This window comes from Gigantopelta aegis, chromosome 6 (genome assembly GCF_016097555.1).
Source record: "Gigantopelta aegis isolate Gae_Host chromosome 6, Gae_host_genome, whole genome shotgun sequence".
NCBI lineage: Eukaryota > Metazoa > Mollusca > Gastropoda > Neomphalida > Peltospiridae > Gigantopelta > Gigantopelta aegis.
The window spans coordinates 71,634,720-71,706,808 of record NC_054704.1 but is presented as its reverse complement, the minus strand read 5'-3'; the positions used below and the strand labels follow the sequence as shown (position 1 = coordinate 71,706,808).

At 37.1% G+C, this 72,089-nt stretch overlaps 1 protein-coding gene and 3 long non-coding RNA genes across 17 annotated transcripts in view; 2 read left to right on the top strand and 2 right to left on the bottom strand.

The window, feature by feature from the left end:
- Window positions 1-21,584, bottom strand: part of LOC121375266 — a 28,637-nt gene extending 7,053 nt beyond the window's left edge. The window contains exons 1-2 of one of the 6 annotated variants that reach the window (XR_005958297.1): window positions 21,566-21,584; window positions 7,017-7,068 (exon numbers count right to left, since the gene is read on the bottom strand). This is a non-coding gene — a long non-coding RNA (uncharacterized LOC121375266). Of the gene's footprint in view, window positions 1-804; window positions 893-1,781; window positions 1,881-2,749; window positions 2,771-5,368; window positions 5,453-7,016; window positions 7,069-12,148; window positions 12,189-21,565 lie in introns of those variants that run through there. The other 5 variants (XR_005958295.1, XR_005958292.1, XR_005958296.1 and 2 more) reach the window with 5 other exon arrangements.
- Window positions 21,585-31,875: 10,291 nt separating this feature from the next.
- LOC121374888 lies at window positions 31,876-64,128 on the bottom strand. 6 transcript variants are annotated; one of them, XR_005958253.1, is made up of 3 exons: window positions 63,999-64,128; window positions 34,632-34,722; window positions 31,876-31,981 (listed from the first exon to the last, which is right to left on the bottom strand). It is a non-coding gene; the product is annotated as an uncharacterized LOC121374888 (long non-coding RNA). The 6 variants fall into 6 exon arrangements; XR_005958256.1 differs by lacking the exon at window positions 63,999-64,128 and adding an exon at window positions 40,230-40,262; XR_005958257.1 differs by lacking the exon at window positions 63,999-64,128 and adding an exon at window positions 38,856-38,876.
- LOC121374887 lies at window positions 48,038-66,804 on the top strand. Its single transcript, XR_005958250.1, has 4 exons — window positions 48,038-48,144; window positions 64,818-64,868; window positions 65,636-65,686; window positions 66,413-66,804. It is a non-coding gene; the product is annotated as an uncharacterized LOC121374887 (long non-coding RNA).
- On the top strand, window positions 50,930-54,821 carry LOC121374886 (zinc finger protein 862-like). Of its 4 annotated transcripts, none has more exons than XM_041502007.1 (3): window positions 50,930-51,873; window positions 52,678-52,922; window positions 53,837-54,821. In XM_041502007.1, exons 1-3 carry the CDS (start codon window positions 51,230-51,232, stop codon window positions 53,878-53,880), a joined length of 933 nt encoding a protein of 310 aa, XP_041357941.1. In that variant the 5' UTR covers window positions 50,930-51,229; the 3' UTR covers window positions 53,881-54,821. The 4 variants fall into 2 exon arrangements, with proteins under 4 accessions (XP_041357941.1, XP_041357943.1, XP_041357940.1 ...); XM_041502006.1 differs by having other exon boundaries at window positions 53,477-54,821.
- Window positions 66,805-72,089: the final 5,285 nt, after the last annotated feature.

Sequence of the window (72,089 nt, the reverse complement as noted above, 5' to 3'; positions counted from 1 at the left end):
GTGGTTTTGACACTAGGAAAGTTTAACTTGAGTGTGTTATTACATAGTTCCAGAACCTTCTAGCGCTGTCTTGGTTACATGTGAGGATAACATTAAAGAGTCGTTAGTTTAAAAGGTGAATCGTAGCCCAGTGGTTAAAGCGCTCACTTCATGAGTGGGCGATTTAGGATCGATCCCCGTCGGTGGGCCCACTGGGCTATTTCTCGTTCTAGCCAGTGCACCATGACCGATATATCAAAAGCTGTGGTATGTGCTATCATGTCTGTGGGATGGTGCATATAAAAAGACACCTTGCTACAAATAGAAAAATGTTGCGGATTTCATCTCTAAGACAATATGTCACAATTACCAAATGTTTGACATCCAATAGCCGACGATTAATAAATCAATGAGCTCCAGTGGTGTGATAAAACAAAACAAACTTTGTTTTCCCATACATAACACAGGTTTTTGTGTACCAGTCGTGGAGTACTGATTGGAACGGAGGTGGGGGGGGGGGGGGGGGGGGGGGGGGGGGGGGGGGGGGGGGGGGGGGGTGCATCTAATTTCAGCCGAGTGCTCTAACAGCTAGCCACAGTCAACGGTCAAATAACTCAATAAATAATTATTTACTTTAACATTCAAACTCATACTTAGATTGAAAACGTACAAAGTGAAAAATGGAGCTGAAAGATAATTAATTATACGTCCTGTGTGTTAAATTTACAAACTTATTTGCCTATTTTGTATGGGAAATAAATAATAATAGTGTAAATGAAATCAAATTTAACTATTTAAAAACAATGTTGATGGTTGTTATCCTACCTTTTGTGGACTAGATTTGACTTCTTTGTCGATCAGTGATTACTCTCGACTGGCGAGTACTTACATGCGATACTGGTTTTAACCAAATACTTTATTTATAAATCTGATTAAATTTTTATTTATAAATCTGACCATACAAGCAGTGTTGTTAAACCGAAACCACGATATTTCCAGTTAAACAATCGTACTGGTTTTGACACAAGGAACGTTTGTTTAACCTGAATGGGTTATTACATTACTCCAGAACCTTCTAGCGCTGTCTTCGTTAAATGTGACGATAACATTAAAGAGTCGTTAATTTAAGAGGTGGGACGTAGCCCAGTGGTTAAAGTGTTCTCTTGATATACGGTCGGTTTAGGATCGATCCCCATGGGTGCGCCCATTGGGCTATTTCTCGTTCTAGCCAGTGCACCACAACTGATATATCAAAAGCTGTGGAATGTCCTATCATGCCTGTGGGATGGGATGGTGCATATAAAAAGATTCCTTGCTACTAATGAAAAAAATGTAACAGGTTTCCTCTCTAAGACAATATGTCAAAATTACCAAATGTTTGACATCACATAGCCGATGATTAATAAATCAATGAGCTCTAGTGGTGTCATAAAACGAAACAAACTTTGTTTTCCCATACATAACACAGGTTTTGGTGTACCAGTCGTGGAGTACTGATTGGAATGGGAGGGGGGGGGGGTGCATCTAACTTCAGGTGAGTGTTCTAACAGCGAGCCACAGTCAACATAACTCAATAAATAAATATTTATTTTAACCATTTAAACTAATAATTAGTAGATTAATTAGTAGATAAACACCGAAAACCGTACAAAGTCAAAACTAGAGCAGAAAGATAATTAATTATACGTCCTGTGTGTTAATTTCACAACCTTATTTGCCTATTTTGTATGGGAAATAAATAATAGCGTAAATGGAAACACATTTTAACTATTTAAAAGCAATGTTGATGGTTGTTATCCTACCTTTTTCTGTAAGATGAGTAGATATAACTTAGACTTTGTCAGTGATTACTCTCGACTGGCAAGTACTTACATGCGATACTGATTTTAACCAAATACTTTATTTATAAATCTGATTACATTTTTATTTATAAATCTGACCATACAAGCAGTGTTGTGAAACCGAAACCACGATATTTCCAGTTAAACAATCGTACTGGTTTTGACACAAGGAACGTTTGTTTAACCTGAATGGGTTATTACATTACTACAGAACCTTCTAGCGCTGTCTTCGTTAAATGCTACGATAACATTAAAGAGTCGTTAATTTAAGAGGTGGGACGTAGCCCAGTGGTTAAAGTGCTCTCTTGATATACGGTCGGTTTAGGATCGATCCCCATGGGTGCGCCCATTGGGCTATTTCTCGTTCTAGACAGTGCACCACAACTGGTATATCAAAAGCTGTGGAATGTCCTATCATGCCTGTGGGATGGGATGGTGCATATAAAAAGATTCCTTGCTACTAATGAAAAAAATGTAACAGGTTTCCTCTCTAAGACAATATGTCAAAATTACCAAATGTTCGACATTCAATAGCCGATGATTAATAAATCAATGATCTCTAGTGGTGTCACAAAACAAAACAAACTTTGTTTTCCCATACATAACACAGGTTTTGGTGTACCAGTCGTGGAGTACTGATTGGAATGGGGGGGGGGGGGTGCATCTAACTTCAGACGAGTGCTCTAACACCGAGCCACAGTCAACATAACTCAATAAATAAATATTTACTTTAACAATTTAAACTAATAATTAGTATATAACTGAAAATCGTACAAAGTCAAAACTAGAGCTGAAAGATAATTAGTTATACGTCCTGTTTGTTAATTTCACAAACTTATTTGCCTATTTTGTATGGGAAATAAATAATAATAGCGTAAATGGAAACAAATTTAACTATTTAAAAACAATGTTGATGGTTGTTATCTTACCTTTTTCTGCACTACGAGTTGATATGACTTAGACTTTGCCAGTGATTACCCTCGATTGGCGATACTGGTTTTAACCAAATACTTTATTTATAAATCTGATTAAATTTTTATTTATAAATCTGACCATATAAGTAGCTCCAGAACTTTCTAGCGCTGTCTTCGTTACATGTGAGGATAACATTTAAAGAGTCGTTAGTTAAAGGGGCGGGTTAAAGAGCTCGCTTTAAGTGCGTGTGGTTTAGGATCGATGTGTTCCCATGAGCTACCTGAACTAGAAATCCATTGGTAGCATTTGTTCTGACCACTATCATGTCAGCCATCTTGAAATTCAAAATGGCCGTCATTTTCATATAATTTCTTTATATATCTCCACTCCCATTTAACATAGAAACATATTTTTGGGGTCTATTTAAACATATTATGTTAGTGAATTAAAATATGTTTTTTATTATTCATCTCACAAGTCAACCATCTTGAAATTCAAAATGGACGTCATTCTATTTGATTTTTTTTCTCTATCTTTACTCCCATTAAACACAGAAAAATAATTTTGGTGTCAGTTTACATCTAGAAGCTCAGATGATTAGTTTATAAAAAGGAAAATTGTTGTCTGATCTTGGCAGCCATCTTGAAATTCAAAATGGCTACCATGTTAATATATTTTTTCAAATATCTCAACTCCCAGTTAACGTGGAAGCATAATTTTTGGTCCATGTACATTTCTGTATTCCATGCATTGGATGGTTTTCATTTATATAGTCACTGAATCATGAAAACAATCTTGAAATTCAATATGGCAGCCATTTTAATACATTTGTGGTATATCTAAACTCATGGTTAATGGAGAAGCACAATTTTGTTGTCTAGATGTATATTTCAGTGGTCAATGAATCTAATTCTTTAGATTATAGTCGTCCAATTATGGCAAACATCTTAAACTTCAAAATGGCAGCCATATGGAAATTCAAAATGGCCACCAATATAATCATTTGGTAAATACTTTTTCTCCTAGTCTACATACAACTGTAAATTGTAATTCATAATGGCATATTGGGCATCTACTTCATCTATAATAGTATGCACTTTGCAGCAGTCCTCGTCGATACCTAAACAGAAAGTAGGAATTTCTACGAAGAGTATATTCATAGACTAGTTTCGTTACATACTCTGAAAGCCAATTCAACTTAATAGAGCGTAACACAATGAGAAATAGGTATACATGCAACTAAAAACTAAGTTTCATTGATTTTTAAAAAAAAAAGGTTTTGAGAAATAGACCTAAACGCAATAACCGTCGTCGCCGTTGACAAAGTAATACCTGTAGATAAAAACTTTATCAAAATCAAGTATGCAAAAAACAATCTCACAGCAGACTCACGAAGGATGAAAAAAAGAAGAAGCAATACTTGAGTACCCAACGTCCCACCCACTTCTCTGTGATAATTAAATTTGATTATTTATTTATTATTATTTTGAACTCATTGGAGACCCTATTAAAAGAGCCAAGCATATGACAGTCATCATGCATACACCATCGAATAATTTCGGATAAAACCTCGTTTGGTAATGTTTGCCTAGTATCGATATCACCTCAATTGATACTGCCGCTGATTATGCATTCTGTATCATCAGCAATGCCAAGTTCGTTAGTAGGTGGTGTTGGAGATGGTGTGGAAAATGGATACATGCTATCATCGTTATTTAATACAGAACCATTGTTGCCTTGGTCAAATCCTAAATGGTCTAAAGTATTACGAACCATTTCGTTTGAAATACTTAAATTGACATAACGCTCCCCGTGGCCTTCAGCAATATGGCCCAGAACCAGTGTTGGCAACTCTGGGTTAAAATCTGGAGATGGAGATTACTGTAGTTGCATGAGGGCCGAGACTAGAAAATGCCAAGATGTTTACACGAAACATTTGCGCCGCTCGCTGCAGCGTTATGTGGTCACCATAGGTACCGGCGTTCATCATGCTGGTCAGATAAGGTAAATGGTTTCAACAAATTCATTGCCCCCCCCCCCCCCCCCCTAAACCTGTGACCATATACCACAACAAACAGGTGCCTTAGGTCTAACATGAAGCAAGTTATATCTAAAACATACACTGACAGCTGTATTGGTGGCCATCTTCGATTTCCTACAATGTAATCTTTAACCTTGTAAATGGTTTAAATGGATTATTTGACCCCTGAAACCTATGGCTTGGCACAAACAATACTATCCTAGGTTTATATAGGACTCAGGCAAGGAATATACTGCTTTATTGTGACCCCGTCACAAAAATAGTCCGTTTACAGAAGACAAACACATGCATTTCATTTTTCTACGTCATGGTCTTTCTAAAAAAAAAGGCGAGTGCTGTTGGTCGGTGTTAACCGAGCCACAGTCAACATAACTCAATAAATAATTATTTACTTTAACATTTAAACTAATAATTAGTAGATAAACACTGAAAGCCGTACAGTCAAAACTAGAGCTGGAAGATAATTAATTATACGTCCTGTGTGTTAATTTCACAAACTTATTTGCCTATTTTGTACGGGAAATAAATAATAATAGCATAAATGGAAACAAATGTAACTATTTAAAAACAATATTGATGGTTATTATCCTACCTTGTTCTGCACTAGATGTGACTTCTTTGTCGATCAGTGGTTGTTCTCTGTATAACTCTATATACGTAGTAATATGAAACTGAAACCACGATATTTCTACCTAATACATCGCAGTAGTTTTGATACAAGGAAGAAGAAGATATGGCTTGTTTCTTTAACCTGGGTATATTATTACAAACTAGTAGTTAAAAAATACAAGAGGGTGGGACGTAGCTCAATGGTAAAGTATTCGGTTGATGAGGGGTCGGTCTAGGATCGATCCTCGTCGGTGGGCCCATTGGGCTATTTCTCGCTCTAACCAGTACACCACAACTCGAATATCAAAGGCCGTGGTATGTGCTATCCTGTTTGTGGGATGGTCCGTATAAAAGAGCTCTTTCTACTAATGGAAAAAATGTAGCGGGTTTCCTCTCTAAGACAATATGTAAAAATTACCAAATATTCAATAGCTGATGACTAATAAATCAATGAGCTCCAGTGATGTCGTTAAACAAAACAAACTTTGTTTTCCCATACATAACACAGCTTTTTGTGTACCAGTCATGGAATACTGATTGGAATGGGGAGGGGGTGCATCTAATTTCAGGCGAGTGCTCTAACAGCGAGCCACAGTCAACGGGCAAATAACTCAATAAATAATTATTTACTTGAACATTTAAACTAATAATTACTAGATAAACACTGCAAACTGTACAAAGTCAGAAATGAGCTGAAAGATAATTAATTAATTAATTTCACAAACGTATTTGCCTATTTTATATGGGAAATAAATAATTATAAGAAAGTTACTGTAATAAGATTTATAAATAATTATGAAAATAACATATCAGGACAGTGATTTACAGATAAAAATATACATATACAAATAGAGACATGTATAACGTAAAAAGGCAAACATTCACATCTGGAATTGAAGTAACTGGGAACAAGCAAGGAAATCTGTTGTACTTACACTTTCTTTTGTGCTCTTTGAATGAGTTTAAGGCAATTAATGTGCGGATAAGTTTCCTATTTTGATCAGGGTGTACAAATCCTACAATTATATAAAAAAAAGTTCACGATATTCGAATTTCCTTCAGCGACCAAGCATCTGAATGTAGTCGCACTGGTATGATATGACAAAAACAATTCTTATCTTTTGGTTGGGGGGTGGGGGGTGGAGGTAGGGGGGTGGAGGGGTGGGGGTGTCTCATTGACGATTTATTTAGGTATGTTATATTGATATGCGACATTGTAACTTCATAAATGCGACTTTTTCACATCTAATTTTAGAATTTGTGTGTTGATCGCTATATACCTTTCTTTGACTAATTGGCAATGTGCTTTTGTGCTGGGGTGTCGTTACACAATCAGTTCAGTTCATATATGAATATTTTCACTCAGATAACATGTATTAAATATATATGTAACATAATGGTAATTGTGACTTCAAAAAAAAATCATGAACATAAAATGTAGGCGATTAATGATCTCAATCTAATTTAAAAGAAAAGCCAAACAGTGTAAATGGTTAAAGTCGGGAACCTCATTAATGATCTCAAACTAATTTGAAACCAAAGCGAAACAATGTTTTTTCATTAATCTGGCATGACAGAATAATAACTTTAGTTGAGATAATTATCAATTTAAAACCTCTTTAATTACTGACTTTGAGAGGGGGGTATCCTCGGTCTTTTGACAGCTGTCTTCTTCAGTACTTTCTGAAAATAAAGAGTGAAAAAGTTATGTGCTGAACATAAATTATATTTAAGTGACATTACCTCTTTTTAATAGATGGCTTTTTAGTCCAGGAGAAGTGTGCAAATATCGAGGAATTGTTTCTTTTTTATAACAACAAGAAACTTGGCACACTTATAAACACTACCCTCGTGAACATTTACAGATGTGTATTGAAACGCCCACTGACAACCATGGCTGCCATTTTGTTTCCGCCATTATATGATGTATGAACCTATATTTTAATGTTCAATGTTTATAAAGGTATTTGCAGTTGCGAAAACGACACGAGAACACAACGACGGTTCGTATGAAATATTGTGCTCTGTGAAAGGGCCACCAGATACGGATGAATTGTATAAAGACCGTTAATATTACGAATTATTCACCTCAATTGAACGCGTCCAATTTCGTCGATCATCCACTGAAGATTTTCCAAGATAAATGATATTTTTCTACTAGGAAATTAAATTATTTGCTTACAATCTTTTGCCAGTATATAGTTGAAAGTATGTTTACATTTCAAAGCAAAATTTACTAAATAAATGTTTTAAATCTTTGAGATTGTACCTTTAAAATGGCAGCATCACGAACAATAAAACAACTCCTGAACAGCGCTTGAATATTAAGTGGACATAAACGTGAAAAGGGGAAGCGGCTTTGCCATTCCAATTTCGTCACGAAATGCATTTACTTACTTGATTCTTGGCTTTGGGGGGGGCGGAACGTAGCCCAGTGGTAAAGCGTTCGCTTGATGCGCGGTCTGTCTAGGATCGATCCCCGTCGGTGGACTCATTGGGCTATTTCTCGTTCCAGCCAGTGTTCCACAACTGGTGTAACAAAGGCCGTGGTATGTACTATCCTGTCTATGGGATGGTGCATATAAAAGATCCCTTGCTGTTAATCGAAAAGAGTAGTCCATAAAAGTGGCGACAGTGGGTTTCTCTCTCAATACCTGTGTTCTTCTTAACCATATGTCTGACGCCATATAACCGTAAATGAAATGTGTTGAGTCCGTCGTTAAATAAAGCATTTCCTTTGTTTGCTTTGGGTTTGCCCATGTGTAAACAAAATTACTACTACTACTATAACTACTACTATTCTCCACCACCCCCACCACCACCATTACTACTGCAACTACAACCACCACTACAGCTGCCACTATCACTAATATTAATACAAGTACTACGCTACTACTACTACTACTACTACTACTACTACTATAACTACTACTATTCTCCACCACCACCACCACCACCATTACTACTGCAACTACAACCACCACTACAGCTGCCACTATCACTAATATTAATACAAGTACTACACTACTACTACTACTACTACTACTACTACTACTACTACTACTACTACTACTACTATAACTACTACTATTCTCCACCACCACCACCACCACCATTACTACTGCAACTACAACCACCACTACAGCTGCCACTATCACTAATATTAATACAAGTACTACACTACTACTACTACTACTACTACTACTACTACTATAACTACTACTATTCTCCACCACCACCACCACCACCATTACTACTGCAACTACAACCACCACTACAGCTGCCACTATCACTAATATTAATACAAGTACTACACTACTACTACTACTACTACTACTACTACAACTACTATAACTACTACTACTACTACTACTACTATAACTACTACTATAACTACTACTATTCTCCACCACCACCACCACCACCATTACTACTGCAACTACAACCACCACTACAGCTGCCACTATCACTAATATTAATACAAGTACTACACTACTACTACTACTACTACTACTACTACAACTACTATAACTACAACTACTACTACTACTACTATAACTACTACTATAACTACTACTATTCTCCACCACCACCACCACCACCATTACTACTGCAACTACAACCACCACTACAGCTGCCACTATCACTAATATTAATACAAGTACTACACTACTACTACTACTACTACTACTATTACTACTACTACTACTACTACTACTACTACTACTACTACTACTACTACTATAACTACTACTACTACTACTACTATAACTACTACTACTACTACTACTATAACTACTACTACTACTACTACTACTACTACTACTATAACTACTACTACTACAACTACTACAACTACTACTACTACTACTATAACTAATACTATAACTACTACTATTCTCCACCACCACCACCACCACCATTACTACTGCAACTACAACCACCACTACAGCTGCCACTATCACTAATATTAATACAAGTACTACACTACTACTACTACTACTACTACTACTACTACTACTATAACTACTACTATTCTCCACCACCACCACCACCACCATTACTACTGCAACTACAACCACCACTACAGCTGCCACTATCACTAATATTAATACAAGTACTACACTACTACTACTACTACTACTACTACTACTACTAACGAGTATTTTAGTTAATATCCATCAGAATAAAATTCAGTCTAGTTATTCTAAGCATAGTTAAATTAGTCTAATATTTTAATTTTAAATATGTTTATACAAATGCAAAATAAATTTGATTATGAATGGATAACTTTAGATGTTGTAAACCAAATCTGAACATTATGTTTTCAGTTATTAGTTGTATTGATCCAGTTCTTGGTTTTGAAAATCTCTGTTAACTCACGTTTGAGCAACCGGTGACAGGTGTTTGTTTTTGTTTTCTTGTGAAATTGTACTAGAATCCACTTGAATTCTCACAACTTCACGTCATGGGAATCCACGAGAATCCACTTTTTGGTCACGGATATTTTACATCTGACCACTTAAGCAATTCAGAATTTAATGCTAATAATTAAAATAATTAAGGTTAATTTGAAAATGATATAGAGTCAATTTCTCTATATACCACCTAAAAACTCCAGATATTCGAATATTTGAAAATACTATATTCGAATAGTAAATTAGCGAGCGAATATTCGAATATTCGGACCGAACACTAGTAGATAGTTGTGATTTCGATTATCCAACCGTCCCTGTTCAAAAAAAAAAATCACCCAATAAATAAAATAAAATAAAATAAAATAAAATAAAATAATAAAAATAATAAAATAAAATAAAATAATAATAAAATAAATAAATAAAATAAATAAATAGATAATTAAGTTGCCGACCGTCCGAGTCTAAAATAATATCACCAAGTTGACACGTTACCAACAAACGGATTTATATTTTTTTGCATATATTTAACTTCTGCATAATACTCGTTTGACAATTTAAATTGCGTTCGGTCTGTAATACTAGAACATACAGAAAGTAGAAATTTCCACGAAGATTATATTCATAGACTAGTTTCGTTACATACTCTGAAAGCCAAATCAACTTAATAGAGCGTAGCACAGTGAAAAATAGGTATACGTGCAACTAAAAACTAAGTTTCATTGACATTGAAAAAAAAAATTCGTTTTTAAAAATCGACCTAAACGTGATAACCGTCGTCGCCGTTGAAAAAGTAATACCTGTAGATAACAATTTTATCAAAATCAAGTATGCAAAAAACAATCTCACAGCAGACTCTCGAAGGATGAAAAAAAAAAAAGAGCAATAATTGCGTTCCCAACGTCCCACCCACTTCTCTGTGATAATTTGATTATTTATTTATTATTATTTTATAACATTAAGAATATGTAATGTTGTGCGTGTAATGTTTGCACTTAAACATTGCATCTACACCTATCGTTACTTATATTATCACAGGGTAATCAGTAGCCCGAATACTCAGACGGTAAGATAGCTAGACGGTTGCTGGCTTGCCCTGCAAAACTTTGAAGCGAAAGGAATGAACAGTTGGTATTGCGAAGCCATTTTGAATGATGTCACCTGCCAAATAGGGTTAACTGTCAGGTTGTCCTGTGCCAGGTTATACAACTTTTAAAGGAGCATTTGATTTTACCAGTTCTGCCAGTGGTCACGGTGCTTGTTACCAGAAAAAAAAAAGTTTCATCTGGGCAATAAATTTATGAGCTTTTATTGAATCCAGTATCATGGTCTCGAGTACCCTTGCGCGTGAAAGATATGTGCGTTGTGTGTAAAACTAAGCACTTCAAGCTTGTGGTTGTAAAACATTCTGTTATCTCAAAAATGAGCCATGAAAGTTTCCACGTTATTCAGTTAATATTTATTTGAGGTGTTGTAGTATTCATATGTATGGTTCATGTTTTAGTTGATCCATTGCAAACTTTAGTTTCAGGCATAGACAATGTATTTTAACACTGTCACTCGATTTTATTTGATGCAGTCCTTGTCCAATGCATTTTGTCTTTGGTTTAGAATAGTCTGTATATTCAATGTGTTTTTGATCTTTATAATTTATTTTATTTCCTAACATACTTTTTTCGTTGGCAGGCTACTTACGAACTGGTGGTAAAATGATAAAAATCCAATTTAAGTAATTGCAAACATTAGGACGACCAAAAACACATTAAAAACACAGAAAATGATATTCTGAACAGTATAGTCACTAAATTAGTGTGTGTTTGTTATGCAAGTTAATCGTTGAAAAGGTTTCTTAGTTTTCCGGAAACAAATTACACTGAAAAAAATATTTTAAGATGTTGGTTTAAAATAGAAGTTGGCGTTGTACTTGCACTGGCGTAGCCAGGATTTTAGATTGGGGTGGGGCAACCCATATTTGGGTGAGGGGCGGGGAAAACCCACACTATGTATGTATATACATGTATCTATGTATTATATTATAAAATTTAATACAGTTTTTAAAAAGTTTTACTGGGTGTTGGGGCATGCCCCCTCCCTACGCCACTCCCTACATCACGAGTTACCCTCCATTTATCAAGTGTATTTTGAAAATACTACAATTTGAAGTATGCTTTTACATAAGATTTATAAATAATTATGAAAATGGCATTCCATATCAGGACAGTGATTTACAGATAAAAATATACATGTATAAATACAGACATGTATAACGTAAAAAGGCAGACTAGGCTAAACATTCACATCGGGTACTGAAGTCAGTACGAACAAATAAGGAAATCTGGTGTACTTACATTTTCTTTTGTGCACTTTGTATTCTGATTTCGATCAGGGTTCACTGATTTTGTTGTGTATGCTTATGCTCTCTGTACATAGTCCTATACTATGTAACGAATGAACAGAAACTAAACATGCATTTTTCTCTGAAAGACTGCGATATGAAAAGTAAAAAGAAACAAGCTGGGTTTTTTGTTGTTGTTGTTGGGGGGGGGGGGGGGGGGGGGGTGGGGGAGTAAACGTTTTTTGTTTATTTTCTGTTTCTGGTTTTGTTTTTGTTTTTTGCGGTTTGTTTGTTTGTTTGTTTTGTTGGGGTTTTTTTAACATCATGTACAACGTAGTGGAGACTGAACATTTACATATTACAGATATCCACGAGTTTTATGGATCTGATACAAAACACGAGCGATTTTGTTAAACTTATTACAATATCACGTGCATCAGGACGTTTATTCAACGCCTCCAGATACCTCGAATACACCGAGATGTGACGACCGATTATAAAAATCTATAATCGATTGTGTGGGGAAACTATTATTGTTCCCACAGTTTAGATGATGTAATTGGTGTAAATATGTTTGGGTTGGTGTATGTTTTCATGTGTACATAACGAAATAAGATATTAAATAGTTATTAAAAGTAAGATTCTAAGTTGGTCATACATCATATTTACTCTACACATAACCTGCATGCATGCAGTGTAGCTTGTTAGTATGATACTTGGCACTTTAATACTACATCACGTATAACACTTTGACCGTTGGATCGATGCAAAAGCAAAATTACAAAGCATACCAAGTTTTTAAAAATACACCATAGTTTTATACTCATTTCTCACTGTGTTACGCTCTATTAAGTTGGATTGGCTTTCGGAGTATGAGACTAAACTTGTCTATGAATATACTTTTCGTGGAAATTTCTACTTTCTGTTCAGGTATTTTCTTGTATTACAAACCGAACATAATTTAAATTCTCAAATGAGTATTGTGTAGAAGTTTAAAAAAAATATCCGCTTGTTGGTGCCAACTTGGTGATATTATTTTAGACTCGGGCAATCGGCAACTTAATTATTTATTTGTTTTATTTGTTTGTTTATTTATTTATTTATTTATTGGGTGATTTTCTTCTTTTTCTAAACCAGAGAGACGGTTGGATAATCGAAATCACAACTATCTACTACCACTATTCAACTATACTAAATGAATCCTAATTGTCATAGCACAAATTGTTTCTTTATTCACCGAATCAATTTATGGTAGGCGAGACATTTAATCTCTTTTTCAGAGAGCGCGCGCGTGCGTGTGTGTGTTTGTGTGTGTGTGTGTGTGTGTGAGTGCGTGTGCATGTGTGTGCGTGTGTGTGTGCGTATGTGTGTGCGCGCGCGCGCGTGTGTGTGTGTGTGTGTGTGTGTGTACCAGGTGGAATCCGTCCAATTCAGTGGACAGTACAATACTGTTCGCCGTCGTTAACTTCAGATGACGAGGACAATCGAATCGTAAATCGAGAGATTCGTCTTAGCTAGTTAGACCACGGTTATTGTGGCCGTTGAGTGACGGGTGTAATGATCGAGGGCGTAGAAAAACAACAAACAGTTCAAATTAGAAAAGGGATAACAGTGTTTTAAAATTTACAGAAATTTAAAAATTAATAATAAACAGTTCAGTAAATATTTTGTATGTTGGTTGTTTTCGGGTGTTTTTTTTTTTTGGGGGGGGGGGGGGTTTGTGGGGTTTTTTTTATCAATCTTCTTACATTTTCGTAAAATATGTAGGGAGAGAATATAACTGATTACTTTCTTAAGATGTCAGCCTTATACTGCAATTTGGCCTGAGCAGGATAAAGTCGATATCTTATTTCTTAATTTTATAATAAACTGTCTTCAAAACCGTCTTTAAAAATCGAAACTATCAACTGGAAACAAAATATAGATATTTATCTACTCATATCTTATGTATTTAAAAATTTCCCAAAATGTTGGCGGTTAGACCACTAGGCACACTGACGTAGCCAGTGTGGAGGGCCATGAAAGACATGCAAGACAGACCTAAACACATGCAAGACAGTTTCTTTCTTTGTACATTTTCTTCTTAAAGACTATCTAAAACACAACGATAATAAAGCGAGAAGCTGGTATTGCACAACAGACGTTTATTTTCCTCAATAATATTTCTCTGTATTTCATTCCCTTTATAAAAAAATTCTAGCTAGTAATATTTGTAATTATATAATTGCATTCTTTGTCCCTGGACATGTTAGGTTGGACCAAATTTTTTTTATTCTAGGTGGTATGGGTGCTGAGATATTGGTACTAATAGGTTTTTATATGGCGGCCATCTTGAAAATTCTATTTAGCCGACATAATGTAATTTGGGCAAGTGGTTCATATTAAAAGTTATGGCAATGGACAACTTATGGACGAAATTTGATGTTTTTATCTGGAATGTCCACATCATTTTATTGGGCTGCTTGAAAAATATACTGAATACAGTCGCCATTTTGATGACGTCATTTGAGCATGTTTCCCTCACAGGAATTCTGGGTAATTTTCACTTGCGAGATCGTCAGGACATATATTATCAAGAAATACCAAAATTAGCTGGTAGTACGGTAGTTGCCACTTGACCCCCAAAAATGAGCCTCAATCTGCACGCCTATGTTATTACACACACACACACACACACACACACACACACACACACACAAAAAAACTCTGTATCGTTATTATGCTTCTGTGTGAGGATAACAGTTGATGGTCGCGACATGGCCTCAGATCACAGTTATCTTCTTCATTTTCTTTTTTATTAAATTATTATTTATTAAAAGGTAAAATTAACATTTTCAACTTTTTACTTCCAATATCCTCTAAAATAGCATAAAATGATGTCTGATGTTACTACATGACATTAAAGGGACATTTCTGAGTTTGCTGCATTGTAAGATGTTTCCGACTAATAAAATATTTCCACGATTAAACTTACATATTACATATATTTTCTTGTTTAGAATATCATTGTCTGTATATTCAAAGTGTTTCTGGTCGTCTTAATATTTGTAAGAAGCCCAAACTGGATTTTGTCTTCAAATAATTTCGTACGTACGAACAAAAAATATTAAGGAAATAAAATGAAATTTTACCTAGTACAAATATTAGAACGATCAGAAACACGTTTAATATACAGCCACTAATATTTTATGCAGAAAAATATACTCGATATGTAATTACAATCGTTAAAAAGGCTCTGTTAGTCGATAACATCTTGAAAATTGCAGCAAACTCAGGAATGTCCCTTTAAACTTAAATGTTGTTAATCAGTACCAACGTATCACGTGGGCATACACTTTGCTCTACGTCACCACAATCTTGAAAGTACAGCGCAGGTTCCTTTTGCATAGAGGCGTCGGGTTTCTTCCAGGGCCGGATTATGGGGGGTTCCCAGTTGCACGGAACCCCTCCCCCCCCCCCCCCCCCCGGTTAAAAAACCAACCCCACCACGTAGATCTAAATTGATGTCCACGTAAAATTTATAATTTCAAATTATAAACATTTACACATTGTTTCCCCTAGGACATAACCTAAAGCATAACCCGCCCCTGTCTTCGTACAGCGATGGTTAAGTTTAATGTCATGACTGGACTCTAGAATAATCAAACTAAAGTTCTGTGGCATCAGATTTAGGAAAACAATTTATACTTTAAACACAGTAGCAGGCTACCATTTGGTCGTCGACGATTACACACAGTCCCCTCTATCCCTCAATACAACATATCAATAAGCGGAGGGCTAGAGGTTGTACTATACCAACTAAAATCCCATAGACGACTATGTTTTACGTTACTGTTTAAAAGTATACATTTATCGAAAATGTAATTCACTACTGTTTTGTATCTACGTATACCTTTTACAATATATATGAAGTATCAATAAAATAAATTTAAAAATATTTACCCGTTTTTAATATATTTGCAATAAAAAGTCGCGTTTTCCCCATCGCTTGCCAAAGAGCCTCTGAACTCCAAGAGTTAAGTCGCGTGACTCCGTGACACGCTAACCGGCATAACATGAAAGCGTGATTGGCAGCCTTTCAGACATTTTATATGGAAGTGGAACACATGGGCAGCCATATTGGTTGTGTTGTGTCACTCGGAGAAAAATTCAAAGTATGCTTGGATGTTTACGTTAACAGATAAAATAAAACATTTATTTAATTTATGGATTCATAAATTACAATAAGGTATGTATTTAAATTTCTATGTAAACTTGTGTAAGTTGCTGTGCAAGGTTGATCAATACAGCGGTGACAGACACACGTTGACGGGTGATACAAAAATACGTTGACCGAGGCTAGCAAAAGTATACTTTTAGTGAATTAATTCAGAGTTGTTGTTTTTTCATGTCATATTGTTATCTACCAGTTTTATACATAATTATATTCACAATCAAGATATGTTGCTTTAACAATTGTTTTATGAATTAAATTAACGTTGTTTGTTTGTTTGTTTGTTTACAAACATACCCCAACACTTGTTTCAAGACGGTGAAGCGCAGACTAAGGTGACATGAGTGTACAGACTATTTTTAACCAAAGAAAAAATGTATTGAACATGGACTATACCAAATAAAATCACATGGGTGACAGTGTTAAAATATATGCCTGAAACTAAAGTTTGCAATGGATCAATTAAAACATGAACCATACGTATGAATACTACAACACCTCACGTAAATATTAACTGAAGAAAGTAGAAGCTTTCATGGCTCATTTTTGGGATAACAGAATGTTTTACAACCACAAGCTTGAAGTGCTTAGTTTTACACACAACGCACATATCTTTCAAGCGCAAGGGTACTCGAGACAATGATATTGGATGCAATAAAAGTGCATATATTTATTGCCCAGATAAAACTAGTTTTTTTCTGGTAAAAAGCACCGTGACCACTGGCAGAACTGGTAAAATGAAATGCTCCTTTAAAAGTTGTATAACCTGGCACAGGACAACCTAACAGTTAACCCTATTTGGCAGGAGACATCATTCAAAATGGCTTCGCAATACCAACTGTTCATTCCTTTCGCTTCAAAGTTTTGCAGGGCAAGCCAGCAACCGTCCTAAAGTCCGTCTAGCTCTCTTATCGTCTGAGTATTCGGGCTACTGATTACCCTGTGATAACTAACTATAGGTGTAGACGCAATGTTTAAGCACTCGTGTAGGAAGCGGGGGGACGGGGGGGGGGGGGGCACTTTTCAGATATTTTGCTTTATATTTGCTTTATAATGATGTAAAAGTGTGTAAATATAAGTGTGCCCCCCACCCATCCACCCCGCCTCCCACACACCTTTTGGCATCTTCCTTCGCCACTGTAATAAGTATAAACATTGTAATGCACAACATTATAGATTCTTAATGTTAAAAAATAATAATAAATAATTAATCAAATTATCACAGAGAAGTGGGTGGGACGTTGGGTTCTCAAGTATTGCTTCTTCTTCTTTTTTTCATCTTTCGTGAGTCTGCTGTGAGATTGTTTTTTGCATACTTGATTTTGATAAAGTTTTTATCTGCAGGTATTAATTTTTCAATGGCGACGACGGTTATCGCGTTTAGGTCTATTTTTGTAGCCTATACCCATTTCTCACTGTGTTACGCTCTATTAAGTTGAATTGCCTTTCAGAGTATGTAACGAAACTAGTCTATGAATATACCCTTCGTAGAAATTCCTACTTTCTGTTTAGGTATTTTCTAGTATTACAGACCGAGCGCAATTTAAATTCTCAACCGAGTATTATACAGAAGTTTAAAAAATACAAATCCGTCTGTTGGTCACGTGTCAACTTGGGGATATTATTTTAGACTGACGGTCGGCAACTTAATTATTATTTTATTTTATTTTATTTTTATTTATTGGATGATTTTGTTTTTTTTTGAACAGGGACGGTTGGATAATCGAAATCACAACTTTCTACTAGTGTTCGGTTCGAATATTCGATATTCGAATATTCGCTCGCTAATTTACTATTTGAATATAGTATTTTCAAGTATTCGAATACCTGGAGATTTTAGGTGGTATATGGAGAAAATTACTCTATATCAGTTTCATATTAAATAATAATTATATTACTTATTAGCATTAAATGCTGGATTACTTAAGTAGTAAATGGTCAGATGTAAAATATCCATGAACAAAAGGTGGATTCTCGTGGATTCTCGTGGATCCCCATGACGTGAAGTTGTGAGAGTTCAAGTCGATTCTAGTACAATTTCACAAGAAAACTAAAACAAACACCTTTTTAACAGATATAACTACTATTTTGCATTTGTATAAACATATTTAAAATTAAAATATTAGACTAATTTAACTATGCTTAGAATAACTAGACTGAATTTTATTCTGATGGATATTAAATAAAATACTCGTTAGTAGTAGTAGTAGTAGTAGTAGTAGTAGTAGTAGTAGTGTAATAGTGGTAGTAGTAATAGTAATAGTAGTGTAATCGTGGTAGTAGTAGTAATGTAGTAGTGATAGTAAAAGTAGTAGTAGTAGTAGTGGTGCTGGTGGTGGTTGTAGTGGTGCCAGTAGTATCAGTGATGGTGGTAGTAGTAATAGTAGTAGTAGTAGTTGTTGTTGTTGTCATTTTGTTTTATATCTGATTTACAGATGGGCAAACCCAAAGCAAAGAATCAAATCGTGAAGCGGCCAAAGCCTACAGTAAGTAAATTAACAAATAAGCATTTCGTGACGAAATTGGAATGGCAAAGCCAAGATAGAGGGTTAGTGAAGTCGGTGTAGTGGTTTTACACCTACCCATTGAGTCGTTGAAACTCACTCTGGATGCTGGCCCAATACCTACAAGCCTTATATGTCCGATGGAAAGAAAGAAAGAAATGTTTTATTTAACGACTTACTTAACACATTTTATTTACGGTTATATGGCGTCAGACATATGGTTAAGGACCACACAGATTTTGAGAGGAAACCCGCTGTCGCCACTTCATGGGCTACTCTTTCCGATTAGCAGCAAGGGATCTTTTATTTGCACTTCCCACAGGCAGGATAGCACAAACCATGGCCTTTGTTGAACCAGTTATGGATCACTGGTCGGTGCAAGTGGTTTACACCTATCTAATAAAACAGATATTGCAGAGAAAAAAAATCTGACAATGGCGGAAACAAAATGGCCGCCATGGTTGTCAGTGGGCGTTTCAAAATGGCTCCACATCTGAAAATGTTCACGAGGGTACTGTTATAAAAATAAAAAAATCCTTGATATTTGCACACTTCGCCTAAACTAAAAAGCCATCTATTAAAAGGAGGTAATGTCACAAAAATATAATTTATTTTCAGCACATAACGTTTTCACTCTTTATTTTCAGAAAGTACTGAAGAAGGCACCTGTCAAAAGGCCGAGGCTACCCCCTCTCAAAGTCAGTAATTAAAAAGGTTTTAAATAGATAATTATCTCAACTAAATTTATTATTCTGTCATGACAGATTAATGAAAGCACATTGTTTGGCTTTGCTTTCAAATTAGTTTGATATCATTAATGAGGTTCCTGAGTTTAATCATTTACATTTTATCCCTATTTATATTCATGATCTTTTTTTTAAAGTCACAATTACCATTATGTTACATATATAATTAATACATTTTATCTGAGTGAAAATATTCATATATGAATTGAACTAATTATATAACGACACTCCAGCACAAACACACATTGGCAATTAGTCAAAGATCAACAAACAAATTCTAAAACTAGATGTGAAAAAGTCGCATTTATGACGTTACAATAACGCATATCAAAAAATAACATACCAAAATAAATATTCAATACCACACACACACACACACACATACACACACACACACACACACACCTCCACTCCCTACTAAAAGAAAATAATGTTTTGTCATATCATATCAGTGCAACTAAATTCAGACGCTTGGTCGCTGAAAAAAATTCGAATATCATGAACTTCCATCCCCCCCCAAAACAAATAAAACCCCCAAAATAAACCAAAACAAAATTAATCTTCATTTGACCAGTTCTATTATTTGTATTTCAGAGTGTTCGAAGCTCGGGTAGCTTAGCAGTGTCGAGAAACAGGTTTAACATGGGCAACTGCCAGTTTGAATCCTGGCAATTTTGTGGACAGTACCATACTGTTCGCCGTTGCCGTTGCGAGGACAATCGGATCGTAAATCCCATACAATTTGTTTTTAATCATATGGAATCACTGTAAAATCAGAAATGAACATAACCTTTATTTAAATATCCATAACCCACGAGTGCTGATACAACATCGTTAACTGCGTGCTCTGTGTTAGAATCATTAACGGACCGGTTCCTTTTATTGGTTACTTAATGGCGTCATCAGCTGCATGATGACATTTGTGATTGTTATTCTGATTAAAAGGTTGACAATTTGCTATTAAAAACACAACACACAGTTTAAATTAGAAAAGGGATAACTCAACAGTGTTTTAAAATATACAGAAATTAAAAAAAAAATTAACAATAAACAATTCAGTAAATGTTTTGCGTGTTGATTGTTTTTTTGGGGTTTTTTTGTGGGGGGGGGGGGGTCAATCTTCTTACATTTTCGTAAAATATATATAGAGAGAGAGAGAGAATATAACTGATTACTTTCTTAAGATGTCAGCTTTATACTGCAATTTGGCCTGAGCAGAATAAAGTCGATATCTTATTTCTTAATTTTAAAATAAAATTGTCTTCAAAACCGTCTTTAAAAATCAAAACTATCAACTGGAAACGATATTTATCTACTCATAATATCTTATGTATTTTAATTTCTCCAAATATGTTGGCGGTTAGACCACTAGGCACACTGACGTAGCCAGCGTGGAGGGCTATGAAAGACATCACACACACACACACACACACACCTCCCCATCACATCTTTCTCTTCCCACCACCTTTTTTATATTTGTCTGTTGCAGACTATGGATTAACCCACCCACCCCCCATTCCCAACCCTTTCCTCCAATATAAAATCCTATCTACGCCAGTGTCTATACTACCCCCACCTCCGACTTCAACGGACCAAAGGGGCGGGATGTAGCTCAGTGGTAAGTCTACAGCGTTCGCCTGATGTGCGGTTGATCTAGGATCGATTCCCGTCGGTGGGCCCATTGGGCTATTTCTCGTTCCAGCCAGTACTCCACAATTGGTGTAAAAAAAAAAGGCCTGTGGTATGCACTATCCTGTCTTGAGATTGTGCATATAAAAGATCCCTTGCTGCTAATCGAAAAATAGTAGGGCTTCATGAAGTGACAACAGATTTCCTCATTATCTGTGTGGTCCTTAACCATATGTGCGACGCCATATAACCGTAAATAAAATGTGTTGAGTGCGTCGTTAAATAAAATAGCTCCTTCCCTTCAAAGGACCTAAATGACAAAACAATCAAACACTTACCTCCATTGATATATGGGAAAACATCACAGTAGTAGGCCTAAGTATTAGATTCACGCACATTTTACATTTATACCCATTTAAAATAAATATGCATATGAATGTCAAACAACGACTCTGTTCACACATTTCTGAAGTTAAACTTCATTTAATTCAGAAAGTTCGTAGTATCGCTTTGACATCAATAAGCATATTAAAACGACAAAGCATTGTTGACGTCATTCAAAGGAATCTTGACGTTTGTATGGTAACCGCTAAAGTTTCCGGATATTTTTGGAAATTAACGGAAAATATCGATATACCATTGAAATGTTTGTGGGTGAGTTGACAGGTGTGAGTTGAATATACAGTAGAGTATCCGGGGGGGGGGGGGGGGGGGGGGGTCCAGGGGTCCGCAACAAAATTGTAACAGTTGTTCTCTAAGAAAGTGACAATCATAACAAAATGAACCACTGGTGTTTACCCGGTATAATACTTATTAATAACAAAACAAACAACTAGCATTAATAAAATGGCACTAATAAGTAACTCTTTTAACTTAAACAAAAAATCAAAGACCAAAGTGTTTAACGTGCAAATTCAAAGCAAGCTGTTGTAGCGCACGCCTGTCCTGGGCACAGGTGGCGGCCTCGACCGGCTCCTCCGTCCAGGACAAAAATCAAAGCTTATAACCGGTCATTTACAATGTAGCTATGGGTCACGAAAACGGTACTCGTTGTGATCAAGTGACAGTATTAAAACTATTTGTGCCAAATAAGCGGCTAATGAATACGTTTTCATTGAGAAAATTAAATTTTAATTTTTAAAAATTGAATATACCATTATACAAAATAAACAATCGAGTTATTAGACGTGATACGCTTCAACAGTCAGTAGCGCATTTTAATTTTAGCGTCAGTAACGGATGTGGTCCGGTCTAGACGAGCATGATTTTGTGGTGCCAATGTCGCTTCGAATGCTTAGATACTTAACACTTAATTAGTATCTATGATAGATATTCCTCAAGTCCATTTACCGCAACTTCATACGCTGGCGTGAGGCCTGTTAATACGATAATTACTAATATATAGGGACACATGAATGCATAAAAATTATATGATAAATGGTGTTAACAATGAAAACTAAAAATCAAAAGAAAAGGAGTTAAAGAATGTAAGAAAGAAAAAAATTGAGAAAAAGAAAGGAAAAAACAGAATAACCTTTTTATATAGAAGTTAGTGCACTTATTTTAAATTTGTATTTTATCTTTTAAAGAATGAAAAAGAGCATATACGTTAAGTTCCTGTGGGGGTTTTTCTTTGTATTTTGTTCTTCTTTTTTTTTCTTCTTTTTTTCTATGTATATAACATGTTACATTAATAATAAGCCAATTAGTAAATAGTGTTATGTTGCTGTTTTTTTATTGATGATTCCAAACAAAACTGTCTGTTTATCGAACTGTATGTGTTCACCCTTGTCCTGGCTCCACTTTTCACTTTCGTTCCGTACATATAATACTTTGGAATAGTCATACAACAAATGTTCCAGTGGTTATTGTTGTTTAATGTCCATCCTTTTTGTAGTCGAATCTTGTGTGATAGCGAGGTCGTCGTTCATCCCTCCAGGCTCTCTTGTTGTTGTCTCCAGCTGTTGAAGCTTCCTCTCGCCTTGCTTTCTTTGGATTCCCTGGCTGGCTGTCTCCTGTTGCAAATCTTTTAGCGCTGTTGTCTTTCCACTCTTTCGTTAATGCTTCCATCATGTCTGTGTTTTTATCAATCGCAGTGTTCAGTCGTGTAGCCCGTGTTAGCAACTCGTTTAATATTTTACTGATTTCTAATAATGATGATGTTACATTTTGTGTTTGTATCAGTGGTTGCATAGATGTAACCGTTGTTGGTTCTATGGATGTTAGTTGAGTTAGAGTGGTTCCTGTGTTCTTGCTTCGTTTCCTCCGGGTATTGGGGGATTCACTCACTGGTAGCTCGATGACTTCAGTATCATTGATGACGTATGGATCTTCCGACTCTTTCAGACACAGCGATGGCATTGTGACGACCTCTTTACCTTCAGCTTTCATTTGCTTCACCCTATCTACATGTGCTGTGTATCCCTTGACGTGATTCTTCAACGCAGCCTTGGTGTTGCACCTGAAACTGCACAGCGTGCAATAAAACTTAGCTCGATCTAATGCCACGTGGTTTTTTAAAAAGTGAGATTCGACATTACTGCGCTCTTCAACATACTGGGGGCACTTGCTGCACCGATAGGCACGTCCTCTCGCTTGCATGTTCATGCTGATGCGGAACAAGTATGTTGATTCTGCACAAGAATGCTGAAAATACAAAACAATATTTATTTAGGTAAAAATTCCAAGCTGGCTTCATGACTAGGGTGGATCTGTGTTGGTTGGGGGAGTCCACCCTTTGAGATAACCGATTCCTTGTTCTCCTATAGTCTGAAACCCAAGGCTCAAAAGGCCAACGTGTAATTTTTTGTACACACCCTGCATCGAGCTGAAGCAAATACTAGTAATCATGGATTTTCTATAGGACTACGTCCTGTCCATTCAGTGACATTTGTAATTCTAGGTAGATGGATCAACGTTTTATCTGAAATGGCTGCTAAAAATATCGTCAACTTTATATGTATCTGTTGAATATAATTATATAAGTTTCTATCTGTTAACTTCTGATTTTAAAATTAATGTTTAGATTTATTTTTTTGATTCTGTTTTGCTTTTGTTGTTTGTCTTTTTTTGTTTTTGTGTTTGGTTGGGGTGTTGTAGTTTTGTCGGCAAAGTGCCTGTTTAACGCCCTATGATAAACTAAATCTTAAAAAACAATGTTTTCTGGTGCACTCATATTTGTGTCGGGCGACGCCTTTGCAATATGAAACTTATTAGCATTCTTACTAAAAACATGTAGTAAGTTTCAACATGTCAGTATTTAGTATCTACATGTAACGGAAATCCCTCGATCTCTCTGTGTATCTTAAACCCGTTTATTATTTTCCCAGATTCGATTTTTCTGATCTGGCTTTCAAGGTATCTGTTTATAATAAAGAGTTTCACTAACATCTAATGCAGAAGACGAAATGAAAACACAAAATTAACTACGTCAACTTTTATTTACACTTAACATAAAATAACACAATACATTGATTACGAATAGGATTGTTTGAAACCTTTCATCCTACCCCAAACCTAACACCCCGAAACTCTATACAACCTAATAAATAAGACATGCTCTTAGCTCAAGCAAATATGGTACCTATATCCCCAATATCGTAGCGTAAACTCTATTAACGTGCTTCTATCCAATTAAGGTTCAGGCACGTCTCTCCCACACCCAGTCTTTGGCATGGCCAGTGGTCGAGTGTGGGACAGATAATTAATTTTTAATGGGGCAATTTTTAATTATTTATAAAAGGAATAGGGGGGATTTTGATTACTTTAGTGTGACGCTTGTTTTTGACTGGGCATTTCCAAACAGGTAAATGAAAAATGAAAAATTAAACAATTTATATGCCCTTAAAAAGATTAAGATTGAAAAAGATTATATACCCTGGACTGATCCAAAACTATGCCTTCGGGCCAAGACCAAGGTGAAGAACCCGCCCCAAGAGAAGAACCCGACCCCAAAAAGGAGACGAGACGCCCCGGACCTACTCCGCCCCAACCACGGGTGGACTGAATAAAAACACCCGAGGACATTTATTTAATTAAAAACATCCACCCCCATACACAATGTATTATTAAAGTATATTAAAAAGAAAAAGAAAAAATAATCCCCTAGACCGAGCTTCAAATTATATTTAAAAACATACAACACACAATAATTAATAATAAAACACATTTACAACAATATTTGCTTTTTTTAAAATGATATAAACACATTAAAAACCAAGGTTAAAAGAGGTAGTAAAACGGGGAGCAGGAAAGTGTCACTGCCAGATGACACTAACCACCACCGAGCCACACAAACATACATCACACATCCACCACCAACAAACTACACATTAAAATAACTATATACAACAACGGCAAACACTAAAAACTAAAACCCCCCCCCCCCACCCCAAAAAAAAACAACCCACAAAACAAAACACACACACCCCGTAATGTTAATTACAAGACGTAATGTTAATTTTCACGGGATGAAACTAGGGTATGTCCCTTTAAGAAGTGGATCTGACAGTTGATGAATGGTACTCGTAATACAAATGACGTGTTTCTAAATATAGAGCTGACAGAAATGGGGAAACCCTGTAGATAAATGGCGGGTAAACACATGCAGTGACGTGTTACACGTATACTAGGTCTATAGATATCTTAAACATCTTATACTGTCCTGGACGTAGGAGCCAGCACCTGCGCCCAGGACAGGCGTGCCCTACAACAGCTTTTTCTGAATGTGCACATAAAACCCTACGACCTGATCTGATCTAAAACTGATCTGCATTCAGCCAGAACGAGCAGATGTCCGCTAGACTGGTTTATGCGCTTCATGGTAAACCAAATGGCAACATCGCGAACCAGTCAAATAGTTCGCGAACGTTAGCCAAATGTTTTCTGGTTGAACTTGGGGCAGCAGTAAGGAGCTACTTTTCTATCAACCAATTAGCTCCCTTATCAGTTTCTAAGTTTGTTTTTGTTTAACCACACCACTAGAGCACATTGATTTATTAATCATCGGCTATTGGATGTCAAACATTTGGTAATTTTTGACATAGCCTAAGAGAGGAAAAGTTATATGCACCATCCCATAGACAGGATAACACATACAACGACCTTTGATGTGCCAGTCGTGGTGCACTGGTTGGAGCGAGAAATAGTTCACGGGTAATTCCAGTGACGGGCTTACAAATATAGATCTAAATATAGAACTGACAAATCTAAATCGCAGTAGATAAATGGCGGGTAATCCCAGTGACGTGCTTACAAATATAGATCTAAATATTGAGCTGACAAATCTAAAGAGCAGTAGATAAATGGCGGGTAATCCCAGTGACGTGCTTACAAATATGGATCTAAATATAGAGCTGACAAATCTAAATAACAGTAGATAAATGGCGGGTAATCCCAGAGACGTGCTTACAAATATAGATCTAAATATAGACGTGACAAATTTAAATAGCAGTAGATAAATGGCGGGTAATCCCAGTGACGTGCTTACAAATATAGATCTAAATATAGACGTGACAAATTTAAATAGCAGTAGATAAATGGCGGGTAATCCCAGTGACGTGCTTTACAAATTTAGATCTAAATATAGAACTGACAAATCTAAATCGCAGTAGATAAATGGCGGGTAATCCCAGTTCAGTTCGTTGTCTTTGTTCAGGAACTGAGTTGTAGCTCAGTGGCAAAGCGCGCACCTGATGCGCGGACGATTTGGGATCGATCCCTGTGGGTGGCCTCGTTCCAGCCAGAGCACCTGTCCAAAGGCCGTGGTATGTCCTATGCCGTGTATAGGATGGTGCGTATAAAAGATCCCTTGCTACTAATGGATAAATGTAGCAGCTTTCTTCTCTAAGACTAAATGTCAGAATTACCAACATCCCACAGTTGATGATTAATAAATCAGTGTGCTCTAGTGGTGTCGTTAAACAAAAGAAACTTTAACTTTGTCTTTGTCATGGCAAATTAATGAAAACACATTGTTTGGCTTTGCTGTGAAATTAGTTTGAGATCATTAATGAGGTTCCTGAGTTTAATCATTTACATTTTATCCCTATTTATATTCATGATTTATTTTGTTTACGTCACAATTACCATTATGTTACATATATCTGAGTGAAAATATTCATGTACGAATTGAACCGATTATGTAACGACACTCCAGCACAAAAACACATGTATTTAATGTATTTAGAGATTTTGTTATACATCTTGTTCTTATAGAATTTTATTTATTGGCCTTTGTATATGTTTATGGGGCGAGACGTAGCCCAGTGGTAAAGTGCTCGCTTGATGCGCCGTCGGTTTGGGATCGATCCCCGTCAGTGGGCCCATAGAGTTATTTCTTGCTCTAGCCAGTTCACCACGACCGATTAATCAAAGGCCGTGGTATGTGCTATCCTGTCTTTGGGGTGGTGCATATAAAAGATCCCTTGCTGCTAATCAAAAAGAGTAGCCCATAAAGTAGCGACAGCGGGTGTCATGTAATTATCGAATGCTGTGAGATCAATATAGCAGAAACACCACTTGTTTTGGCCAGATTAGTTAGAAATTCTGAATCACGTATACACTACAGCTTTGGTAAGGGGATTGCGAAATGATGAAGACAAGCAAACATTGTTTTATGGAAAAGTTGCAAAGTTGTAAAATTTATAGTCAAGTATGTGTGCCATATCACGAAACAAAAAAAGTTGAAATGAAATGAAATTGCACAGATATTGCAAGGCTACTCTGAAAAACGAAAAACCATCTTCGCGAGTCAAGGTACCATTTCGTATAAGTATGCAAAAATAACGAAAAACATGAAGATGTCTGCACGCATTTTACGGGTGTACTTGGAAATGATGCTACTTAGAAATAGGCCGGTAATAATGACTAGCATTCCCTAAACGGAACCAGTTTACTACAAGATCGCGAGGTAAACTGAACAATAGACATTATACACACTTAACCAATTACTGTCGTGTTGTTCTGGATCGTGTCTCTCTGGAACTCTCCAGTTTCGAAAATAGCTCCGAGTGTTTTATCATCTGACCAGTAACATCCCGTAATTTGATTTGAACTAATATCAATGTACCGGGTAATGTTGTGAAATCTGAATGACAAAACCGTTGCCATAATCAAAACTTGTATCTCTGTATGAAAGTTTGTTTTGTTTAACGACACCACTAGAGCACATTGATTTATTAATCATCGCCTATTGGATGTCAAACATATGGTAATTTTGACAGGATAGCACATACCACGGCCTTTGATGTACCAGTCGTCGTGTACAGACTGGAACGAGAAATAGCCCAATGGGCCCACTGGCGGGGATCGATCTCCAACCGATCGCGCATCAAGCGAGCGCTTTACCACTTAGATACGTCCCACCCCTATCTCTGTGTGAAGCAGAGTCAATGACAAACGTGGGGGGTGCCACTAAAATTAGCATTAAATTGCATTGCGGAATTAGGAGAGTCAAGGATGCTGCCTGCTAAATGCAACATTACCACCCCCGCCCTGTTTTGTGAGTTTTACTTAAAAAAAGGGGGGCTGCAGTACTGACATATATCGTTTATTCTATTGGTTGAAAGATTGTAATAGCTTAGCCAAACTGATTACTGTCTATAGCATTTGATTGTATGGTATATACGCTTTAGTATTTTTTGTATGTGCTTTTTATTGGTAGTGCGCTTTTAAGTTAATTTGTTTTGTTTAACAACACCACTATAGCACATTGATTTATTAATCAACAGACATGATAGCACATACCACGACCTTTGATATACTAGTTGTGGTGCATTGGCTGGAATAATAAATAGCCCAATACACTCAGCAACGGGGATCGGTCCTAGACCGACCGCGCATGCGAGCGTTTTTCAACACTGGGCTACGTCCCGCGTTTTAACAGCATACTAATCGTTTTCGTTGTGGACAACTTTAATTTGCACATTCCTAATATGTTCACGTTCACAATTTTGTTAGATCAAGATTGATTGTCTTTTTAAATACCTCAGGATTTTGTCCAGATGTCGAAAAAACAGTGTCATTGGTAATAATCAAATATTATAACGGAATTGGTATCTGCGACCCCCACTCCCAAGACTTCTGTCATACCCATATTTTATGCATGAGGGTATAGAAATAAAAATGTGTCACACCTTCAAATACATTTCACACACTTTTTACTTGGAAATACGTTTATATATATATATATATATATATATACGTGTAAATATAAATGTAGCAGGGTTTTGTGTGGTGTGTGTTTTTTTTTTTGGGGGGGGGGGTTTGGGGGGGGAGGCGGGGTTCATGGAATAAACCTTTTCTAAAACAACAACAATAAAACTTTACATTCATTTGGCAATTTCGACTTCGTTTGAAATATTTTGGGCAATTCGTAGCACACATGTGATCAGATTTACCAACTGTCATTATATTAATATTGAGATTGCTGTCGCAAACCCCTCCACCATACCTCAGAAAAAAAGTCGAACACAGCACGGTGTACACCTGGCCATGCCTCCCACAAACACACCTCTTTTTTCCCCATACCTTTTATATTAGCCTGTCGCCTCATAACATGAACCACCACCACCACCCACCCACCCACTCCCGCCCGCCAGCTACCGACCCCGGTCGGGCTGCTGGTACTCTCTTGCATTTGCCAGTGCAGGCGGTCCTCTCTCCCCTTTCCATGCCCTGGCCAGAGGAGCATGTGCCCATAAAAGGCGTGCGCTACAACAACTTGCTCTGAATGTGCACGTAAAACCCTATGACCTGACCTGACCTGATGACATAACCTATAGACAGTGTGTGTGTAATATGGGTCCCCCACCCCAACCTCATAAAATGATAGCATATATTGTAAACACTTATATTGCTTCCTAGGTTAACAAGTATCCTATACTAATATATAATATATAGTTTGATAACGTTTGTGAACTAGGAAATGGGCATCGAAGATACATTATTTTTAATAGAAACAGGAACTTGTGTATTAATTTTTGGGGGGGGGGGGGGGTCTAGACTCGTGAGCGAAGTTATGGAGGGGGGGGGGGGTGAGTCATGCTCCCCAGGAAAATATATTGAAAAAAGAAGAAGAAAATTTGCTTGAGCAAACTCTCCCCCCTGCACAGGTGCCTGAGGAAAAAAGGTTTCCTTTGTTTAACGACACCACTAGAACATACTGATTTATTAATCATTGGCTACTGGATGTCAAACATTTTTCAATTAGTAGCAACGAATCTTTTATATGCACCATCCCACAGACATGATGGCACATACCACGGCCGTACATATACCAGTCGCTGAAACGAAAAATAGACCAATGGGCCCACCGACACTGCCAGCCCCACTTCAAATTTTGAATAGGAATTGGCGTATGAAAGGGGGCGGGACGTAGCCCAGTGGTAAAGCGTTCGCTTGATGCGTGGTCGGTCTGGGATCGATCCCCGTCGGTGGGCCCATTGGGCTACTTCTCGCCTCAGCCAGTGCACCACGACTGGTACATCAAAGGTCGTGGTATGTGCTATCCTGTATGGGATGGTGTAATATATAAAAGATCCCTTGCTGCTAATCGAAAAGAGTAGCCTATGAAGTGGCGACAGCGGGTTTCCTAGATCTCAATATCTGTGTGGTCCTTAACCATATGTCCGACGCCATATAACTGAAAATAAAATGTGTTTAGTGTGTCGTTAAATAAAACATTTCCTTCCTTCCGCGTATGACAATGACGAAATGTCTAAGTTGCGAAGAAACAATTGGCTTCAGTCCACTCTGTCATATCCCCATTCTAAAACGTGCTCAACGGCTGGTACATTAAAGGTCGTGGTAAGTAATGTCATGTCTATTGGAAAGTGTATATGAAACATCCATTACTGCGTATTCGACAGACTAGGAGTGTTCGCCACCTCCATGTCAAAATAACTGTACACTACATACCAAAGTAGTCGTAGTTGTGCTGAGGTGTCCTTAAACGGCATTTTCCGTTATTTTCATTCCGCGAAAATGTACATGTCAGCGCGTGGAAACTCGTACCTGCCCCAAGTTCAACCAGCAAACGTTTCGCTAACGTTCGCGAACCATTTGATTAGTTTCCGACGTGGCCATTTGGTTTACCGTTAAGCACACAAACCAGTCTAGCGGACGTTTCTCTGCTCGGTCTGCCGGACTTCCACCTAGGTAAGCGACAATACAGCTAAGTTATGACGTAGTATTTGTGACACATGGCTTATCTCCCTCTAACATGTCACGTTGTGTGGTCAAAGTAACATTAAATTAAATTACTCCAAAGAAAATATTCCATGTTCAATGCATAAATGGCAACTCTACGACTAATAAAAAATAAAAAACATCGCTGTGTAGTCATATAACTCAGGCAAACTAAATTTTGTTTTAATATATTTTTCGTAGGAGCATGATTCAAACCCCAATATAAACTTCATCAACAGAGTCTAGACCCCCACCCACCCCCACCACCACCAATTCGCTCCCTTCTCACCCCCTTCTGTATAACTTCCTGCATACGCGCCTTTGTAACTTGAATTTATGGCCTAGATTCACAGCATAGTTTAGTTTTAGCGCAGTGCAGATAGGGTGCAAGACTGAGTCTCCACTAAATTGCAGTCTTAGTCGTTTGTGGTTATAACAACAACAAACGAAAGACAGTAAAAAAAGACAAAAAGTTTTAATTATTTTCAGTTCCAAACAGGTCACATAATAATCCTCAACCGTCGAATCCTGAGCATCCAATATAGCTCAGCATACTCCAGCCTGATCTGAAATAATAAAATATGCCAAGTGACAAAAAATGCATATGATATTTAACAAAATATTATGTTTTAATGTTATAAATACCGCTACATGTATAAGTACTAATAAATGTTAATAGAACCGTTCTTCCTTTTGAATCAGTATCCAGCAAAGTAACATCAATTATTCATCTTATACAATTTAAAGGGACGTCTGACATTTGGGAGGGAACCTATTGTATCATGTCTGACTAGCAGCAATCACATATTGTGGAATATGGTTCCCTCCCAAAAGTCAACCGTCCCATGACAGACGCGCCATTTGACAGACAAAACTCTTTACTGAGTTATGTAATCTATCCTGTTACGTACACCCCTGCCTGCTTTAGTGGTACTGCTCCAGTCTGTCCAGCAAGCTACCTCTTGGATGCCATTGGACATCTTTTTTAAATTAGGATAAAAATACGTCAAATGGACGGTGTCGTCCCATTTGGTCGAATTCCTAATTGGTCGAAATGCCAATTGGTGGAAAAATAAGTACTACCCGATTACCTGTGTATGTAATGAACATGACCTCTTCATGTTTATACAAGTTTTGATTATAGACGGACAATGGTTTATTTACCAATGTACATAAACGGGCTGCCGTACATAAACATATTTTCTCCTTGTATGTGTACTTGAAAGAATGTTAAAATGTTGAAAAATGTTTTGTTTTTTGTGAAATAAACATTTTTAGATGGAGACCTTCTTTTTTAATTATTAACAGACATTCACTACATTCAATAGACCTACATGGATTATTTCGATATTTGTCATATTTGTATACTTTATGCGTTAAGCGATGTCTATACCATCTATACATAATAATCGGTTTCCAAATAATCTGGAACAGTTCATTATAATGACTGAGGTAACAATATGCATGTCAGTAAGACCATTGAACCATATCTATTGTTGTTTTCGAACCTGCAACCTTTTGCATCTCGTAGGCTAATTAAATCGGTAACAGAATGCAGTGAAAAGCATACAAAGATAAATGACTTATGAATAATAGAGATACTTTCAACTAAACGTGTTCAATGTATGCTTTGAATAACATTTTTATTTAGTAAAAATTTGTTGGTTTTTTCCTCTCTTATTTTATATTTTGGGGCGATCGTTGATACTTTTATGCATTCCACTTTAGTAGTAGTTTCAAAGTAAATTATTTCATGTGTTTTTATTTACCTGTGTGTAACAGCCACCTATTATAACGGCCACTTTTGCCCGGTCCTTGAGTGGCCATTATATACAGGTTCCACCCTAAAAAAAAACCTCACTCCAAATCAATTTTTAAACAAACAACTGTACCCCTCTTTACTGATGAATAAGTTGGAAGATATTTACACCAGGATAATATTTTGCACCTGATATTCTATGGGTATTACACATTTGTATGCATAAATATGCAGGTTGAATGCCTTTGAAATCGTGAATAAATCACAGCAGCTGAGCATGTCAAAAAATGTAATGCCAGAGTGCTGAATCAAGCTTAGCTCATCGTATTTTATTTAATGTATACCCCATTCTGATCACACACTGACCTCATCTCTTGTTGATCTAGTATCTTTAATCTTCATGATAAGATACTTTATAGAATTTATCTTCTAATGTTTTCTAGAAAATTCCTTCAATATTCGTTTTGCTCCCCATCCTTTTTCGGTAAAACAAGCTTCAATGGTGGCTTTGTCACCCTCGACCGGCCTCGGTCGCGCAGTGGTTAAGCCATCGGACTACAGGCTGGTAGGTACAGGGTTCGCAGCCCGGTACCGGCTCCAACTCAAAACGAGTTCTTAAGGGCTCAGTGGGTAGATGTAAGGCCACTACACCCTCTTCTCTCTCACTAACCAACTAACAACTAACCCACTCTCCTGGACAGATAGCTGAGGTGTGTACCCAGGACAGCGTGCTTGAACCTTTATTGGATATAAGCACGAAAATAAGTTGAAATGAAAATGTCACCCTTACTGATTACCATTAAGAACAATCATCGAGTAGCCTGTACTGTCGGAGAGTGATAAAAAAAAAAAAAAAAACAGTCAAAACATAACCTGATCTAGGCTTCTTCCATTAGACAGATGGCGTATTGTGTTATCACAGTGAGTCGCATTGGTTCTCGCTGTCCACCGGACAAGCGATTCCAGCATTACATCTTTTGATATGTAATTTTGATTCTGTCACTTTTTGTAGCATGCGCCATTATACAAGGCAATTACAGGGAGTTGTTATATTATAAATTAAAAAAAAAAAAAACCTTAAAGGGACATTCCTGAGTTTGCTGCACTTTTTAAGATGTTATCGACTAACAGAGACTTTTTAACGATTGTAATTTATGCATAAAGTATTAGTGCCTGTATATTAAATGTGTTTCTGATCGTTCTAATATATGTACTAGGTTAAATTTTATTTTATTTCCTAAAATATTTCAAGACAAAATCCAGTTTGGGCTTCTTACAAATATTAAGACGACCAGAAACACATTGAATATACAGACAATGATATTCTAAACAAGAATATATATTTAATATGTAAGTTTAATCGTAGAAATATTTTATTAGTCGGAAACATCTTGCAATGCAGAAAACTCAGGAATGCCCCTTTAATCACAAGTTTGCGCTTGTGTTGAACTATTTACGGTTTGACGTCTGGACTGAAGACAGCGAGGTCTTGTCCTAGGCCTCGGTCTTATTACCCGCCGTGGATTTCTTCGAACCATTATGTTTTTTCTAGGGGAAAAATCAAATACAAACTAAAATCAATGTCATCCATTTTGTTCAAATTCTAAACATCTGAACTGATGGGCTTAACATTTGAATGATTTGTTAAAAGCCATTCAAGCCGTATTACTATACTACTAATATTACACAATGGACTTTAGGCCTCAAACTGGATACATTTCATCCTCTTTTTTTCTTTGATTGTTTATCTTAAAGGGGCGGTGACTGACACCCTTGTACAACCACCACTATCCCGATTGCCAGTGGTTCATTGACAGAATGTATGCCTGTCATGCGAAGTATCACGAGAAAGTCTACGTCCCTGGTCGTGTATAGGATCTAGCATCTGAAGGTGCTACACGCGTGTACACCCACTACCAATATACACATAATCAAGTGTTGATCTCACAAGATATGGATATAGTTGAAGTATGACCTTTCTGTCTGCAACCCATTCAATGTCAGGGCCGTAGCTAGGATTTATTTGTATAGGAGGGAGGGGGCAACTGAGTAGTTAATAGTCAAACATTCCTTAAACGGTTAAGAAGAGAATTTTCTTTAAGTTTCTATAATTATTTCCGGATTTGTTTTTTTTTAGGGGGTGAACTGCCCCCCTGCCCCCTCCCCCGATAGCTACGGCCCTGAATGTTATCAATAATAAAATACTGAGAGGAACTTCAAATATTTCTTTTTTAAATGGTTTAAATAGGACCCAAAAGACAGCCTCGTCTAATATCATTCCTAGAAATCTGGTCCTAGAAATCTGGATTTTGTCCAGAAGCAGAGTCTAACTGGAGGCCTCTTTACTGGTAGTACTAAATCAAATAACTTCCGGCTGAGCCCGAGTTCGAGGTGCACCCAACTCTTGATAGAGAAGTGAACACCACAAGTCCTGTGATTGTTGATAAATGGGAATGTGATGGTTGTAAAAAAAAAAAAAATTCATCTGGGCAAAAAAAAGTATGCAATTTTATTTCATCTAGATCCACTGTGTCGAGTAGCCTTGTGCTTGAAACATGTATGGGGTACATTTTGTGCGGTACTAGGGTAGTCATAGACGCTACCCGTTATCTCTAAAACGAGCAGCTGTCTCAATATTTGTGTGGTCCTTAACCATATGTCCGACGCCATATAACCGTGAATAAAACATGTGTTGAGTGCGTCGTAAAATAAAACAATTCCTTCCTTCCTTCTTTATTTATTTATGTCGAGTCGTATGACACAACCCCTGGAAGTCGGAATTATGGAGTGGGTCTGCGATACAGATCATGTGTCGTTGAAAAAACAAAAAAACAACAACTTTGTTTGCCCATACATAACACGGTTTTTGGTGTACAAGTGGTGGAGTACTGATTGGAACGGGGGGGGGGGGGGTCCATCTAACTTCAGGCGAGCGCTCTAACACCGAGCTACAGTCAACGGGCAACGTAGCTCAATAAATAATTATTTACTTTAACATTTAAACTAATAATTCGTAGATAAACATTGAAAACCGTACAAAGTAAAAAAATTTAGCTCAAAGGTAATTAATTATACAGACTTATTTGCCTATTTTGTATGTGAAATAAATAATAATAGCGTAAATGAAAACAAATTTAACTATTTAAAAACAATATCAATGGTTGTTATCTTACCTTTTTGTACACTAGATGTGACTTACACTGTCGAGCAGTGACAGTTCTTGACTGGCGAGTCCTTATATGCGATACTGGTTTTAACCAAACACTTTATTTATAAATCTTATTACATCTTTATTTATAAATCTGACCATATAAGAACCGGCCTCGGTGGCGTCGTGGTTAGGCCATCGGTCTACAGGCTGGTAGGTACTGGGTTCGGATCCCAGTTGAGGCATGGGGATTTTTAATCCAGATACCGACTCCAAACCCTGAGTGAGTGCTCCGCAAGACTCAATGGGTACGTGTAAACCACTTGCACCGACCAGTGATCCATAACTGGTTCAATAAAGGCCATGGTTTGTGCTATCCTGCCTGTGGGAAGCGCAAATAAAAGATCCCTTGCTGCTAATCGGAAAGAGTAGCCCATGTAGTGGCGACAGCGGGTTTCCTCTCAAAATCTGTGTGGTCCTTAACCATATGTCTGACGCCATATAACCGTAAATAAAATGTGCTGAGTGCGTCGTTAAATAAAACATTTCTTTTTTTCTGACCATATAAGTATATTATGGGATATCTATTGTACTATAGGATAGCATTTACATTTGAATCACGTCCTATGAGAAAATACCTCCTTGTACTACCTTGTCTGTGGCATGGTGCATATAAAAGATCCCCTTCCTGCTAATCGACAGTGGGTTTTCTCTCTCAATATCTGTCTCATCCTTAACCATATGTGCGACGCCATATAACCGTGAATATAAATTGTGTTGAGTGCGTCGATAAATGAAACATTCCCTTTCTTCGTTCCTTCTTTATTTACGTTGAGTCGTATGAGACAACCCCTGGAAGGCAGAATCACTGAGTGGGCCGCGATACCGATCATGTGTCGTTAAACAAAATAAACTTTGTTTGCACATACATAACACGGTTTTTGGTGTACCAGTGGTGGAGTACTGATAGGAACGGGCAAAACAATCCATCTAACTTCAGGCGAGCGCTCTAACACCGAGCTACAGTCAACGGGCAACGTAGCTCAAGAAATCATTATTTACTTTAACATTTAAACTAATAATTCGTAGATAAACACTAAAAACCGTACAAAGTCAAAAATGGAGCTCAAAGGTAATTAATTAATTGTACGTCCTCGTGTTAGGCCTATTTTCACAATTAAAAATAATGCTGATGTTTGTTATCCTACCTTTTTCCTCACTAGATGTCACGATCAGTGATTTTTCTCAAATGGCGAGTATTTACATGCGATACTGGTTTTAACCAAATACTTTATTTATAAATCTGATTACATGTTTATTTATAACTCTGACCATACAAGTAGAGTTGTGAAACCGAAACCACGATATTTCCAGTTAATCAGTTGTAGTGGTTTTGACACAAGGAAAGTTTAACTTGAGTGTGTTATCACATAGCTCCAGAACCTTACATTAAAGAGTCGTTAGTTTAAGAGGTGGGACGTAGCCCAGTGGTTAAAGCTCTCGCTTGATATACGGTCGGTTTAGGATCGATCCCTGTGGGTGCGCCCACTGGGCTATTTCTCGTTCTAGCCAGTGCACCACGACTGGTATATCAAAAGCTGTGGTATGTGCTATCATGCCTGTGGGATGGTGCATATAAAAAGACACCTTGCTACAAATAGAAAAATGTAGCGGATTTCATCTCTAAGACAATATTTCACAATTACCAAATGTTTGACATCCAATAGCCGATGATTAATAAATCAATGAGCTCCAGTGGTGTGATAAAACAAAACAAACTTTGTTTTCCCATACATAACACAGGTTTTTGTGTACCAGTCGTGGAGTACTGATTGGAACGGAGGTGGGGGGGGGGGGGGGGGGGTGCATCTAATTTCACCCGAGTGATCTAACAGCTAGCCACAGTCAACGGTCAAATAACTCAATAAATAATTATTTACTTTAACATTCAAACTCATACTTAGATTGAAAACCGTACAAAGTGAAACATGGAGCTGAAAGATAATTAATTATACGTCCTGTGTGTTAAATTTACAAACTTATTTGCCTATTTTGTATGTGAAATAAATAATAATAGTGTAAATGAAATCAAATTTAACTATTTAAAAACAATGTTGATGGTTGTTATCCTACCTTTTGTGGACTAGATTTGACTTCTTTGTCGATCAGTGATTACTCTCGACTAGCGAGTACTTACATGCTATACTGGTTTTAACCAAATACTTTATTTATAAATCTGATTAAATTTTTATTTATAAATCTGACCATACAAGCAGTGTTGTTAAACCGAAACCACAATATTTCCAGTTAAACAATCGTACTGGTTTTGACACAAGGAATGTTTGTTTAACCTGAATGGGTTATTACATTACTACAGAACCTTCTAGCGCTGTCTTCGTTAAATGTGACGATAACATTAAAGAGTCGTTAATTTAAAGGGACACACCCTAGTTACGTTTATTTGTTAACCATTATGGCGTTGTTTTTCGCTATTAAACCCCATTTTTCACAAATAAAATTGCACTTTACTTACATTTTATTATTTAGAATACACATTTCCATTCACCTGAAGTGCTTTTTGATAATCCTGATGTTTGTAAAACCACGAAATGCATTTTTTGCATTTTTTCACAAGACGTGTTGTCGAGAAAAAAACCGTTAAGCAAGCGAGGTCCAATCTATATTTAGAGGGAATATTTCCATTTCAATGTCACAGACGTTGGTATATCACGTGACCGTTATCATTTTGGTTCGGTTTGTTTTCTTGTGCACGGTTCGCGCAATCAACATCCGATTTGTTGTTGTTCATTTGTGAGATTTTTCTTCACAGTTCGTGAAAATTTTCAGTAACAATAAAGTTCAGACAAGTAAGTGTCTCAATACAAAACGTTACAAACCCTTAAAACCAATAATTTTGCTAAGTCTTACGATATTTGGAGAGGGGATACAACCAGGACAGAACAGTTGGAACATGTCCAGGAGAGGTGAAACGAACGCACCCCAAGTCTGTGAAATTTGTCGTGACGCAGGCATTGTTGTGCTTCTACCGGTGACATCAAAATACTAACTTTCAAAATTATTTCAAGCAATTGGGACATGGGGATTCCCATGGTATTTATCGATATAAAACCTGCTTTTTCACTCCATTTGATAAAAACGTGATCTAAGTGTGTTACAGGTTTGTAGATTAACCAAATTATAATTTATTTTCGCTGGATGGAACTAGGGTGTGGGGCTTTAAGAGGTGGGACGTAGCCCAGTGGTTAAAGTGCTCTCTTGATATACGGTCGGTTTAGGATCGATCCCCATGGGTGCGCCCATTGGGCTATTTCTCGTTCTAGACAGTGCACCACAACTGGTATATCAAAAGCTGTGGAATGTCCTATCATGCCTGTGGGATGGGATGGTGCATATAAAAAGATTCCTTGCTACTAATGAAAAAAAATGTAACGGGTTTTCTCTCTAAGACAATAAGTCAAAATTACCAAATGTTCGACATCACATAGCCGATGATTAATAAATCAATGAGCTCTAGTGGTGTCACAAAACAAAACAAACTTTGTTTTCCCATACATAACACAGGTTTTGGTGTACCAGTCGTGGAGTACTGATTGGAATGGGGTGGGGGGTGGGGGGGTGCATCTAACTTCAGGCGAGTGTTCTAACACCGAGCCACAGTCAACATAACTCAATAAATAAATATTTACTTTAACAATTTAAACTAATAATTAGTATATAACTGAAAATCGTACAAAGTCAAAACTAGAGCTGAAAGATAATTAGTTATACGTCCTGTTTGTTAATTTCACAAACTTATTTGCCTATTTTGTATGGGAAATAAATAATAATAGCGTAAATGGAAACAAATTTAACTATTTAAAAACAATGTTGATGGTTGTTATCTTACCTTTTTCAGCACTGCGAGTAAATATGACTTTGACTTTGCCAGTGATTACCCTCGACTGGCGATACTGGTTTTAACCAAATACTTTATTTATAAATCTGATTAATTTTTTATTTATAAATCTGACCATATAAGTAGCTCCAGAACTTTCTAGCGCTGTCTTCGTTACATGTGAGGATAACATTTGAAGAGTCGTTAGTTAAAGGGGCGGGTTAAAGAGCTCGCTTTAAGTGCGGGTGGTTTAGGATCGATGTGTTCCCATGACCTACCTGAACTAGAAATACATTGGTAGCATTTTTTCTGGCCACTATCATGTCAGCCATCTTGAAATTCAAAATGGCCGTCATTTTCATATAATTTCTTTATATATCTCCACCCCCATTTAACATAGAAACATATTTTTGGGGTCTATTTAAACATATTATGTTAGTGAATTAAAATATGTTTTTTATTATTCATCTCACATGTCAACCATCTTGAAATTCAAAATGGACGTCATTCTATTTGATTTTTTTCTCTTATCTTTACTCCCATTAAACACAGAAAAATAATTTTGGTGTCAGTTTACATCTAGAAGCTCAGATGATTATTTTGTAAAAAGGAAAATTGTTGTCTGATCTTGGCAGCATCTTGAAATTCAAAATGGCTACCACGTTAATATATTTTTTCAAATATCTCAACTCCCAGTTAACGTGGAAGCATAATTTTTGGTCCATGTACATTTCTGTATTCCATGCACTGGATGGTTTTCATTTATATAGTCACTGAATCATGAAAACAATCTTGAAATTCAATATGGCAGCCATTTTAATACATTTGTCGTATATCTAAACTCATGATTAATGGAGAAGCACAATTTTGTTGTTGAGATGTATATTTCAGTGGTCAATGAATCTAATTCTTTAGATTATAGTCGACCAATTATGGCAAACATCTTAAACTTCAAAATGGCAGCCATATGGAAATTCAAAATGGCCACCAATATAATCATTTGGCAAATACTTTTTCTCCTAGTAAATTGTAATTCATAATGGCATATTAGGCATCTACTTCATCTATAATAGTATGCACATTGCAGCAGTCCTCGTCGATTTCACGCTTGCAATGCTCTGTACATTGAAGGTTGTGTCGCTTACACTAAATTACAGTATATTTGTCAGAACACTTACCGACACCACAGTTGCATCTGATCAGTTCTACCACAGCTTCTGGTGCAGCTTGCACCTCCAACAGCAGTCACAGATATACCAACCCCCTTGACACAACCACGTTTGCATGGACCAAGAATGTCCAGATGTAGCATGGCATCTTGCGCTCAGAAATGTGCTTGGAGATGTGCTCTTTGGGTATGCTGTTTTCATACCCCAGAGGTAGGTGGCAGTCTTTTCACACTTTGGTTTGGTGATGGTTTCTTGAACTTTTCATCTTAGAGTAGCTGCGTCAGTTGTAGAAATTACCCTTGTGCTTGGTTCCATGCAATAAAATCTTCAGTTTTCACTGACCTCTTTGTATGGTTCATCACTGATTCCAACCTGACTTTGGTGTTACTTATATATGAAGCTTTAGTGAATACACTGAATTCTCTTTATTGATGTCCACCATCACCAATTGTCCTGTTGTGTCATATTCAGTTACAGCATGAACATCTGGTAATCCGAGTCTATCTGTGGATACAGTTCATTATACAATGTTTGTAGGTTGATATGGTTGTAATTTACATATAATTATTTGTGTATCCTAATGGTAATAAAAACCCAACAGTCTGTGTCTTAGATGTAGAAATCCACCTCATTGCCTGGCCCGAGTACTTCACAAGTGTGAGGAATCATGATCATGTCTGCTTCTTCTTGTGTACTGACACCTGTGGTAGGATGGTGTTTTAGTACATATTTGGTTGTGTTTGTGACTGTAACTAGCGTTTTACATCAGTAAATAACGTTATATGCCAGATGTATTATCAGATGATCATTTGTATATCTAACTGATGTCATTGATAGGAGTAGGCTTTCGCATGTGTCATTTTCACATCTTGGCCTGCAATAGTTTTTGATATAAGTAGCGCTCAGATAGCTTCGAAAATCTGTAGCCTGGTTAGTGAAAATATCTGATGTCATCTTTCATAAATATTATTGTGTTAAAAAATAAATCTTACACCCTTCTAACCATCTAATAGTGAATCAAAGCATGCAGGAAATGCTTCTGTTCAATGACAGCATATATGGCAAATTAGAAGTGAATTTCTGCACCAGACACAGACTTGGTTCTTATCCTGAGAAATCACACTGATCACAATAATTATCGGTACAGACGTAAGTCGCAACCAGATCAACATGCAACTAATTGATGATGAACAGAAAGAAAATCAACATTACCAGGGTTGCTTATAGTAACTGGATGTGACACAAGAGGACAAATTGATGGCATATGCAAACAAATGTTATTGAATGTATTCGAGAAAGCTCCACTGGCTATAACTGAAGCTCTTAGCCAGCTTGAAATTACTGAGGAATCATACAAAGAGGTCAGTACCCCATGGTACTAAGCTCAAGGGTCATTTGTACAATTGATGCAGCCATTCTGAGAGGATAGAAGTACAAGACACCATCACCAAACCAAAGTGTGGAAACACTGCCAAATATCTAATAACAGCATACCCAAAGAGCATATCTTCAAGCAAATATCCTAGCTTAGGATTCCATGCTACATCCAGTGATCTAGACCCATGGTTGGATCAAGGAGGATATATTTGTAAATGTGGTTGAAGGTGCAAGCTGCACCAGAGGCTGTGATAGAATTGATCAGATGTAACTGGTTTCAGTAAGTGTTCAGGCAGATGAACCTGTAAGGAATACAACCTGCACTGCACATAACTCTACAAGTGGTGATGGTTCCTGCAATACGCATGCCATTACAGACATAGTAGATGCCTAATCAGGGATCACAATAAAAAATAATTAATTTTAGTTAATTTTCAAATACATGTATGTAGGATATTTCTTTAGAAATTATTAAAAAGTGGCTAATTTAAACAACATTCTATTAGCCAGCTACTAAATGGATTAGCCCTGCTAATGTGTCAATGTGAATTACAGTTTACATTTTGAATTTTAACGTGGTTCCATGACTGGAGGATGGAAAATTGTCACCCTTTAAGTCATTGATCCTAAAAATGTACAGACAAAAATAATTGTGCTTCTGCCTTGACCGGAAGTTAAGATATATGAAAAATACATTAAAATGGTGGCCATTTTGAATTTCAAGATGGCTGCCACGATTGGATGACTATAAAAATGTCATCAATAAATTCATGGCTACATAAATGTACATATAGACAAAAAATATTGTGTTTCTATGTTAACCGAGAATTGAGATATATGGGAAAATATATTAAAATCGTGGCCATTTTGAATTTCAAGATGGATGCTCAGGTCAGACAAAAAAAATTGTTTTCAAAACTTCACTGAGCTCATAAATGTAAACAGATACCTAAATTGTTGTTGTGGGTCAACTGTGAGTAAATATATATATATATATATATATATACTCTTCAAAAGAAGAAACGCAAAACCACATTGTCGTAACATTTGGAGAATTGATTTAATTATTGAATGGCGAGTCCGATAATTACCAAATGTTGCAGGATTGTTCACAATTCACTCTAGTCCATTGTGAGTAAGTGATAGGACACACCACCAAGGTCAAGGTCATCTGGAGTCAATACCGGGTGTGGCCTCCGCGTGTGTTGACAACTGCCTGGCACCGCCTGCCCGGCACCGCCTGCCCATTGAAGCAACCAGAGTACGGATGACGTCCCGGGGGATGGTGGCCCACTCGGCCTGCAAGGCTGCTGCCAGCTCGGGCAGGGTCTGGGGCTGTGGTTGTCGCTGTCGGAGGCGTCGGTCCAACTCGTCCCATAGATGCTCAATTGGGTTCAAATCCGGTGATATCGATGGCCAAGGAAGGACATTAATGTTGTTGTTCTGTAGGAAAGCCGTTGTGAGACGTGCTGTGTGAGGCCTGGCGTTGTCATGTTGGAACACTGCGTTGGCGTTGGCCATAACTGGAACGATGTGTGGCCGGAGGATCTGGTCAGTGTAGCCCTGTGCATTCAGGTTGCCCTGCACGTGGACCAGGTCAGTTCTGCCAGTGTGTGAGATGGCTGCCCACACATGACACTACCCCCGCCGAATCTGTCCACTTCCTGCACGCAGTTTGCCGCATAACGTTCACCACGACGCCTATACACGCGACATCTTCCATCATGACGTCGGAGCAGAAATCGGGACTCGTCACTGAACCACACCTGTCTCCATCGCAGTTGAGGCCATTGTCGATGAATCTGGCACCACTGCAGTCGGAGTCGACGGTGTTGTGGTGTTAAGATGACACCTCGAACTGGACGTCTGGCACGAATTCCTACCTCACGTAGGCGGTTCCGTACGGTCTGGTCGGATATCCTGCGCAAACCTGGTATTGCTGCGGCTGTGGAGGTGGCAGTAGTCAATCGTTCCCGAAGGTGGCGTACCCGGATGTAGCGGTCCTGCCCGGGGGTAGTGACCCGTGGTCGACCGGATCTAGGGAGGTCACGTGTTGATCCATGTTGCTGGTAACGGTCCCACAGTCTGGAGATGGTGCTTGGGGACACATGGAATGCCCTGGCAACGGCCGTTCTGGATTCGCCTGCGTCTAGTCGGCCGATGGCATTGTTTCTCTGCGGTTCACTGAGACGTGGCATGTCCTGGATTGTCAACTGTCGGCCAGATACAGAGGCCAGGCAAGCGAACACCCTGCACTTTTATACTGTCGGTGTTCATGTTGCACGTGCAGACAACGCACGTGCAGTGGTGACATGGTTTGCACGTGGCTGCGTTTTTGCGAATATTCACATTTTGGAACTTTATTGTACAGTAGCTGCGTTTTATCGAATGTAACCGTGGGAATGTGTTTGGGACATGCAATGACCTTATATTCACAAAGCATGAACCGGTAGGAAACATAAAATCGGAGTTATAACCCATTTGTACCCTTTTGCGTTTCTTTTTTTGAAGAGTATATATATATAAGAATATTCAATTGGTGGCCATTTTGAATTTCAAGATGGCTGTCATGCCCAAATGACTAAATAAAATGTTATCAGCGAGTTCATTGATCTCAAAAATATAAACAGACGCAAGAATTTTGTTTCTATGTTATCTGGGAGACAAAATATGGGTAAAATATCCCAAACTTATGGCCATTTTAAATTTCAAGATGGCCGCCATGATCAAATGACTGAAAAAAATGCTACCAATGGATTTCTAATTCTGGATAGTCTTTAAAATAAAAAGAAATACATTTTACTGACTTGAGGGGGGAAAAATGCAAATTTACGTAACTGCCTGGACTATATATGCAATATATCAAACACACTATGACTCATACATATCAGTATTAACTTAAGAAAATGGTACCTTTCGTGGCTCATTTTCGGTATAACCAGATGTTTTTACAACACCCCTAGTTTCGCAAACATTTTAGTACTTTTTTTTACAGGTAACCCATACATGTTTCAAGCACAAGGCTATTTGACACAGTGGTACTAGATGAAATAAAATTGCATACATTTTTTTACCCAGATGAAACTATTTTTTATTTGTTTTTCACAACCAACACACTCACATTCATCACCAATCACAGGACTTGTGGTGTTAACTTCAAAAGTTGGGTGCAACTCGATTTTTGACCCAGCAGGACGTTATTTCGTTTAGTACTACCTAGAGGTGACTCGAGCTAAGGTAATGTCAACACAATCATGTAACGTGACCGTGTGCGAGGCCAGGTGTCTTGTGAAAAAGAAAGAAGAAATCTTTTTACGACACACTCAAGACATTTTGTATTTACAGTTATATGACGTCGGACATAAGGACCACACTGTTAATGAAAGAGGAAAGCCGCTGTCGCCAAACCATAGGCTACTCTTTTTGATTAGCACTGGTTCTAGGTGGCTGGAGAAAAAGTCACAGAAAAAAAAGTAACAGAAAAAAGTCACAATTTAGTATAGGAAAACAAATCAAAGGAAAAAAGTCACAATTTTTATATAACAAAATGTATGGATTTGCAGAGTATTGAATGTGGCTAAATTAAAAGATGGTGGCATCATAGTATACAACGGGGGGGGGGGGGGGGGGGGGGACTTGTGCTCAGGTCAGGTTGCTCGTGTTCCACCAATGTTCGTTCCTGTCCTGTGTGAAGGTTGGAACAACATGTTCTTCAACCTTGAGGACTACTACCACCCCTCAACCTGGCGGGCTATTGAATGGTTCCAACGTGAGCAGGCGACAGTGAGCACCATCATCCAGCAGGATGTGGTTGGTAACCCACCTCGACGACAGGTTCATCGACGCTATGTGCAGCTGCAAGAGCGCCTTCGCAACCTGTGTGTCGATCGTGTTGAGGACCACAAGACTGGCAGAATTTCTCCGTGGCATCGGGTGGAACATCCGCTTAAACCACCAACATTGAAAACAAAGAACATTGACAAAAACTCTCAGTGACAAAATGTGTTTGATCTGTCTTTCGTTGCCTAATGCCCTATGACCTTTTTTCTTGTCTTTTATTTTTGTTTGTCTATGGCCTTTTTACCTGTGACTTTTTTTCTAGATTCGGAATCTTGACCCTACAGATGGCTTATTTTACCTTTAATAACTACAGTCAAACCTGTCCTAGCGGCCACCTGTATTCAGCGGTCACATGCCTTAAGCGGCCACTTTTTTCCCTTCCAAACGATTTATAACGTAAATGTACCTGTAATAAGCGGTCACCATACTAACGCGGCCAGCGGCTACCCAAATCGGTTCCCAAATCGCTAAAATACCTGTATTAAGCGGCCACAGTAATGTTTACTATTATATAAAAGGGATATTTAACAACAGCTATAAGTTGCATCGAATAACCAATCTTCACACCTTCAGGAATACTAGCACCCATTCAGTCCCGACATCTCTAATGTGTATCAATTAAAAAAGTATGACTCTGGAATGCATCTAATTGCCTTTGGGCAGGCTACGCTTGACATTTGTAGATTCACTTACTATGACAATACACAGCATGAAGTAGAAATTAAATAATTAAATGAAAAGAGAAAACAAACTTGTTGAGAACGGTTAATTTAATACATTCCAGTTGCAGTTTTTCCTGAAGGAGGCGACATGTCAAAAGTTTATTTATAGTAAACTGTGAAGCACACACCCGTTAATTATCAGTACAGACGCTAAACCAAGAAACAACAACAAATGTTTTAAAAACTATATTTCGCAACCTGTAATCAGCGGCCACCTGTCTTAAGCGGCCATGTTTATCTGCTACCTTGCGTGACCGCTTAAGACAGGTTTGACTGTATTTAATATCTTATTTCGTTATGTACACATAAAAACATACGCCAACCCAAATATATTTACATCAATTACATCATCTAAACTTTGGGAACAATAATAGTTGACATTTTCCCCCATACAATCGATTATAGATTTTTATAATCGGTCTTCACATCTCGGTGTATTCGAGGTATCTGGAGGCGTTGAATAAACGTCCTGATATACGTGATATTGTAATAAGTTTAACAAAATCGCTCGTGTTTTGTATCAAATCCATAAAACTCGTAAACAGTCTCCACTACGTTGTACATGATGTTTAAAAATAAATAAAGAAAAAGAAAAAGAAAAAAACAAACATTAAAAAAATATATATATCATATCGCAATCTTTCAGAGAAAAAAGCATGTTCTAGTTTCTGTTCATTCGTTACTCAATAAAGGACTATGTGCAAAGAGCATGCGCATGCGCAACAAAATCCGCCCTGGTCGAAATCGGAATTCAAAGTGCGCGTAACAAAATCAGTAAACCCTGATCGGAAACGGAATTCAAAGTGCACAAAAGAAAATGTAAGTACACCAGATTTCCTTATTTGTTCGTACTGACTTCAGTTCCCGATGTGAATGTTTACCCGAGTTTGCCGTTTTACATACATATGCATATGTCTGTCTCTATGTGTACATGTATATTTGTATCTGTAAATCAGTCATGATTTTCATAATTATTTATAGAACTGGTGTAAAAGCATACTTTAAATTGGAGTATTTTCAAAACACACTTGATAAATGGAGGGTAACTTGTGACGTGACACGCCGCTGTACAAAGCAGGAGATCGACTTATCAGTTATGTTATTGTATAGTTTCGTATCTATTGTCCGAACCAAATTGTTAACTACAAACAATTACTCTCCTACCTTTAATTGCCGTTAGATTTCCTCCAAAGTTTGTCCAGACACAAATCGCAAAAAAAAACACTACAAATATACAGATTCCACACACGAGACTGCAACGATGTCGCCGATATTGTCTTTCCTGAGATTGCATAGGGAAAAATACATGCAGTTTTCTGCCGTCTGCCATGTTGCTTCTTTATGGAATATTCTTCAAGGGGGGTGAAAGCCTCCAAAGTATGTGACACAATTACTATGAAATCGATGATCTCTAGTGGTATCATTAAAATAATAATAATAATAATAATAAATAATAATACGACGTCATCACGTTTGCTTTTATATCATAACATGTTATGACGTTGTTAGATTAAGTCCTATCCTTTCACCCCTCTTGAAGAATATTCCATAAAAAGTCAAAATGGCAGCTGATACAAAATTACATGCTTTTTTCCCTATGCGCTCTCAGCGAAGTCGATATAGGTGACATGGTTATCATCTGGTATGTGGAATCTGTGTCATTGTAATGGGTTTTTCAAGATTTGTGTCTGGACAAACTTTGGAGGAAATCTAACGGCAATTAAAGGTAGGAGAGTAATATTTCGTAGTTGTTAACAATTTGGTTCGGACAATAGGTATTAATTGTGTCTAGCAGTTAATTGTGTCAACACGGCCATGTAGTCTGACCGTGTGTCAAGTAGACAGTGGCGTAGGGAGGGCGGCATGCCCCCACACTCTATCAAAATTCTTTTTTTTAAATGTATTAAATTTATCTGGATTTTTAGAGCCATCTGTATAGAGATGGATGTGGTCAGGGTAATTTTCATTAGCTGCGGCTTCGAACAGGATTTTCTTAAATGGTGGAAGTGGAGTTGAATCCGTAGCTTTTTTAATTAGATACTGGGTCAGACAAGGCTCGAATTTGGCAGGCGGCAATTGCCGCTCAAAGCGCACAAAATGCTTTCCAAAAAACCGTTTCACAAGCAGGTTTTGCTTTCCATCTGGTTTCTAAAATTTGTTTCCGGTATATCCCAGAATTCGCGTTTGTCGCGAGTTTTCCGCATTTCAAATGAAGAACTTAAAATATTTAAAACATTGCTATATTTGTATCGACATCGTAGACGCGGCCATGTTACATTGGTGCGCACACCAATAATGGCAGAATTATCTACCAACAACATTCTCGAAACTCATTCGGATCACATCGGCCGATTACGGTTTTTCAAATCCGAGTTCAGCGACAGCGAGTAATGCAAACGTCCTGAGCTATTTGGACTGGTTCTCGGACTGGTCATTCGGTTTAACATGTAGCGTAAAAACTAGTCTAGCCAACGTTAGGAAACAACTACTGGTTGAACTTACCCTTATTTATCGATGGAATCAGCTGAGAAGTTCCGAGTGTCGCGACTTTCAAAAACGACTACAATTTTAGAGACTACCATCGACCTAGATACGATAACGTAGCGCTACGATAACGTAGCGCTGGCATCGACACGGTCTTCTGTTCAGCGCTACGAGATGAGGCATATACCCCATGTGTAGCAAAAACAAACTTCAGTGTTCTGTGAAAAAACATTCATACTTTGTTGGAAACACTTACTCGATATCGTTGATATATATTAAATTAATTGTTGTTGCAAATATAATTAATATAATGCAGATTAACAATTATCAAGACTAAAAGCGTTCTTCGGCAGCCATGACAGATAATACGAGAATCTCGTGAGAATGTGAAATATCCATACATAAAAATATATAATCTACTTTTTGTTTTTATGATATATTTGACGAAATGTATTTTATTTATTTATCTTTTAAAACTTAAACTTAATAGTTTGTCTAAAATTATGAAAAATAAAAACATACCGACATTTAAACTGCATTGTCTGCTCTCGGAACTTTTTTGACAGAGGTCAAGGTAAGTAGACCAGTTTTTATTTTAATGTGGCGAAGCATTGTAATAATATAGATAATTTGTTTGTTTTTTTTTAAAATTTTTGCATGACGTCACTTTACATCTCTTTACAAGAACAATAAACTGGGTGAATGACGTTTCCGTTTTAAGAACGCTGGAAACATTTCAATGCAAAATTGCTATAGAATGTTTTTTTTCATGTTTTTTTAACATTATCAATGCACTTCACTCTGAAGAAAATCTTGTGATTAAAAAAACTGTACTATTTACGAAATATGGATTTCAAGTGACATTACTGTAGGATATTTATTGTGTACAAAGCCAAAATAAGGGTGCGAAAAGTGACCGTCGTCGACCGTACTATTAGTGATCGCCAAATATTTCTCATGAGCTCATCTCGGACAGTATATGATTATAAAATACCTACAGTTAATAAATAGTTTTAGGTAAGTAAAAAAACAAATATATATATTACTCGACGCAGTTTCTGCGGTGCTCCGAAGAAGATAGCGGAGAAAACTACTTACAACCAACATGGTTGTCAAGGGATGAAAATAGCCAGACGATATTGTACATTGCGAATTTTAAGGGCTTACCAATACATAAGACATCTTTATGGCGCCCGATGCGTGTCAGTCGTGAAGAAACTTAAATATGTATACAACTACAACTTTATTTGAACGAAACAGGCGATAATATTGCCGGGAAACGTGCCGCTGTGATCTGTGGCGGCGCTGCTACGAAGAAATAGCATCCATATCCCGTAACGGTAACCGAGACGTAGGCGAAAGTTTCCGTTACAATACCGTAACTACCATCGACCAAGCTGCTTTAGAACTTATTACAATCATGGCCGCGGTGGCCAAAAAAGCTACTGTCGAGAAATGGGCAAGTACACACGCAAACTGCTTAGAATTTGAATGCGACGCAAAAGGTTCTGTGACGATTATTTCATGCAAAATTTGTAAATTGATGAAAAGAAGAATTTGTGGGTTGCGAAACTATAGTGCTAAATACGTTGACGGTACTAACAATATTAAATTGGACATGGTTAAAAAACATGGCGCATCTGATCAACATTTGCTTGCCGTAAAGTTATACACCAGTTCACAGGTTGAAGCTGCATCTTCTTCGTCATATAACATAAAGTCTGCTTTTAAAATTCAAGACAAAACTAACTTGGACCAAGTCCGGAAATTATTGAGAACAGCATTTTTCATTGCCAAAGAAGAGTTACCCTTTTCTTTATTTCCTAATATTTTGGAGCTGCAAAAAATACACGGAGTTCAACTTGGTCAGGGGTATTCTTACGACAAAGCTTGCGGTGATTTTGTGGACTGCATAGAGGAAGTGGCAATGAATGACCTTAATAAATGTTTGGCCAGTTACTTAAGCGTTTTAATTGATGGATCCACAGACAGCAGTACCACAGAGAGAGAAAGTGTTTTCATATTATTCATGGAGAATGGAATCACGAAAATAAAATTCTTAAGGTAGGTTGTTCAATGAAACCAACTGAGGACATTAGGCCAAGTAAAATAATATTAGCTAAGTCCATTTTTACCTCCATTAAAACAAAAAATATATATTGAAATTAAAAAAAATCAATATGAGAATTTGGCTTGGGGTAAATGCAATATTCTTGTGGGAAATGTTCTGGGCTATGTATTGATTACTAGTAAGGGTGTTATACACAGCCTTACACAAATTGAGGGCTGGAGGGGAATTTTAACAGGCTGGGACCAATCTAATATAATTTGTTTACTTGGCTTTATTGTTTGTATATAGTTAGGACAAAACAGTATGTGTTTTGCTTGCATCGTTAGTTTATAATAAACTTTTATTTCATGTTTAATATAATATTTCTATCAGTAAATGTGAAGAAAATAGATCATTTAGTTAACATATTAAATAATACTTGGTATGAATGTGTAAATATAATGTATGATGAAAAGAAAATACTAGTTTACTGTTTATGCCGACATCAAATATTAAATCACATGATATGTATAATAGTTTACTTTGTCAGGGTTTTTGTCACAGGGTATGGAAGGTAAATTTATGTAGACTAAAACTTTAGAAATTAAGATATATTTTTATAATTTTTACTTGGAATTTATATTAATATAATCACCGTTTGAAATGTTTCGAAATGTATAAAATGCAGTTAGCAATTCAAATCCAAACTACCTGGTAATTAGGGCATTTGTGATCTGTGTTTTGTGTGGGGTTTTTAAGTACCCTCAAATTATTTTATATGCATAAAGCCTCATGGTGCCACATAATTATCATTTCAGTCTTGAAAGTGCTCCATCCAGTGATGCCGCTGGAGTGATTACGGCATTGGAGTCGGCTTTACAGCGAACTGGTCTCACCAACTGGAAATCAAAATGTGTTGGTCTTGGATGTGATGGTGCCTCAGTAAATCTTGGCATAAGGAATGGTGTCATTGCAAAAATGAGAGAAGCTGGAATTCCCTGGCTTGTAGGGATTCACTGTTACAACCATAGGCTTGAACTGGCACTTAAAGATTCACTGAAAGGTGATTGAAAAATGTTTCCTTCATTCCGTGTCACTGAGATATGAAAAGGGGTGGGATCTTTCTCAGTGGTAGAGTGTATGCCCAAGTTCTTGAGTTTTTTCCAATTCTAGCCACTCCCACACAACTGGTAAATCAAAGGCTTTGGTGTGTGCTGTCTTGTCTGGATATAAAGGATCACATGTTAGCAGTAGGCTATATGGCAAATTTGGGTTTCCTCTTAAAATCTAGACTGTTAGTTTATAAAACAGAAACTAGTTTCTAGTTAAAAAATTTGCTGAAGTATTGTTAAACATTCTTTTTCTTTAAATATCAGGAATTATTTTTAAAGGATAAGAAAGTTTGTCCATCATTGTCTCCATGAAATTCAAATACTGCATAATAAATAATTTAACAATTTACCAAAATTACACCAATTGTTACCCATTATATATATATAAATTTATACTGATTTGCCAAGCAGTCAGTACAGTATCGTGTAACACAGTATATGACATTCTACATACTTGATTTATTTTGTTTTATGATTAATTATGTTTTTATTCTCTCTCCAACAGATCCAGGAAATTCTAGATTTTTTGTATAAGATGTACCAAAACTCTCCAAAAAAAAGTTGAGGGAGCTGAGGGAACTCGGTTTAATGATGGATTCTAATGCAGCCAAACCTTCAAAATGTTATGGTACCCGCTGGGTTGGGCACAAGTTAAGTGCATTAAAAAAAAGTCCAACAGTGTTACTCAGTTTATGTCACTCATTTAGAACAACTGATAGAGGATCCCGTATCAAAATCCAAACCAGCTGACAAATCAAAATACAAAAGTTACATCAGGTTAATGAAATCCCATCACTTTGTGTATTACATGCACTTATTTCTTGACTTACTTTCACCCTTCAACACACTGTCTCTAATTTTGCAGAAACAAGAACTGAATTTATCACAGACAGTAATAGCTATAGATAATCTGTATGACAGATTAGACAGAATGACAAGTGAGATTAAAGACAGTCAAAATACAGAAGGCAGTGTTACTGATGATCAAGGTGGTACAACTATGAAATCACCCGATGAGGAAAACAGAATGAAAAGGCAGGTGTCTACACCCTATCTGCTGGAGTTCAAGACCAATTTCATCGAGAAAGGTATAGAATTAAGCGGAGCAAAACACGAACCTGTAAATGTTTTGGAAATTATTAGTATTGCTAAGAAATGTGTCAAAGAAAGATTTTCCAGTGGAGATATGCAAGGTACTGTTATTAGAAATGCTTCAGAAATCTTGAATATACAGGCATGGCCATCATGCTCAACAGCTTTGGCAATGTTTGGCAACAACAGTGTTTTATCACTATTCAATCATTTCCAGCTGCTTTTGCTTCCAAATTTTGATGAACCTGAAACTGAAATTGATGCACTGGATCAATTTCAAAGCTTGAAAATGGCCATTACTAAACAATTCAAACACCAGCTTGTGTCTACCTGCTCTGTCACTGAAGTGTGGCAGCAAATTCTTACTAGTCAAGAATTAGCCGAAATGTACCCTGTCATTATCCATCTTATTAAGCTCATTTCAGTCTTGCCAATATCAAATGCTGTTGTGGAAAGAATGTTTTCCACTATGAACAGAGTTGTCACTGTTGATAGGAGTAGTTTGGGAAATTCGAGGATCTCTGCTCTTGTCAGAATAAGTGCGGATAGTCCAGACTTGAGCCAGTTTGATGTTGAACCAGCACTCACAAAATGGATGGAAAAGAAAAACAGAAGAGGCAGTTACCAAACTAAAAGAAATGTGGATGATGGAGGGGCTCAAATGTTGAAGAGAAAGAAAGCTGAAGGAGAGAGTGAGTCTGAGAGTGATACTGACATTCAATAATCTGTCACTGTCTCAGGGTAATAAACATATTAACCAGGTACATAATTTGTTTGGACTCTTTATTTTGTATAGCTTTAATAAAATAAGTGTAAAATAACAGCAATACCTGTGCTCTAGAACTGCTTCTCAAATTCAAACATTTGCCTCCCAATTAAAATTTGAAAAGCAAAGATTGCCTCCCAATCAAAAAAATGAATTTCGAGCCTTGCAGTAGATGTAACAGCATTGCGCGGACTCCCATGTCCAGGTGACATTTCATCTATAAATAACAATTTAAATATCGACCAATTACACTTCGCCTTTTATAGCGTTATTCGGGAGCATACAAATTCTAAAAATATCGGGCGAGACTATTTATGTAATAGGCAACTTGTTGGTCTATTTCAACATTGCTAAAACAAGGGGAAAAGTGCAGAAATAAACTCTGGATTGTATACTAGTATAAACAGATTTTATGGTCATATCATCACGGTTTGTTTTGTTTTTCGTCTTGAAATGAATTTTATATAAAATTTTATATTGCAATTAGTTTTCGGCATACTTCGTAATTCACCCGAATCATTTTGTATACCCTCGGCATAATCCCGAATGTTTTCAAGTGCGAGTGCGAATAATTTTTACATGCTCATATACCACTAGAGTTTCGAGCATGTCCGTCCCGGGGCCTGTCTCTGGATAGCAGGGGACAATATTTTAAAATCTTAGGTAACCGGAAGTCAGTTCACGTGAGTTTTACTTAGGTAACCGATTGTTCGGTTACGTGAATATAGTTCTCACAACCGATGAGTTAGGTCTACCTAATCCTAAAACACTTGAACTATGGTTCTGTGCTATATTGGTAGTTCAAATGTATTTTAAAATATAAACTGATTTTCACTTTCATTACTCATATATGGTACTTTTAATATTTAGAATGTAATTGCTCAACACGTAGGCCTAACCGATTGGCGGTTCTCGTGATTTTAAAGTTGCGTAACCGACACGCGAACAGAACAACGGTGCTCGTGAAATATTGTGCCCTGGACAGCCAGGGGCTTGTCCCAGGACAGAAAAAAATTAAGGGGACACTTTTGAAATCTACATCCAAAAATTAAATAGTTGGCCTTTAAAATTTTGATGTGCATCTCTAATTAATATAATTAATAAAGAAAATTCTACTCATTAGATTTGGTCGCTAGATTAGATCGGGTGGTCAAAAAGAAATTATATAAGATCGGTGGCCTGACTCGGGATGGAGGGGGGCGGGGGGGTTGGGGGGGTTAGAGTTGAAAATAGGCAGAATTTTGAAAATAACAATTAGTAAAAAAGTTACAAGCCAAAAATAAAAAGAATTGACTGCTCGGTCGAATATTTATATAATTTGGAGCATTTTCGAAGGACATTCCAAAAATAAATAAGAGAAAGAAGAGAGGATCGGACTATTTAATAATATTTAAAAAAAAAAAGAAGTAATTTTGACATGAACTTTTGAACGAAAGTCTAAAAGTTTAAAGTCCGATCTATATGTCCGCGTGAGTGGCCTCGTTAAGGCCGTTAAGGTGCACAGCTTGTAGGGACGAGATGGGTTGCATCCCGTCAAGAAAACCCCTAGATTGACGGTCAATAGACGTTGAAGGTGTAGTGCTGTGCTGAAATACAGATCTTGAGAAGCCGGATCCGTCTGAACGAGAGAGAGAATCAGACAAGGGTACAGTCCAGTCGATATGGGTTGGTATAGTGGTGCGGACGGGCGTGACCCCGGAGGATACGAGATGGTATCACAATAAAACAAAGTAAAGTCTAGAAAAGAGTAGTAGGGGCCGACCCCGCTTCCTATTTCTTCTTCGAGTGGGGCGGTCACTCTTCCAGTGCTGCTAGGACAGGCTCGGACATGTAGAGACTAAACGCGAACAACCGTGGCGTTCTGCAGAATGGCTGTCATAAGAGTCACGAAAACAACAAGTCAACATAGTCAGACGGAGAAATGACGTGCAGGCAAGGAATCTCGCTAAAAAAGAATCCAACCTGGTGGTGCAGACTGTCGAAACGAGAAGCGTTCCAGCGTTCAATCAGTTGCAATGGCCGCATACATCCCAGTAGAAAACTGCACTTCGCTGACAAAAACAAGCGAAGTGAAGGATTCCCAAGTCGAGCCGCGAAAGAACGTGCAGTGTGCACAAGCGAAACAAACACGTCTCACCGCCTCGAGCTCCAGACTGGGGGATGGAATATTTTCAAATTATTTTCAAATCATTGGCATGAGTTTGCAAGTAAGGTTTTGATTGGTCGAATGAAAGGTCAACTGGGCATGAGCTCCAACGGGTTGCTGTTAGATTCACATGTAATAGTGGAGCTAATTTTAATTAGATTGGTGCAAGTAGAACGTCAACTTCCATTTTAAGCCAACATCTTAAAGATTTTTGTATCAGTGTAATATGTTTCTGGATAACTAAGAGAACCTTTTTAACGATTAACTTGCATAACAAACACACTGTATTGTTCAGAATATTGTCTGTGTATTTAATGTGTTTTTGGTCGTCCTAATGTTTGCAATTACTTAAATTGGATTTTTATAATTTTGTCACCAGTTCATAAGTAGCCTGCCAACGAAAAAAATTCGTTATGACATAAAATCAAGTTTGATCTCCTACAAACATGAAGATCATACACATTGAATATACACTGGTGGCACCTAAGTCTGCGCACCTAAGCATTTGTGTTATATTTTAAAGTTAAAATCTGTTTTTAAAATATTTGTTTCACCGCGACAGTACAATGGAACAGTTTACGTGTTACTACTGAAAGTTATTATTATTATTATTATTATTTTAAGCTAAAGTAATGAGTTTTTAGTGGCACCCCCTGTATTTACTGGCCTGCATGTCGGCACATAAGTCTGTGCAGCAAACATTAAAACAACCACTTCTGTCGCTATTCTTCACAAAAACAACAGATAATGGATCGGACTTTTCGTAAGTTCTAGATAGCAAAGAGTTCCTGTTGTAGTCTGTTTCAGGAAAATTTAGAATATGCAAATGAGATAAATATAAATGGTGTTCCATGCTTCTTAGTTTGGATAACAAAATGACAATATATAAAAAAGGCAATGTCAAAATTTATGATCATTATTCATCAAAAGATGTCTTATTAACATGTAAATGGGTACAAATAGTGTTCGTTAGCCACATAGGACAATCAATGATCATTTTGTAACAGACTCAGACTATAGCTAAAAATAGGCCATGCTGTAACCTTTAGTCTGGGCAACCATATTGGTGGTGGTGTGTTACTTGGAAGGAAATTCAAAGTATGCTTTGGTGTTTACGTTAACAAATAAAATAAAACATTTATTTCATTTATGGATTCATAAATTACACTAAGGTATGTATTTAAACTTCTATGTAAACTTGTGTAAGTTGATGTGCAAGGTTGATCATTACAGCGTTGACAGACACATCTTGACAGGTGATACAAAGACACGTTGACCGAGGCTAGCAAAAGTATACCTGTAGTGAATTAATTCAGAGTTGTTGTTTTTTTCAGTCAAATTGTTATCTACCAGTTTTATACATATATCCACAATCAAGATATGTTGTTTTAACAATTGTTTTATGAATTAATTTAACGTTGTTTGTTTGTTTGTTTACAAACATACCCAAACTCGTTTCAAGACGTAATGTAACGTAATTAATATGCGCAGACTTTTGTGCCGCGCAGACTAAGGTGACATGAGGGTGTACAGACTATTCTAAACCAAACTCTAAATGTATTGAGCATGGACTATACCAAATAAAATCACATGGGTGACAGTGTTAAAATATATGCCTGAAACTAAAGTTTGCAATAGATCAACCAAAACATGAACCATGCATATGAATACTACAGGTAGTACTAAACCAAATAACCTCCGGCTGGGTCAAAGTTCGAGGTACACACAATTTTTTATAGAGAAGTGAACACCACAAGTCCTGTGATTGATGATAAATCTGAGTGTGTTGGTTGCATAAAAAAAGAAGTTTTATCTTGGTTAAAAAAAAAAAAAAAATTTTATTTCATCTAGTACCACCGAGTCAAGTGGCATTGTGCTTGAAACATGTATTGAGTACCTGTAAAAAAAAAGTACTCGAATTTTGTGCGGAACTAGGGTAGTCATAGACGCTACCCGTTATCCCGAATGAGCAACTTGACCACCATTTGTTTCTGGTTCACTTTAAGGGTGAGGGGTGGTAGTATTTATATCCGTGGCGTTTATGTCGATTGATACGCTGCAGGTAGGAGTTTTAGCGACTTATGTTACTGTTGTCTATGGGATTTGATTCGGTAGTTTACACCCTACAACACCTCACGTAAATATTAACTGAAGAAAGTGGAAGCTTTCATGGCTCATTTTTGAGATAACAGAATGTTTTACAACCACAAGCTTGAAGTGCTTAGTTTTACATACAACGCACATATCTTTCAAGCGCAAGGGTACTCGAGACAATAATATTGGATCCAATAAAAGCTCATAAATTTATTGCCCAGATAAAACTAGGTTTTTTTTCTGGTAACGACCACCGTCACCACTGGCAGAACTGGTAAAATGAAATGCTCCTTTAAAAGTTGTATAACCTGGCACAGGACAACCTATCAGTTCACCCTATCGGACAGGTGACATTATTCAAAATGGCTTCGCAATACCAACTGTTCATTCCTTTCGCTTCAAAGTTTTGCAGGGCAAGCCAGCAACCGTCCTAAAGTCCGTCTAGCTATCTTACCGTCTGAGTATTCGAGCTACTGATTATCCTGTGATAATATAAGTAACGATAGGTGTAGATGCAATGTTTAAGTGCAAACATTACACGCACAACATCACATATTCTTAACGTTATAAAATAATAAATAAATAATCAAATTATCACAGAGAAGTGGGTGGGAGGTTAGGAACGCAAGTATTGCTTTTTCTTTCTTTTTTTTCTTTTTTTTTCATCCTTCGTGAGTCTGCTGTGAGATTGTTTTTTGCATACTTGATTTTGATAAAGTTTTTATCTACAGGTATTACTTTTTCAACGGCGACGATGGTTATCGCGTTTAGGTCTGTTTTTAAAACTCTTTTTTTTCTTCAAAATAAATGAAACTTAGTTTTTAGTTGGCCTCAGATTACAGTTATCTTCCCATTTGGTTGTCGAAAATCCGGAAATTTGACCGCGCAAGTAGTCTGCTGTTTGACTGTGATTATTTCATGGCAGACAGCTATGAAGTGGCAACTGTTTGACTGAAGTGACAGGGGATAGCATGTAGTTTGTAAACATGTGTAACTTGTTGACATTGAAGACTTGTTTGTGGTAATTCCGGCCCATGCAAAAGTAGTGTTTTTTGTGTAAAATGGTGGTACTCCGGCCTGTTTTAGAGGGTGTGTCTGTTTAAACCAATATGCTGGGAGAAAGAGCTGGACAACAGGGGTTGTCCTTTTCAGGGGGGGGGTGTCCCCCATGCAGGCAAAGGTACATACAAAACTTCACGGGCCTGCTGATATTAATAAAAATGTTATAGCCACTAAGGCTATACAGAAACATATAGCGAAATTAATTGTGGTCTGAGGCCAGTTGCATGTATACCCATTTCTCACTGTGTTACGCTCTATTAATTTGAATTGGCTTTCAGAGTGTGTAACGAAACTGGTCTATGAATATACTTTTCGTAGAAAATTCTACTTTCTTTTTAGATATTTTCTAGTATTACAGACCGAACGTAATTCTCAATTGAGTATTATGCAGAAGTTTTAAAAATATATATCCGTTTGTTGGTCACGTGTCAACTTGGTGATATTATTTTAGACTCGACGATTGGTAAATTAATTATTATTCTTCATTATTATTATTAATTTATTTATTTATTTATTTGATTGGGTGAATATTCGCTCGCTAATTTACTATTCGAATATAGTATTTTCAAGTATTCGAATATCTGGAGTTTTTAGGTTGTATATAGAGAAAATGACTATATCAGTTTCATATTAAATCTTAATTATATTACTTATTAGCATTAAATTCTGGATGACATAAGTAGTAAACGGTCAGATGTAAAATATCCATAACTAAAAAGTGGATTCTCGTGGATTCCCATGACGTGAAGTTGTCTTGTCTTGTAAATTTTGTCATGCTCCTATACCACTAAGGTTTCGAGGATGTCTATCCCAAGTCCCGTCTCTGGATACCAGGGGCCTGACTTGGGGCAGAAAACTTTAACGGCAATTTTGAATTTTAAACCAAATCAAGAAAAAATAAAGGGGTCCACTTATAATTTACAAAAAAGATTTTGAAGCGCATTCCTGAACAATAATTATATATACTTTTATTCATCAAAACTCTAACCTTGTTAAATTTAGTCGCAAATTGATCGGGCTATCTAATCTAAAAAAAAAAAATCTAATTTATTACTGTTTATTACTTTAATCGCCCTTAGACTTGGGGGGAGGGAAGGGGATGTTGACATTGGGGGTAAGACCCCGCGCCCAGGAAGGTTTCAAATTTTAATTTTATTTTTAATTTAAAGTTAAATTATTAAGAGGGTCATCAATCGTATTGGTAACCATGGCGTGGGGGGACCCCGGCCAGCCAGTGGGGGGGGGGGGGGGGGAGGGAGGCCGCCCCCGGACATTCCTAACACTCCCTACGGCCTAAACCGCCTACGCCTAAGCGCCAAATAACCCCTAACTTTCGGTGCCAGCCCCATCCCCACACACAAAACACCCGACCTCCCCCCCCCCCCCCCCCCCCCCCCAGCCTCAGTGCCCTCCAGTCTCGATTTCCCTCATATTATTTTAGGAACAGTTTTGCCGCCACTATCTCCAAAACGTGATAAATCTTCATTCTCCCAAAAGTTATAAGTTGTCCGGAAAGCCGAGGTGAGTGAAACGTATTCCGTCGATCCTGAAGTCCAGAGGCGCCTCTCCGTTGAACTTGAGAACAAAAACGTTACGTCATTCATCAGACGCTGTGACCCTTTAATGTATAAAAACCGAACGGGGGGAAAAGAGCAGGAAAACATTCAGTCTCCCCCGTCGGCATAGGAGCAGCGCACCGCCCTATTTAATTAAAATTTCTTTTTATTTCAATATTAAAAATATATAAGAATAAACAAACATATTAAAAAACGAGCACGCTTGTAACCTATACTAATAATTTAAAACCAAAAACATCAAATGAAACATTTAACCGTTTTATACAATATATGAAGCAGCCGCTGAGCGGGGAGCATGTTACCGCCAGATAACACCCTCCCCCCCCCCCCCCCCCCCCCCCCAATCAACCAAGAGCTGATATCACCATTCATACATACTAACATACCATCACCAATTCATCCAACAAAAATAAAAAAAATTAAAACATATAAATAAATAATACGATTAAGATCAAAGGTATATTATTACCTTATAGTATATACATCATCAAGTACCTCCCACTCACATTTGACCGCAATAGCGCCCGATGCCAATGTGACATCCAAACAAGACCAAGTATTGGTGGTATCGGACAGATAGGTACTAGTCCCATCATTTAAACAGGCCAAATCTAGTCTATCCATTAAATTTTCAAAGATTCGGCCTTGTGTATTGGTAACCTTAGACTCCTAAAGTATATTCTTGCTATTAAAATTTCCTAAAATAATAAGATTTGTATTATGGTTACCAATGACATCTAGAAAATTATCTAACTTTAGTATATTTGCCCCATGTGTGGGATGAATATAAAAATTAAAAATATTTATATCCCCACCTATTGTATGAAGTGATACCCCCAATGACTCGATTCGTGGATGCCCAGCATTATTTGGGATTTGAGAGTGGGATATACCATCTCTGATAAAGGTAGACACCACCACCACCCCCCCCCCCCCCCCCCTAAAAGTAGTACCGCAATTGTAAAAGAGACCAGTGTAGCCCGGAATTTTGTAAACTGTAAAGTTTATTTTTCTTATCTTTATCATTAACATTAGCAATAAAGGTCTCTTGAATAACAATTACGTCAATATCTGTATTTAATTCCAAACATTTCTTTAATTCTGGTCCATTAGTTCTGAGGCCCCTGACATTCCATTGGAGGATACCAAGTCCCTTATACCTATCAACCATAAATTTACTATTATTTTTATTATTATTATTATTATTATTATTATTACAATTATTTCTTTGTATCGGCATTATGAGGTATGAAGCAGTTCCAGTTTGGAAATAACTACAAAGTTAATCCACGCTGACATTGCTCCTATCCTCAATATCCAACATAAGCTTGGCCCTGTACCAATTTACCGTACGTTTTTCAATGGCGTTAGGGTCAACCTTGATGGATAAGTGGTGATTAAGTACCTCGCACGCATCTCTAGAGGCTACAATAATGTCATCAATTTTAAAGTTTTCATATGGGACTTTTGGCAGCTCTCGGGTCAAAAATAAGCCTGATATTACTCTAACAAGATCGAGAGCAGTAATTTGGTGATCAGAAGTAAGAATATTAGCTGTCCCTGAGGTAGCACCGGCGTATGTACTATATCGTGTTTATCGAGTCGTAACTGGTGGCGACTAATAACAGAGTCACAACTACTATTATTCAATCTCTTTATTTTGGTCGCCGGCCCCTCAAAGTCCTCCCCCTCTTCTGTTACAAAAAAATCTTCTGTGGTGGTGGGGCTAGTATCTCTAACGGTACCTCCGGAAGTTGAGGTTTAAAATATCATTAAGATCGAGCTTGCGCTCGTAACTCAACTCCCTAGCCAAACTACTCGTGTCAAGTTTATCTGAGGTCCCCTCCTCCCGGGTTGGCCCGTTAAGTACACTACCACTACCTGTAAAAGACAGACCATCCTCGGGGAGTAGGGTATCACGCCTAGCACGCTTCAAGGGAGTAGACGAAACCGGCATTTTCTTTAAGCTCACACCGACATCTCCCAGGGAATCCCAGCCGAGACCTACCGACATCGACACGTCCGGCAGCGTGTCTCACGCAAAAGTATCAGAAAAAGCCGAACGGTTAGCGCTCTCGGTAGCCAACCTAACCGCCATCGCATTTAGGCTTTTATCCATATCGTTGAGCAATTTATCAACCGCGTTTGTCATTTAATACAAAATATTCGTGAAAGACTAGCCCCAAAGTATCTGGCAATACCTGACACCAGTGTAAACACGTAAAAAATTAAATTATAAGCCCCGGAGCTGAAACACGATAGCGAGCACAAAAAGGCACACAATACTTACTAACACACTTGCTTTCTTCTATCAGCTCATACAACAACAACCTCGCTCAACGGCTGCAACCTGGGATATGACGTGAAGTTGTGAGAATTCAAGTGGATTCTAGTACAATTTCACTAGAAAACATAAACGAATAAACACCTGTCACCGGTCGCTGAAACATGAGTTAACAGAGATTTTCAAAACCAAGAACTGGATCAATACCAGTATCAATACTAATAACTGAAAACATAATGTTCACACTTGGTTTACAACATCCAAAGTTATCCATTCATAATCAATTATAACTACTATTTTGCATTTGTACAAACATATTTAAAATGAAAATATTACATTAATTTAACTATGCTTAGAATAACTAGACTGAATTTTATTCTGATGGATATTAAATAAAATACTCGTTAGTAGATGTAATAGTAGTAGTAGTAATGGAAGTAGTAGTAGTAGTAGTAGTAGTAATGGTAGTAGTAGTAGTAGTAGTAGTAATGGTAGTAGTAGTAGTAATGGTAGTAGTAGTAATGGTAGCAGTAGTAGTAGTAGTAGTGGTGGTGGTAGTAGTAGTAGTAATGGTAGTAGTAGTAGACGTAGTAGTAATAGTAGTAATGGTAGTAGTAGTAGTAGTAGTAATGGTAGTAGTAGTAGTGTAATATTGGTAATAGTAGTAGTAGTGTAATCGTGGTAGTAGTAGTAATGTAGTAGTGATAGTAAAGGTAGTAGTAGTGGTGGAGGTTGCAGTAGTAGCAGTGGTGGTGGTGGTGGTAGTAGTAATAGTAGTAGTAGTTGTTGGTGGTGTTGTCATTTTGTTTTATATCTGATTTACAGATGGGAAAACCCAAAGCGAAGAATCAAATCGTGAAGCGGCCTAAGGCTAAAGTAAGTAAATGAACAGATAAGCATTTCGTGACGAAATTGGAATGGCAAAGCCAAGATAGAGGGTAACTTAGTGAAGTCGGTGTAGTGGTCTTACACCTACTCACTGAGTCGTTGAAACTCACTCTGGCTGCTGACCCAATACCTACAAGCCTTATATATGTCCCATGGCTTCACCACTACACCTCTCGAGGACAGTAGTTAATTTATTTTTATAATGGAGGCTTCCCTCCAAATGTATTTTGTAACTTTTGCTTTGAAATATAAACATACCTTCAACAGAGGCGGATCTATAAATTTTGCGACAGTTATAATTTTATTATATATTAATTTTCCTTTTTTTATGATCCCCTTCCAAACCTCCCCCAAAGTTCCCTTGACATTTCGCCTCATGTCATTGCCGAAACCCCCCCCCCCCCCCCCCCCCCCCAATGGATTTTCTGGATCCGCCACTGTTCAACTATATACTAGCAAAAAATTGCAACAAAATAATTTAATTTTCTAGTAGGAAAATATCGTTTATCTTGCAAAAATCTTTAGTGGATGACCGACGAAATTGGACGCATAGGTGAATAATTGATAATATTAACGGTCTCCATTAGGGTAGTTTTATAAGTGTGCCAAGTTTCTTGTTGTTATAAAAAAAATAGGAACAATTCCTCGATATTTGAACACTTCGCCTGGACTGAAAAGCCATCTATTAAAAAGAGGTAATGTCACTTAAGTATAATTTATGTTCAGCACATAACTTTTTCACTCTTTATTTTCAGAGAGTAATGAAGAAGACAGCTGTCAAAAGACAGAGGCTACCCCCTCTCAAAGTCAGTAATTAAAAAGGTTTTAAATTGATAATTATCTCAACTAAAGTTATTATTCTGTCACAGCAGATTAATGAAAACATATTGTTTGGCTTTGCTTTCAAATTAGTTTGAGATCATTAATGAGGTTCCTAAGTTTAAACATTTACATTTTATCCCTATTTATATTCATGATATTTTTTAAGTCACAATTACTATTATGTTACATATATATTTAATACATGTTGTCGGAGTGAAAATAGTCATATATGAATTGAACTGATTATGTAACGACACTCCAGCACAAAAACACATTGGCAATTAGTCAAAGAAAGGCACATGGCGATCAACACTGAAATTCTAAAATTAGATGTGAAAAAGTCGCATTTATGAAGTTACAATGACGCATATCAATATAACATACCAAAATAAATCTTCAATAACACACACACACACACACACACACACACACACACACCCCTCCACTCCCCACTAAAAGAAAATAATGGTTTGTCATATACCAGTGCGACTAAATTCAGACGCTTGGTCGCTGAAGGAAATTCGAATATCATGAACTTTTTTTTATATAATTGTAGGATTTGACTAATAAGGGACTACAAATGGTATTTGATTTTGACGTCACCTCCCTCCCCCCGCCCATCCCCCCCCCCCCAAAAAAAAAAAAAAAAATAATAATAATAATAAATACTTAAAATCTTCATTTGACCAGTTCTATTATTTGTATTTCAGAGTGTTCGAAGATCGGCTTCCTTAGCAGTCACGAAAAAAAAGGTTACCATGGTTAAATACCAGGTGCAATTCCGTAGACATTACAATACTGTTCGCCGTCGTTAACTTCAGATGGCGAGGACAATCGAATCGTAAATCCCATACATTTTTTTGTTTTAATCATATTGAATCACTGTAAAGTCATAAATGAACATAACCTTTATTTAAATAGCCATAACCCACGAGTGCTGATGCAACATCGTTAATTTCGTGCTCTGTGTTAGAATTATTAAAGGGACATTCCTGAGTTTGCTGCACTCTTTAAGATGTTATCGACCAATAGAGACTTTTTAACGATTGTAATTGCATATCAAATATATTTTTCTGCATAAAATATTAGTGGCTGTATATTAAACGTGTTTCTGATCGTTCTAATAATTGTACTAGGTTATATTCATCGTATTTCCTAAAACATTGTTTTTTCGTACGTACAAAATCATTTGAAGATAAAATCCAGTTTGGGCTTCTTACAAAAATTAAGACGACCAGAAACACATTGAATATACAGACACTGATATTCTAAACAAGAAAATGTATTTAATATGTAAGTTTAATCGTAGAAGTATTTTATCGGTTACTCTATGGCATCATCAGCTGCATGATGACATTTGTAATTGTTATTCTGATTAAAAGGTTGAAAATTTGCTATTTAAAAAATAAAATTCAAATTAGAAAAGGGATAACTCGACAGTGTTTTAAAATTTACAGAAATTAAAAAAAAATTAATAATAAATAATTCAGTAAATGTTTTGTGTGTTGGTTGTTTTGGGGTGTTTTTTTCAATTTTCTTACATTTTCGTAAAATATACAGAGAGCGAATATAACTGATTACTTTCTTAAGATATCAGCGTTATACTGCAATTTGGCCTGAGCAGGATAAAGTCGATATCTTATTTCTTAATTTTAAAATAAAATTGTCTTCAAAACCGTCTTTAAAAATCGAAACTATCAACTGGAAACAAAATATAGATATTTATCTACTTATAATATCTTATGTATTTTAAAATTTCCCAAAATGTTGGCGGCTAGACCACTATGCACATTGACGTAGCTAGTGTGGAGGGCCATGAAAGTTGTCACACACACGCACGCACGCACAAACACACACGCACACCTCCCCATCATATCTTTCTCTTCCCACCAACTTTTATATTTGTCTGTCGCAGACTATGGATTAACCCACCTTTTCCTCCAATATAAAATCCTGTCTACGCCAGTGTCTATACTACCCACACCTCCGCCTGATGTGCGGTTGATCTAGGATCGATTCCCGTCGGTGGGCCCAATGGGCTATTTCTCGCTCCAGCCAGTACTCCACAATTGGTGTAAAAAAAGGCCTGTGGTATATACTATCCTGTCTTGAGATGGTGCATATAAAAGATCTCTTGCTGCTAATCGAAAATAGTAGGGCTCCATGAAGTGACGACAAAGGATTTCCTCAATATCTATGTGGTCCTTAACCATATGTCCGACGCCATATAACCGTAAATAAAATGTGTTGAGTGCGTCGTTAAATAAAATCAAAGGACCTAAATGAAAAAATAATCAAGCATTTACCTTCATTGATATATGGGAAAACATCACAGTAATAGGCCTAAGTGTGCAGTCGTTATTATATTAGGTTTTATTAGATTCACGCACATTTTACATTTATACCCATTTAAAATAAATATGCATATAAATGTCAAAGAGCGATTCTGTTCACACATTTCGGAAGTTATACTACATTGACGTTTGTATGGTAACCGCTAAAGTTTCCGGAAAATATCGATATACCATTGAAATGTTTGTGGGTGATGTGACAGGTGTGAGTTGAATATACAGTAGCGGATTCGAGAGGGGGGGGGGGGGGGGGGGGGGTCCAGGACTACTTACAGTTAGTATCGTGTTACAATTTAACAAGGTAGAGAGCAATCATCATACGGGGTTTCTTTCCTGGTCAAAGATTATGGAAAGTAAAATGCAAGTAAAGGAATCACTAATAAAGATGTGAAGTTTAACGCAGCACACCACCCCCATGAACGCATTTTGTATGTTCCATCACTATTTCCGGTCCCACGACTGGTATATCAAAGGCCGTGGTATGTGCTATCCTGTCTGTGAGAAAGAAAGAAAAGAAATGTTTTATTTAACGACGCACTCAACACACTTTATTTACGGTTATATGGCGTCAGACATATGGTTAAGGACCATACAGATATTAAGAGAGGAAACCTTTTCGATTAGCAGCAAGGGATCTTTTTTATGCACCATCCCACAGACAGGGTAGTACATAACACGGTCTTTGATATACCAGTCGTGGTGCACTGGCTGGAACGAGAAATAGCGCAATGGGGCCACCGACGGGGATCGATCTCACACCGACCGCGCATCGAGCGAGCGCTGTATCACTGGGCTACGTCCCGCCCCACCTGTCTGTGGGATGATGCATATATAAAATATCCCTTGCTACTAATGGAAACATGTAGCGGGTTTCCTCTCCAAAACTATATGTCAAAATTATCAAATGTTTGACACCCAATATCCGATGTTTAATAAATCAATGTGCTATAGTGGTGTCGTTAAACAAAACAAAAATATATTTCCGCTTCACCCCATATAAGTGAAAAGTAGATTAGATACAGTTAGGAACTTAAAATGTGTATATTATTTAATACGTTATCACGGGCGTACGAAGGTGTCTAAAAAGCGGGACGGCACACACACACACACACACACACACACACACACACACACACACACACACATATATATATATATATATATATATATATATGTATAAACATAAAAACCATCGTTTCTGCTACAAAGTGCCCCCTTGCCCCCACCCCACCCCGTTTCCTACTCCAGTGCATTATGGTTTATAACTGGAACATTGTTGGAAAGTATATTCTCGGTCAGCGACCCCTTCCTACCTGTACGCTCTTTGTACGTCGTGTCCCCGAACTACGTAATATATACCGCATATTGTCTCCGTTAGTAAAGCAAAACATCGTTCGTCGGACGTGCGAGAGGTCGCAGGATCAATCGTCCTCGATGGACTGTGGATTGTTTTCTATCCCAACCAGTGCACATAAGTGGTACACCATAGGCCTAGGTATATACTGTAGCAAAATGTATTTAAAGTATCATCGTTTTCATCTACATCGGCTAGTGTCCGTGATTTGTTAAGGGGGGGGGTAATCTTGGGAAAAGTTTATTTAGCATGATTTTAAGAGGATTCCTAAATTAGGTGTTTCTTCAATTTGTTGAGCCTAGTCTAAAGTACAGTTTTAGCTTGTAGCTTGTGGCTATTGTACCTACATGAATAAAAAATATTTAGGGGTCACAGCAAACCTTTTTCTAAATGGGGTCACTGAACCCATGTGACTCCGCTCTGGATCCGAGTCTGGCTATTTGCGATTAGTTTTAACCACCATATGCAACAAGGGGTTGTTCTGCCCTGCTATGTCATCATTGGCATACCCAGAGGAGGTCAGAGGTCCCGCTATTCCCATTCAGCCCGTTTGAAGTGCCTTTTTAATGACGTGTGTGCTATGTATGTGTGTGTGTCTGTGTGTGTATGTGTGCAGTGTCTGTGTGTGTGTTTCTGTGTTTCTATGTATGTCTGTGTGAAGTATGTGTGTGTGTGTGTGTCCGAGTCTCTCTCTCTCTATCTCTCTCTCTCTCTCTCTGTCTCCCTCTCTCTCTCTCTCTCTCTCACTCTCACTCACTCTGTCTTAGATCCGCCACTAGGAACGATTGGTATTCGATCTAGCTTTAGCAGGGCTGTAATTACTGTGTATTAAATGCAAGGGAGACTACTCTACATATTCGGCAGCCCCGAGTGTCCAATGTGGAAAATTAAGATTGAAGTTGATAAATGCTTAATTTATGATATAATAACCTTTGCTGGCATTCCATTTATTAGAATCAACATTCGTTTATGTGATTAACGAAACATTTACTTCTAAAGGAATGATGATGTCACCCCACAGACACGTTTGGCGTCGATTACATAATTATATACATTGATGACAAAAGCTTTATCGTCAATAAAATAAACTTTGTAATGCTAATTGTTGTTCGTCTTCAAGTACATGTATAAGAAATAAATTATGATGCCACAAATTTCGATTTTAGATTCCTAATTAACCATTACAATATTACATTGTGGTAGCAGTGACATTCACGCTATAGGGTGTATACTAGCAAATCAAATTACGCATACAATTTGAGTGTTTTTTGTGGTGTTCCTCAAACTTTGACCCAGCTGGAAGTTGTTTGGTATAGTACTACCTATAATCGTCAAAGAATCACAATGACAAACTTATTTTTAAACTGGCTGCACAGAGACACAACATTTGGTTATTCTTGTTATTGATTTGTTTTTTTGTTTTTTTGTTTTTTTTTTGTTTTGTTTTTTTTGGGGGGGGGGATTTGTTGTTTTAGTATTTAATTTTTTGGGTCTTTTTTATTTATTACCCTAGAAACAAATATGATAGTGTCGGGGATATCACTACTTTACAATCATGTTATGACAAATGATTCTATAAAATATGAATAATAGATAGATAGATAGATATACACATGTGTATATATATATATATATATATATATATATATATATATATAGTATATATATATATATATAGAGATAGAGAGAGAGAGAGAGAGATATATATACATGTAGATATAGATATAGATAGATAGATAGATAGATAGATATAGATGATATATAGATATATATATATATATATACCAGGTCTCACGCGAGCTTCAAAAAAGAGGTCGATGTCACTTCTCTCACATGGTGAGGGGGCGACGTTTTTAAAAGAAGGGAGACTTGATTTATTTTTTTTCATTAAAAATAATAATAATAAAATACAAATAATTTCGCCATTTTTATTTGTATGTTGCATTTATTTATTATTAGACAGTATGTAAAACTGGTCACCAACAAATAACGTGTACTCTATGAAAACGTAATACACATTAAAAATGAAAAGAATTCATACCCAAACGAATAGGCACTGTAGAACATATTTTCGTCTACCGTTCGAATGATCGAGCCAAAGGCTTATATTTTGATGAACAGGTCACTCTACAAATATCTTGCTCACAGACTATAAGTGTATTTTAATGACAATTTCAACATTCTTTTATTTCTGATAGGGACGCCCTAATGTGGGATAATATTACTCTTTTTTTTTCTTTTTTTCTTTTTTTCTTTTTTTTTGACTTCCTCGTGTGAAACAGACAAATCCCTCCTTCTGCTGGCCGATAATAATTTCCACTCTCATACAGAGATAAAGACAGTGTGAATGTTGAGTGGTTGTTGTTGGTGGGTTTTTAATGTAATTTAGTATCATAACAAAATTGTAACAGTTGTTCTCTAAGAAAGGTGACAATCATAACAAAATGAATCACTGGTATTTACTCGGTATAATACTTATTAATAACAAAACAAACAACTAACATTAATAAAATGGCACTAATAAGTAACTCTTTTAATTTAAAAACAAAAAATCAAAGACCAAGACGAAAGTGTCTAACGTGCACATTCAGAGCAAGCTGTTGTAGCGCACGCCTGTCCTGGGCACAGGTGGCGGCCTCGACCGGCTCCTCCGTCCAGGACAAAAATCAAAGCTTATAACCG

Bases quoted from the DNA above. Each gene is read 5' to 3' on its own strand.
- LOC121374886 (XM_041502006.1), top strand. From the start codon at position 53,753: ATGAAATCCCATCACTTTGTGTATTACATGCACTTATTTCTTGACTTA.